At 45.5% G+C, this 60,948-nt stretch overlaps 1 protein-coding gene across 5 annotated transcripts; it reads right to left on the bottom strand.

Moving 5' to 3' along the window:
* Window positions 1–272: 272 nt before the first annotated feature.
* On the bottom strand, window positions 273–37,177 carry MLF1 (myeloid leukemia factor 1). Of its 5 annotated transcripts, XR_008914053.1 has the most exons (10): window positions 37,011–37,174; window positions 35,869–35,928; window positions 15,551–15,692; window positions 9,541–9,621; window positions 5,176–5,259; window positions 4,150–4,281; window positions 2,521–2,680; window positions 1,749–1,887; window positions 1,009–1,087; window positions 273–394 (listed from the first exon to the last, which is right to left on the bottom strand). XR_008914053.1 is itself a non-coding variant. In XM_007502306.2 (9 exons), the coding sequence occupies exons 1-9, from the start codon at window positions 37,055–37,057 to the stop codon at window positions 289–291; spliced, it is 951 nt and encodes a 316-aa protein (XP_007502368.1). In that variant the 5' UTR covers window positions 37,058–37,175; the 3' UTR covers window positions 273–288. The 5 variants fall into 5 exon arrangements, 4 of the variants coding, with proteins under 4 accessions (XP_007502368.1, XP_007502370.1, XP_007502369.1 ...); XM_007502306.2 differs by lacking the exon at window positions 1,009–1,087 and having other exon boundaries at window positions 37,011–37,175; XM_007502308.2 differs by lacking the exons at window positions 1,009–1,087; window positions 9,541–9,621 and having other exon boundaries at window positions 37,011–37,175.
* Between the last annotated feature and the right edge of the window lie 23,771 nt (window positions 37,178–60,948).

Here is a 60,948-nt window from a genome sequence, read left to right as displayed (position 1 = left end):
TAGTAAAGTCAGAAAAGCAAAATGAGCATTTTCATATCTTGAAAGTTTTTAAAAATTGGCATTCCTTTGTGCTAACAAACTTAAAAGTGCTTTTCAGTGTTTAATGGCTGAAAACCAGGGACTTATTATTATGTAGCTACAGAGGAGCAAGTTGCAAAGCCCCTTTCGGGGTGAGAAAGCAAGACGACTAGTGATGAGGAACAAGACTGGTCTCGTACCCTCCAGCACCATTCCCCTTTGTTCAGCTGAAACGAACAAAATGAACACTCAAATCAAATGCACGGAAATTTATTTTTTGTTGGATTTGACAGATGATCCCTTTATATGGAGATTTTCCTCACGAGCCTTTGGTCTTCTTTGGCTTTCGATGGCAGTTCTGTGACGAGGTCTCTCCCTGGGTAATACAGACATGCACAGAGAAGCAGGTGTACTGTTACTATGTCACCGAAAATGGTGCGATACTTTGCAAATCAATAGAGGTACCACGGAACCCACTACACATTATTTTTGAACAGCCCTTATTAAGCTGCGGAAAGTCTGACCTGAGCTGCTCTTTCCACAGTCCTCAGGCTTAAAAGAATACCGTGACATGCAGCAAAGGAGTCAAGCATGAATGCCTTACCAGCCCTGAGTGCCCTAAGCACATTTCGCTCCCTGCTCTTTCGGTCTCTGAAAGGGCCACTATTAGGATTTCAGTCGCACCTTCTGCTGGTGTCCCAGAATCTCCCATGAAAAGGCTCCATTGTCAGGCCTGAGCCAATGAGGCTTTCAGGGGAGGCCAGGGACACTGCTGTCCTCGTTAGCGACACTGAAAATTTCCCAATTTACAAGACTCGGCCCTTCCTCCACTAAGCTTCACCCCACCCCCCGGCCTCAGGAGAGTTCCTGCTCATGAACTGTGGTGGCCAAAAAAGGGGCACCATCGCCTGGGGGCCAGCCTCCTGATTTACTGGGACGAGAACTCTTAAGTCCTTAAATAATTGTTTAAAAAGAAGGCTTCTCGTTTACTTGATAGCCTTCTGCTTGGTCCAACGATGGTTCTGTGAAGCCTTCCACCTTCTGCAGCAATTCTCCCAACTCCTACAGCCTAAAACAGATGTCTGTGTAAGGCCTTGTACCGCTTCCCAGGGTCTGGAGCGTAAGTTCACAAGGCGGAGGCTTTCTCTTTCCATTTTGTCTCTTTAAAATGGAGTCAGTGTAAAGTCTAGTCCTTGGTAAAAATAGGTTTTATCATTTTAAAAAAGATACCCCAAATGTGGCGTAAAGTGTGACCTCACAGCTGCGAAAGTGTCCTTGTTTCATCTCGTCCTCATTGTAATTCCAAAGTAAATTTAGGAAATTGGGATCAGACCCCTAAAACTGTCCCTCTTTCCCCCATCCCTTCTCCACACTTGACTTGATTTTCTCCCTCCTACACCTTGAGGGAAGAGGCTGCAGGTGCCAGCTCAGATCTAGTCCGGAGTCGGCAACTACAGTACAACGACCGCATTTTCCATTTGGCTTCCATCGACAGCCTGCAGTCCCCAAGGGCAGGCTGTGCCGCCGAGGGTCGACAAGCCCTGATGAAGGGCCGAGTCTGGGCCGGCCACACTCGGAATGATTCCCGGCCTGGGCCGTCCTCCAAGCAGACACGCACGCCCAGATTCACACCCACGTGGGGCCCGAGAACGGGGGCGTCCCTGCGGCAGGAGGCCGGCTAGGGCTTTCGGGCCTACGCTACCGCGCGGCGGTTTGAGAGGGCGCGTTACCTTCTGGAAATATCTTCATAGTTGACCGAACTGTCAGAGTGACCGTTTCTTAATCTGGCGCCCTCCAGATTTTTCCGTCCTGATTGGAAGAGCTTTAGAATTTGGTTCTGCCATTCGTCGTTGAAGTTTTGGGCATCGGCTACGCGAGAAGAGAGACAGGAGGGGCGCCGTGAGGGCGGCTCCGGGCTGCCCTCGCACTCTCCAGCCCAGGGTTCTGGCTGGCTGGGCCCGCACCGCCCCCCCGCTGCTCCCCCCAGGCCGGCTGACCTCTTGGCATCTCTCTCCTGGCTGCACCCCGTTTCCTAAACACGCCTTTTGTGGCTTCACTACGCTGGGGACAACGTGCACGTGCACCGTCCTGTCAGCGGTTCTAGAGCGTGCTGGATCCTCCCGGGGGTGCCGGGGGGCGCAGGGGGTGCAGGAGGGGCGCAGCCACCAGACCACTACAGGCGCGACCCTCTCATTTTCTACAATCCCCAAATTTAGCTCTTTGATCTAACGTTTGTTTCTGCTTCTAAGACCCCCGAGACAGCACAGACTACCGACGGTCCCGAACCCCAATGGTTCACAATGAGGGGAAACGACAAATCCAGAACAAAAATACCCTTTGGGGGAGCTTCTCCTCTCATGTCTGCCCTCCTCGGGTGGTATTTAAAATGTGAGGCCATTTCCCAGGGTGCCCCGGCACAGCCCGAGGCCAGGATGTAGGGGAGGCTGGGGCTGGCCCCGGGCTCGCTGCCCCCCCCCCCCCCGGGGCTCTCCGGCCACTCACACTCTTGCATGTTGATGAACTCTTGATTGAGCTCCTGGTCACCAGTTCTGCTATTTCTCTCCCTTCGGATGACGTGTCCGCGGTCATAAATGTGATGGCCTACCGCCATCTTCTCGATTCCGCTGTCGGAATCCTTCAGTGCCTTCCTGGTTTCCTTAATCTGAACGATTAGAGAAGAGAACAAACCCGAGTCCAACTTTCGGACGACGACAGAGCAGGCGAGAAGCTCCCAGGAGGAGGCCGAACCCCCCGTTTTGCCCAGGTTCAGGGCCTGGCCCAAGATTCACCCAGAGGGGGGAGGCGAAGGATCTGGGGTCATTTTCACTGACGTTTAACCTTATTTGGCCAGTGTGTTCCGTTCCGGGTCGTGCTGGAAACGTTTAAGTGTTACCGAGCGCACGTCCAGCTCTTGGCCCTCCCCGTCCCCGAGGGAGAACCCAAGGCCCCAGAGCCAGGCTCCCAAAGGCCGCAGAACAAGGAGGCAGTAGGCAGGGGAGCCGGAGACGTCCTGTCCCCTCCAGCAGGGCCTGCCCAGGAGGGCCCAGGCCTCTCTCCCCGTGTCTTTAAGGCAAAACACCGGGGCGAAGGCGGGAATCCTGGCCTTCCGCTGAGGGGTTCATCCTCCCAGACTGAGGCCCCCCTGTGCGTGGACACCCTGACGAGAGGCTCCATTATCAAGCCTTTAACAAGGGGCGGCCTGGACTTCTGGAGGGGACGCGTGACTTGGCCACCCGAGACTGACGCAGCAGTCATCGGAGCAGCCTGGGGCAGCCTCCCCCCCCCCAGCAGCCAGGAGGCGCGGGCCCTGGGCGAGTCTCCCCAACTGGCACAGCGTTACTCTATGGACAAGAGGCTGGAAAAGGCGGGTTTCCTAGGTCAGGGGAGGCCCCCTTAGCCAGGCAAAGACGGTGGTGTGGCGGGCGAGCCCTCGGGCCGGGCCGGCCAAGACTGTCCTGGGCTGAGCCAGGTGCGAGTCGTGCTTCCGAGGGGTCACCGTGGCCATCCCTGCCTCCATACAGCTCCCCTCCCCACCACAGCCTCCTCCATCCCAGCCCTGCAAGCTGACTGCGATTCCCACACAGCACCCCGAGGTCAAGAGCCAGAGGAGGGCCCGGGGGACACTCAGCCCTCCAAAGTCCTACAGAGCGGTCTGCACACATCACTGTCTGGAGGCAGGAAGCCCAGGGATTATTTTCACCATTTTACAGAGGAGGAAACTGAGGCTCAGGAAAGTGAACTAATTTATTTACGGCCCCAAAACTAGGGTCAGCTATGGGGCTGAACGAACCCAGGCCTTCCTCTTTTATTTTTTTAATCTTTAAAAAACACCATTAGTCCTAGGGTATTAATAGTTCGCTGAAAGGGGGATCATGGCAGACAGGTGTTGGAAGAAAATAAGAGTTCATAAATGCCACTAAAACTGGGGGAAAAAGCCTTGCTTTCTGTCTTAATAACAACCCTAAGGGTTAGGTAAGCAGGGCTAAGGGCCTTGCCCAGGGTGAATATACAAGGCCGGATTTGAACCCAGACCACCGCCATGCTTGCTCTACCCGCTGTGCCACCCCGCTACCCCCAACACACGTTTAAAAGGCCCCCAAAGAGCAGTACAACCTGTGTCCGAATACTCACCCCTCCCGGAGCTCTTCGCGTCTGAGAAGAAGCTTGGAAAAGCTTCGGAGGCTCATTACCTATTTTGGAGAAGGTCATAATGGAGGAAGAACAATAGGAATGTCCCCTCTCTGTGTCGACTGACATGTCGCTCTAGAGAGAAAGATAAACCAGGCTCAGAACGGCGCCCTTCGTGCTACGGAGTCGCTGAACACGAGAATCGAGGACTTCCGGGGCCTCTGCAGCCCTCGGGAGGAGGAAGAGGAAGGAGGCGGCGGCCGCCCCTCGGAGCCGCCACAGCACGCCGGCTGCCGGCCTGACCGCCCCTCGGAGCCTCTGAGCCGAGCCCCGCAGGGAGCCCCTCCTCGCGGTGCCCAGCTGGGTCCCCTAGAAGTTCCCGTCTCTTCAGGACGAGGGTGGAGGGGTCGCTCTTGCCCAGGATGCCCGGGACCCCGGGGAGAAACGCCCACAGGGGCTGCCCACAGGCCCGGCTCGGAGGATGCCTCTCCACCACTCGGGCTGCCCCGCGGGCGCCACCCTCGTGAAGCTCAGCCCGATGAGAGGCCTGGCCACTGTGCAGGCTGGCGGCACCTCACAACGCTGACCCAAACTGAACAACTGGGTCACCCGGACACTCCCTGGTGGAACCTGCGTAGGCTAACGCGGATTCGGCCTTTCAGTCGGAGACTTTGCTAGCTTCGGGGCCCTCCACTGCTCATTTCCTCCACAGAATTCCGGTTACGTCTCTATGAAAGCTTCAGTTTTCTTTGAACAATCACAATCTGGCCCAAGAATGAAAGCTCAGGGCAGAAACTTAACTCTGATCTCCCTTTTTCTGGGTGCGACCAAGTGTCACTGGCAGACGTTTTCTTGAAAACCTCTGGGTTAACGCTGCTCTCAGACCCCACTATTTCCCCCCCATCGGGCCTATGACGAAGCCGAGGAGAAAGAAGCCGCTCGCGGGCCCCGCGCCCCTGGCATCCCCACGATCCCGCCAACCTGAAGCATTAGCATAACTTAGAATATCAATGAATTGTTCATACTTACAAAACTTCTCTGTAAATCCTGCATATTGTTTCGCATATTTGACATCATTCTGTCCATTGCCTGAAAAGGGCTGACATCTGTATTCTACAGGACATTAGGAAGTCAGTTATTAACTAGGAGGATAACATGGCACACACAAATCAACAGCCCCCAACAGAGGGGAAAGAAAGTTCAGCGGAGCAAGGCAGTCGTCTCGTGCACGTTAGCCAGCCAAGCCAGTTTAGGAGGACTCACAATCCGCATCAAATTGTCTCAAAAAATAAGGACGACTTCAATCCGCCATGCGGGAAGAAACACCCAGAATCACGTGGGCCTCTGGCCGTTCCTCAGTACCTCACTCACAACCCACCACGCCAATAACCCTTCACCGATGACAGATGGCGCTAGCCCAGCTGCCGAGAGCTCTCTGGCCTGTCCCTGGGGGCCTCTGCAAGTTCCCCTTCCAATGCCCCTACGATTTGCCCGAGAACGCAGACCGGGGCTGGCTGGCGGTCAGTGGCTGCCCTCCAGGCCCTCGTCCCAGCTAGGGCCGAGCATCATGCCTCTGCTCTCGACTGCTCTCGGGCCAGACAAGGGCTCCCAGCCCCGGCTTCTCCTTTCCTGGGCCAGCCCCGGGCCCTTTAAGGGTCCCCCGAAGCCTTCCTTACTCCCAAGCTCAAAGACTGGCGATGACAACGTCTGCTTTGGGCAGCCTCTGAAGTTCTCTACGAGCTCTGCCTGCCAGCACCCACCGAAAAGCGGGGACAGGTCTGAGGCCGGCCGACCCCTCTCCTCCCTCTCGGGTACCTGAAGAGGTGGCACACGGCCGAAAGATTCAGTCAAAACAAGGGCAACACGAGGGGGCGGGGGTGGGGGGCTAGAGTGAGCCCAAGATCGCCCTGGACATTCCTCTCCAAGAGGACCCCCACAGCCGAGGGCTCGGGTGACCAAGGAGGGGCCGGCCTGGGGCCCAAACACAAGCTGAGATCCGCTCTGTAGGAGCCACGGGAGCAGGGCTCGGAAGGGCGCCACAGAGGACACGTGAGCCGGGAAGGCTGGACCAATTCTGATGGGCTCCAGAGCAGGGAGGGACCTTGGAGGCTCAGCAAAGTTCCAGAAGGAGCAAAGGTAACCCATTACTGAGGGACAAATCCAAGGCTGGTATGAGTTAAAACTCCCTCCTGAGGAGCCAGCTATTCCGAAGAGGAAAGGGCTTCCAGAGAAAGGCTGGTGACCTCTCGGAAGCACCGCGCAAGGACGGGGCTCCCTGGTCCAGCCTCCTGGGTGGGAAGGGCCTGGTCTCCCAAAAAGCGGTATTTCTCAGGTTAAGCAAACATCTCTCCAGGTTCTTCAGAGATCTCTAAACTCTGACTGATGATTGAACAGACAATGGGAGCTTTACAGTCAGCAGCAGCTTCTTATTTTTCAGTGTCTGAGAGCTCTTTTGAATAGGTCTAGGGATGCTCTGTCATGTGTTTGAGAACCCAGAAAGTATAGAAGGAAGTGAAAGCACAATCCTATTCTGAGGAGATGAGCCAGGAAATGTGAGGGGGAGGCAGAAGAGGAGGGGCTGACTCAGGCTGGGGAATCCAGGACTGGGTGCACAGTGGGCTGCTCAAGAGGGTCTCTGAAGCATGTGTGCTTCTCTCCTTGCCAGGCCTAATGCTCCACCTTGATCGTACCCCATTCTGCTTCTCCGAGCATACATTTCCCAGTCTTCTGAATGGGCCATCTCACGTATGGCTCCCTTCCTATCACGAGCGATCTCAAGGTCTTTCCTGGCCTCAGTGCCCTCCCTCCATCCATCCATGCGTCCATGCATCCGTGCATCCATGCATCCATCCATCCATCCATCCATCCATCCATCCATCCATCCATCCATCCATCCATCCATTCCCTTTCAACCACTTGCAATATATATGGTCCCTCTTGCTCCTACCCAACTCAAACTGCTCTCTTGAAGGCCCCCAACAGTCCACTCACCAAATCCAACAGCCTCTGCTCATTCAGAGAATCAGATCATGCCTGATTAAAAGGACTTTCTCAATCATCCAGAATCTTCTCCATTTTATCTTTAACTGGACCTAAAGATTTAACTGAGATCTAGAAGGTCAATTAACTTGCCCATGATTACCAAGAGCTAGTAAGGATCAAAACCAGAAATTAAACCCAAGTCCACTTCTGTCCAACAGCACAAGTTATTTATCTTCCCAGCTGAACAGATCTTCAAACCAATGTGTGTATTAGAAGCTGGTATCTTCAGATACTGGAAGAAGTGAGTTCAAATCCTGCCTTACTTGTGAGACCTTGGTCCTTTCATAACTCCTCTGCTTTCTCAGTTTCCTCATCTCTAAAATGGGAGGAGAGGTTGAACCTCATAGTCAGTGACTGCAGAAACCTCTAAAGTCCCTTCCTTCTTGGTGCCATCTCCTCCTTCCTTGGCTTTGATGTAACAAAATGCCCTTTCCTGGTTCTGTTCCTGCCCCTCTAGTGGCATCTTCGGTCTCCTCCATTGGCTCCCTGTCCCCAATACACAGGCTACTCAAGAGCCTGTTCTCGGTTCTTTTCTAGTTACTCTTCTTCGTGACTCCCCAATCTACTTCTCTCAAAAACTCCAATTCCATGTTTCAAATTCCCTGCTGAATATCAAATCAACTGAATACCATTTATCCCAATTGAAATCTTTTCTTCCTTCAACAAAACCCAGCTCCTTGTGTTGACTTCCTTATTTCTAATAAACATTCTTTGAGTCACCAAGACATTGACAGTCATCCCTGCTTTCTCTCTCACCACCAATCAACCGCCAAATCTCATCAATTTTATCCATGTAATACTTCTCATATTCAAATTCTCCTTCCTTTTTTTTTTTAAACCCTTACCTTCTGTCTTGGAATCAATACTTGGTATTGGTTCCAAGGGAGAAGAGCAGTAAGGGCTAGGCAATGGGGGTTAAGTGACTTGCCCAGAGTCACACAGCTGGGAAGTGTCTGAGGCCAGATTTGAACCTAGGACCTCCTGACTCTAGGTCTAAGCTCTCAAACCATTTGAGCCACCCAGCTGCCTCTCCATCCTCCTTTTCCATCCCATTCTTATGACTATTAACCAAGTTCAAAGACTGTCTCTTATTCTCTGTATCCTGGGTTATGCGGTGTCTTCTGTACATATCAGTATTTCCTTTCTCTATTCTATCCCACAGGGCTGGCAGATCACTTTTCCTGAAGCACAACTCTCTGATTACATCACTGCCCTCTTTGAAAACCTCTAGTGACTTCCTCCACCCACAGAACAAAGTTCAAACTTCCAGCTTCTTTGCCGTAGGGTCCTAACCTTATCCCCTAGTTCTCCTGGATGTTTTCTAGGCTTCACGGAACCTGCCCACTCATCATTTCCTGAACTGGACACTCTTGGTTTACCATGCCTTGGCTTACAAGCTTTCCTTCACATCTTCTCCACATTTTCAATAGATTTCAGCTTAAATGTCTCCTTCTCCCCCTTCACGAAGCATTGATAGGATCTCTCTATCTTCTGAACTCTCAGCTTTCTGTGGCCTTAACTCGGTCATATCATCGTCTCATTCCTTCCCCCATACGGTTCTCTGAGGCCGCCGCTATCTGCCGTGGTGCCTCATACAATATTTCAATAATAATGAGCTGGCGTCTTAACCCTTCCACTGATGTCCTTTAGAGAGCTTATTAGGAAGGAAACAGTCAGGACAAAGAACAACAACAAAAAAGGGAAAGCCTTGTTTCAGTGAAGTGAACCAAGCAAAGGGAGCCAGATAGGGTAAATGCACTCTTCCTGCCATCTCCAGCAGGATCTCTGTTTAAGCCTCCAATAGTTATCTTCGCCACTTAATTATCAGCTCCTCCAATGTTCCCCCATTACAATTACCCAGAGAGGCACTCTTCCAAAGCTACCTTTAACTGAAAGAGAACCTAAATTGAAGAATCTCCATTTTAGTTTGGCTGCAGAGACAGAGAAACAGTCACATGGAAAGAAGCGGAATGACACTCAATGCCCAATTATCCAGATACAGATTATTTATAGCAAATTGAAAACATTCCGTGGGCGGTCACTTTCTCCTCCCCAAATCTTCTGAATTTCTCATCTACTCTGTTCTCGGGGAATTAAAATTAACTTTAAGACTTACCCGATACAGACACCAGGAAGCTAAATCTATTTAGAAATGTCCTTTAAAGCTAAATATCTCATCGAGCCAAAATTTAAATATAAAATGAGATTAAATCAATGCAAATATTTCCAACAAGCAATTATAGGGTTAGTGGAAATGTGAAAAAAATTCAATGTGATTTAAATTTTAAAATTCTAAACACACACATGGCAAAACAAAAGCTGCTAGAAAGTGATGTGTTCAATAATACAAACCATTGTATCAAAACCACCAAAAGGCATAAGGGAAGAACCACCGAAACTGCCACCAAAAGGTGCAAGGGCACGGCTCCTTGCCTGGAAGAAAAATATCCAATGACTTAATTAAAAGCATTTGTTGCATGCCAAAGCCTCCAAAGAAGAGGAGCGCAAAGGGAATCGTCACAATATAGCTGATAGCTAGAGAAGCTATTATGGGCTTTTCATTTTAAAATACTCAGTGTTTTTTCATGGTTTGTTATCTGTTTACAGTCAAGTCAGACCAGTAGTTACTGAACAAGAAAAATAGTTTTCTTTGAGCAAACAGGAAGCCCATTTATCACTGTAAGCATGACTGAACTAGCAGTCATTAAAGGCATATGAAAGACTGGATTAAGAAAGATTTTTTAAATGAAACTTCCTATTTCATACCAAAGTTAATTAAAAACATATGGTACACAATGATTAAAACGCTATCTTCTTTCCTTTCCACTCAGGAGACCGACCAGTTAATCGAGTCTGCTATAGATGCTGATTTAAAACAAGTCATTTTTCTCCAGGTAACTACATTTTGAAAGGTTAGGGGTGCAACCCAACAGCTTCCTAAGTATACGTTTTATGTAAAATACGCGGCAATGAAGATGGTCCACAGCATCTGGTCAGGATGCTCAGTTGTCTGTCATTTTACAGAAGAATCTTGAAAAACAGATAAATGCTTTGGGCAACAGGATTCTAGCTTCAAAGGTGGAGGACCTGGCGAAGATCCTCTAGGCGAAGGGCTGGCTTTAGAACCCAAGGCCCTCAGCACTGTCTATACACTTAGAGATGCCTCTAAGGTAATCATTTCTACAAGTTCCACCTGCCCAACATAAAGCAGATTCTCGTCTTCCCGTCATTTGGTAATAATGCCCCCCTCACATATAATGCTTTGGGAAAACGAAGCAATCATGTATTCGCTCTGAAATGAACAAAAAAGCGACCCCAAAATAAACAGAACTGTCTGGTTGTATTAGCACAATCGGCAGATGGCATTTGAAAAACCAAGTAGCTGCCAGGAAACAAATGTCATTATCTTTGTAATAGTAATGAATCATACCTTACCTTCCAGAAGAACACATTTTATGGAAACTGAACATGTAAAAAACAGGAATTAGAGAATTTCTAAATGAACACTTAACAACAGAGAAATGGTTTCTATTCCCGATTAGGGTTATGCCTCAAGTCTCGTCCATAGGAGACGCTTTTCTCAGTCAGTCACTGTCCAGCGAGTGCCGTGTGTTTTTGGAGGAATACCCAATCAGACCGATATACCACACAAGTAATAACTGACACTGATGATGTTTTATAAGTGACAAAGCACTCCACAGAAATGTCCCCGAGTGCACGTAGACCTAGGTCGGCATCTAGCACTTGGTCTTTCGAAATTATCGTTCCCATTTGCAGAGGGGCAAATCGTTTCAGAAAAGAGATTCACCCTCCGTCCCAGAGTTTGTATTCAAAAGTAGGACCTGAACCCAAGTCTCACTTCTGTTAGCCGCTCCGGAGCACGCTGCCCATCTCTCTCCACTCAGGATCACCGAGGGGCAGTAGGTTTACCAGCTAATACAGTCCTATAGACAGTGGGCTGTACAGTTCAAAGCACCCTAGACAGTCAAGGGAGGCCTAGGCTCAAATCGAGTCCCACCACTGATCCCGGCTGGTTGAAGTTTGGCTCCCTTCTTCACCCACAGGAAGACCCACAGTGACACACTGACCCAATGGGCAGGAATAGCTGAAAAACTTGGGAGTTCTGGCCACAAAGGCAATTCTCCCAGGGCCTGGGCTTATCCTTAAAGGCCTGACCTATGAGCGAGCACATTCAAAGGCGCCCCATTGGGATCTTCTTACAACTCTCCTGGCATGTTGTAAAAACCTTCATCTGCTTTTCTGGGCAGGGGAGCAGTTGTGGTGGCTCTCGAGTATAGGCTGGAGCACCTTCTTTTAGGGTGGGGAGCGTGACAGAGACAATTCAGCCGTGACTGGCATTAAACCAGACCACCTATTCAGAGCAAGAAGAGTCACCAGAGGCCAACCTGGGTCCATGAGGAGACCCCTGGGGGTGGGGAAGAAGCTCCAGTGACTTTTGCAGGAAGTCACCCAGGGACCAAGAACCTAAAGTAGTCATTTCCCTTCAGGACATCCTAGAAGAGGGGCTGTTGCTGTTCCAGAACTCACAGCTTCCTCTTGTTGACCCATGCTAGCCTCCTGGACCAACAATGTTCCCCATCCCCAAACCAATCTTAGCCTTCCTTTTTCTTCTGCAGAAATTTCATGTGCTTGGATTTCCACAGTGAGATATTATATTTCTATGTCTATAATATACTAGTTGCAAAAGTTCTTGGGAAAATTCAGACTCCTATTTTTCCACACCAACTCACTTTATAATTGTGATGTGAAAGCCATTGTGAGCTATCATTTAATTTTGTTGGAAAAAAAATGCCATAAAAATCATTTAAATTAATTTTTTCAATCTAAGAACCAGGACATCCTAAGAATTAGTTGCAATTAGAGTCTAATTTTTATTGATGATAAAATAAACTTATTTTCAGATTTTTAATTTCATTTTTCGGATAAAGACCTATATGAACTTTTTTCATTCTTTACTAGGAAATGGTAGTCCTCATTTTAAGAGAATTCACTTGAAGGGTTACAAGAGACCTCTTATATTTCATTCTATGCTTTCTGTTAAGAAAGTACATTCCTAAGGCATTCACATCAAGTGCTCTACCATTCAGAGTAAACTACCATGAAACCTGGGATGAGGTCAGGGATGTTAGAGCAAAGCAGCAACAAGGGAACAGGGGACTGGGTCTAGTCCAGCCTCTCCCACTCACTAGTTTCTGAGATGATCTCTTGGCCTCGGGTTCCCCATCTGCATAACCATGTCTCCCAGGACTCCCCTTATTTCTTGGGTCATGCCATGACCTTTGTGCTCCCAATCTATACAGTTATGGCACTCAGCACTATCAGCGCTAATCTGTGAATAGGATTTTCAGCCAAAATGAAATCAGAGATTCCTTTTGTCCCAAACAGGCTTCTGGGGGCATTTTGAATTCCGGTGCTTCCCCCCAATTCCATCCAATGAATACTGGTTAAGCCATTGCTCTGTGCAAAGCTCTAGGGCTACAAGGAGAAAAAACAAATAAACCAACCCCCGAGCCACAACTCATTAGAGAAATAACAGTGGAACACTCAAGAAGTGCGGGCTGGGCGCCAACATTAGTACTGTCACCTAAGTGCTACGCCTACCGGATATCTTCCTGTCTAAATGAAAGGGCAGGGTTCAAGAGGGATGGCTCAGCAATTGGCATTTAGAGACACCTGCTTGCTGCAGGGCAATCGGTGCCCGAGGCCGGGGCCCCTGAAGACTCCAGCGGAGGGCCTGAAGGGCACCCGAGCTCTATCCCAGCTCACCATCCCAAGGCCGCCAGCACATAGTAGGTTTTGTCAGGCATGGACTTTTAAAGATGGTCTCCACGTCCTTGGGATGTTGGGCTGTGGACCGCCTCTCACTCTTGTGGGCCGGACGGCTCTCTGTCCAACAAGGTGAACAACGCCCGAGGGGCCTGTCTCACAGGGTTCTGGTGAGGGTTTCGCTGCCCTGTCCATCACCATGAGGAGGAGCCCTGCTGGAGAAAGGGGAGCTTTTGTGGTCTGTGAGCCAAGGGTCTAAGTGGTGACACTAGAGGACAATCACAGTCCTTACTGGTGAGAGGCGATGAACAGGGCTAAAAGGCGTTTTGCACAATTCGTTGGTAATTTCAGATTTCAAGCCTCTGCTCTACGCCCACCTGAAGCTCCTTCTCCTGCTGATGCGCTCTACGGGGAACCTCCATTGGGGAAGGGCCAAGCCCAGAGTCCTGCCCGCTTCATTCTGCCCCGTTCCCGCTCTTAGCTGTCAGGTCCCGCTTCCCTGCTATCTTCACCTCCCAGAGGGTAAGAATGTCATCTGTCTGTGTACGCAGGGTGCTTAGCACATAGTACGCCTCCATAAATGCGTGCTGGATCACACACATGTAGATGAGATCCAATTAATGGGCAAAATCAGGGACATTCACACCGTCTCCCTCTTTTATCCTACTTCAGCCAAGAGTACAAATCGAGTAGCTAAACTCATGTCCTAGAATGTGGTCTCAAGTATCCACAGCTGAAACACCAGGAAAGCCCAGTTTTTGAAGCTTCCACGTAATCCACAGGTGAGGCCTTTGTACAAAGGTTCTCGGTTTCAGTCTCCAGTGGATGATTTCCCCTCCACATCTTGACCCTTGGGTTCCTCCCACCCCAAACCCCTCTCCTTTGGCACTTGCTCTCAAGCTCCAAAAAGCCAAAGGAGATTTAAGGACCACACACTTCTCAGAGGAATGCTCTCCAAGGAGTCACCCCGGAAGCCCACTAGACTAATGCTGTTTTTAATAGAAAGAGAACACTCTACAGAGTGTTCCAAAGACTCCCTGCAGTTCTGAATTTTAATAGTTGAAATAACTATTTAAATCAAGCTTTAGCAGCTTAAAACCACACAAACAGGAAGGAAACACTCAGTGATTGGCAAGTCCCAACAACTTTATCATCAAAACTGAAAGCTCGAGGCTAGAAGTTGTAGAAACTTCACTTTGGTCATTTGGCGACTCTCTAGGCCCTGCAAGTTCAGTGCCTATTTGTTGGGGAGAGGAAGTGGTCTCTGCTTGTGTTCACAGGTGCTCTTTTCTCCACCTCTGTTGGGGTTTGTGCTAATATCAATGGGCTCAACCCTTTAAGTTTCCTTCTTGAGATGTAAAGAACATGGGAAATGCTTTGCTCAAGTGGAGAGCGCTGCTCCTGACTACCATCACAAAGCTCTTTAGTTCACACAGTCCCCTGGAGTGAGAGCCAGGAACTCCGATCAACATAAACTATAGCATTTTTTTCCCAATCTTGAGCCAAAAGTATGGAACAAATAACCAACCAGAGAAGACACAACTACTTATCTACCCCCTCTTTTTCTTCCTAATCAGCTCACCCATGGTTGGCAAATAATTTAAAAGAAATTTGTTAAGGACCTGAAATTATTAAATTCTTTTCAGATATGTAAAAAAGCATTTTTTCAGATAAGTAAAGATAGCTTTCAGGTACAGATAATTTGAATTTTCTTGCATTTCCACTCCTAATGTTCCCTCTACAACCGAGAAAGTTGCTTAGGCATTATAGGACACCTCACAATACCACTGGCAACTATAATTTACCTTCTAAACTCTCATTCCTGTAAACAAGACAATGGAAAGAGGTTACACAGCAACAGACTAGTGATATGATAGGACTACATTCTAGGGATGCTGCCATTTCTCCTCTCTTTTGGCATTTCTGTGATTTTTAGAGTAAAAGCTTCACTTGAGTTGGAATCACGGATGCTTATAACTAATGAATGGAGATGGTAAGGATCTGCCCGGAGACTGAAAGGTATCATTGCCATTCGAGTTTTGCTTTTCCTTCTCTAGATGTAGGGGCTAAGAGTAAAACAAGTAAAGTCTTAGTAACTTAGTTCATTCCTCTACTCTCCCACAAAGGACAACCAGGGATGCCGGGCAGTTAACAGTCCACATCTGTGTCTGCTCTGACAAGGACAAAAAAATACATTCTACTTGGTAGCTTTTGATAATAGTCCCAGAGGCTGTTTCACAATTGGAAAGGGAAGAAAAGGAAGAAATTATATGAAGCAAACGTATTTTTTTGATTATTTTCTTAAAATATAATGTGAAAAGATAAATGTATTTGATTGCTATGAATGGTAAGTGAGCAAATATGACAGCAAAAATTTTTGGCAAACTGTATGGCTGAGCTCTAACTCCATAATCTTGAGAATTTAGTACAAGCAAACCTGATGAAGTTAGCATGTTCCAGATGGTAGCTGTATCCCAAAAGCAACCTTCAGAAATTCAACTGCATTTGGATATTTTACATTCTCTTCCTAAAACTCCCACTTTTCTTATTAATAATCTCCAGATCAGGAACTTACAGAGCAAGACTGTTTATCATCATCTGATTCATCTTCATTCTGATGGCCTCTGCCACCAGCAATGCCAAGAAGTTTTCCAATTGGCTCAGCCAAGCTCTTCATCATTTGACGCATATCCTCATTGTGTGAAGTAAAGGAGTCTCTGTTGAAAACAAACAGAAGGTAGAAAAAGTAATTTAATAATGGATTCCAAACACCAAGTAGATATGTTAAGACTCTATCTGAGTTGCTGTATATGTTAAAAAGAAAGCGTAAAAGTTAACTAATACAGACAACAGCCTACATTTACCAACTCGGTTATGAATTTGACAAATTAAAGGCATCATGATAGATGCTAAAGACACCACATGAAGCCATCCCTGCATTACTAGAGCTTACAGTCTATTGGGAGGAAACAATATGTACATAGATAATTACAAAACAAGGGATTGCCAAAAAGAAAGAGCTTTGTGGTAGCGAAGAATTGAATACAAAGTAGATACCCATTCACTGGGGAATGGCTACACAAAGCTACATAAATATGATGGAACATTACTGTGATAGAAGGAAAATTGTATATACAACAAGTAAATGAGCATGGAAACCTTATATGAACTGATGCAGAATTAGTTAAGGAAAACCAAGAAAATAATAGATACGACTACAACAAGGCAAATGAAAAAAACATCTCCACAAGACAATCAAAATGGAATACTGTGAAATGATAAAAGTCCAAGCTTGGCTCCAAAGAAAGGAGGTGAAGAGACTTCCCTATCCTACTCTGACACCTTTGCAGAGGTAGGGATCCTTCCTCAAGCAGGGAACACTGCTTATAATAATGATGAGTTGGTTTTGTTAATTTTTTCTTATTTCTCTTAAAAAAAATTCTTTGTCATATAAGTGATGGCTAGGAAGGGAAGGAAAAAGAATACAGAGGGAAATCTAGGCAATGTAAGAAGATAACAAGAGATGGCTAAGTAGGTCAGTGGATAGAGTGCCAAGTCTGGAGTGGGAAGGACCAGTTCAAAACTGGCTACAGATACTACATGTGTAACCCAGGGCAAGTCACTTAACCCCAATAGCCTAGGCCAGTGATAGCGAACCTTTTACAGACCATGTGTTGTGGCTGTCCCCCACCACCTTACCCCAGACAGGGAAGGAAGAAAGAGAAGGGAGTGGTCTGAGTGCTCCACTCAGGGGAGGGAGTTAAGGGCAGAGGGGCAGGGAGGCATGGTGGAGAGGGGGATAGGAGTGTGCAGCTCCTCCAGAGTCCCTCTCCCTTTATAGTAACCAACTCTGCCAGGGATGGTACACGTGCCCATACAGAGGTCTCTGCGTGCCATAGGTTCACCATCACAGGACTAGGCCTTACCACTCTTCTGTTATTGGAATTGAAATTTATTATTGATTCTAAGACAAAAGGTGTAGCTTTAACAAAGACAAAGCAAAACCAAAAAAAAGATGCTAATAAAGGCCTCTTTCTTGTTGCAGCTGACAGCTAAATTGCATTCTGAAGATAGTTAAGACCTGACACATAGTAGGCACTTTTAATAAATGCTTGAATTTGAACTCCTTAAATAGGAGAAAGTAGGTATAAAGATGATTCAGATGAAAAGTGGCATATTGTGAATAGCTATCGACTAGCAGGCAAGCTTACCTGGAAAAGAAGATTAAGGTCAAGAATGGGGAAAAATACAAAAGACATACTGGAGAGGGGCTTCATCCATCTGGTTGGAGATTGTATATTTTATATCTTGAGGCAATATTCACAAGATTTCTGAAGAAGGCAGTGGTAGTACAGTCAGATCTTTTGGGGGGGGGGGAAATGTCAACTTGGCAGCTCTGTGGAAGATTGATTCAGAGGGGAGTGAATAAAAGCAGGGAGCCCACTTAGGAGGCTTACTGAAATGTGCAAGTAAAAAGTGATAAGGACTTGAACACTAAGGTTCACAAGTGAGTGAAAAAAGGAACAGATTTGAGAGATGTTTGGGAACAAAGTGGGAAAACCAGCCTCACTGAAGCAGAAAGAGACCCGAGAGGCAGCACATTGCAGGTGGGCCAAACATCACCACCACCTTAAGGATTGTTCCCCTCCAGTTCTAGATGGAGACAGCCCAGAACAGTGAAACTGAGAACGTTGGGAATTGCTAAGGTTTTAGTCCAGGATCCTCAGTCATCTTCCTGGGAAATGGCCTGGCCACTGCTCCTGCAAGGCCTACCACCACAGCTACTATATACTCAGAAAGTAAAGTTCCTGCTACTAAAGTCCTGGGCCCTGACAAACTGTTCAACCTCAGAAAAGGATCTGATGTTCTCAGTGGAAAGAACATGAAAGCAATATTCCATAGGTTTTGTGCCTTTGTCCCAAGCTTGCCACAGCACAGTGGTGAGCTCCTTGGGAGCAAACAGGTCTTCCCATCTTACATGTCTATTTGTATCCCCAGTGCTCTGTCCTAGTAAGCATTTAATCAATGCTTTATTTAATCATATTCAAGTAAACTGACAAGACTTGGCAACTGAAAGGCTTTACAGAGGAAAGGCAGGAAAGTCCAAAGTTACTCAAAGGTTGCAAAGCCCAAACAACTGAGTCTGGAGACAAGTAGAGATTCCATTTCTGATCAGCTAAGGGTGAAAGGTTTAGAAGACATTCAGGTGGGGGGGGGGTATGTTTTTAAATGGCAAAAGGAAATGATCAATTTCAATCAGAGTGAAAATAAAGGAATTCTTTTTCCATCCATGTTCACAGACCACCTGCAATGTATCCATAGGCATGGGAGTCCACGAAGTGCAAATTAAGAATCCCAAAGACAAGAGTATATTCAACCTGAGTATCCCCAGATTTCTCTTCTTCCCGATTGTGACACGCAATGGAAAAATATGAACTTGAAGATCCCTGCAGTAGATGGCAGTTTCCTCTGTTTCTCTATATGGGAAATATAATTTTGTGGAGAAACTACCATGTTCTACTCTGTCACTGTTGGAAAAGAATAGAAACATCATCCAGCAAATTAACCAATGTGTTCCATTATATGTTAATGTGATGCCTTCTTGCCAGTTCCATGCCAAACGTTTTGTAGACTTAGATTTTATAAGATGATGCTCCTGGCTAACATTCTGTCCTCTTCCATGGTAGTAAGGATTTGGCTCATGAGTTTGTATTCTAAAGCTTTCCTATGCTTGGCACCCTTTTGGCAAAGAGACCAAATGTTTCCTGATTGAGGGTGTCTGAGGGCTTTTATGACCTCCTCAGTTACATTTTGAAAGGAAGTTAATTAAGCCCAAACCTTTTCCATTTCCCACTTTCCTAAATCAATGGATCAGTTGAAAAGATCAGATTGAAGTGATGACATTGTTTCATCTTCTCATCCTTATCCTTTTCTGTATTTTTAATTTTGATTTTACTCTGTATTTGGCCTTCTTACAACAGTCTGTCAGTAACCACTTATTTCTGATCTGGAATATGATTTAATTTTTTTGCATTGTTTTTCCGTGATCACTCCTCATGTTCGGCCTCTTCTGACTTCTGTGACAAAATATTTATCATAGGCAATGAGGTGTCTGATCTGTCAGCCTCTGGCCTTCCATTTCTGCAATGTCACTAAGTATGAAAGTGTATACATGTTACATGAGCTTGAAAGGTCTTTTTTAAGTACTTCATATAGAGTTACTTCCATGGGGCTGAAATCAGTGTGCCGAATCCCAAGCCTGGAGCTTCACTCAGTCACAGGAGCTACGATCAAATCCCTACTCTGTATTCCAATTTATGGTCTGTCTGTGTGTGTCTTTGGGCAAGTTCTCCTGACCATCTGAGCCTCAGCTCCAGTGACCAAAGGAGAGGGGCAGCATAGATAACCTCTGAGGTCCCACAGGCACTAGAGAGAAGATCCTATAACACTGAAACAAATACAACAGACATATAGACAGCTCTACAAAGGACCATCTCACAAAGTATTTGAACATTACCACTCCTGAGGCCCTATTTCCCATGGGATAGCAACCACGGTTCAAAGCTTCAGAGCCTAGAGAGGAAAGGAAAAGTGGAGCAACAGAGAAGGGAGAGAATCCAGGCCAGCTGTGGGAGCTGGAGATCTTTTCTGAATGAGCTGTCCTTTCACAGTAAAAATAGTTAAGGTCCCTGGAACTAAAATGCTATTGAGGAAGTCAGAATAAGAAGGATGGGATGGATGCTCAAGAATGAAAGTTCTGAATACAAAGAGAGAGATCATTTTAAAGTAATTTTAAAAAGCACTGCACTTTACAAACACCAAATAAAGTGAGAACTTCCATCTATTCAGTATGGCAAAAAAAAAAGCATACAAAACTTTATAAATCCAACTAATATATATCCTCTAATATATCCAACTTCCTCTTCTTTTTAAATATATAATGAATTCAACTCAACTTTCAAGGCTGTCTCTGCTTATCTGTGATTCCTTCTGTTCTCTCCTGAACATTTCTTAAAATGCTCCAATGAATCTTTTTTCTCTTCTTTTTTAAAAAGCCTTCCCTCCCAACTCCCCCTTAAATGAAAAACAAACAATAATAGTCAGGTCAGGCAAAATTAAATCCCCAACCTTGGCCATGTCTGAAAATGTACATCTTATTTTACAGCCTGAGTCATTGCTTCTCTCTCAGGAGGTGGCTAGCATATTTCATGAGTCCTCTGGAATCATGGTTCTCAAGTCCTTCTAAGTGGTTTGTTTCAATATGATTATTGTATAAAATTGTTCTCCTGGTTCTACTCACTTCACTCTAGCTGTTCATTAAAATTTCCCCTAATTTCTCTGAAACTGTCCTTTTCCATTACTTTCAAATACCATAATTTGTCATTTTCCAATTGATAGACACACCCACAAGTTTCTAGTACTTTGCCACTATAAAAAAAAGAGCTATTGTAAGTATTTTTGTACATTGGAGCCCTTTGCCTTTTTCCATTTGATCTTTTTAGTGGTGGGGATTCCTGGATCATATTTAGTGGTTTTCGAGAATATAGTTCCAAATTTCTTTCCAGAATGATTGAACTCAATAATGCTCAAGGCTTAATCAATAGGGCATTAATGTATCTGTTTTCCTGCAACATTATGTCATCAACCTGTTTTGTCATCTTTGCCAATCTGGTGAGTGTGAGATGTGGAACCTCAGTGGGGTTCAAATTTTCACTTCTTTATTGATCTGGAGAATTTTTTCCCCATGTGGTTATTGATAACTTTTACTTCTTTTCCTTTGAAAACTGAAAATACAAATGCAATCAATGCAAGAAAATGACTATTAGAGTGTGGCACAATCTGTACCAAATAGCTTAGGAATGCTGTGCCGTCTTCTATTACTATCTACCCTTAGTTGCATTTTTTATAGATTATTATTTTTTAAATAAAAATGTTTGATGGGTTCCCTATACTTCCACATTCTTTTTTCAGTCAAATGCTATTTTTCCTATTTTGCTGGAATTATTTCTCTTTTGACAAGGCAGGTTGAAAACAAAACAGATTTCCAAAAGATGCTTATTGGGAGAAAAAGAAGGATCAAACAATAAAAGAAAGTATGGATAAGAGAAAGAAAGCAAAGCTGCTCAATTCTTATCTGTTGATTTTATCTGTCAAGGAGAATGGCCTGAATGGCCTTTACTCTAGAAATGACAATAAAAATGGCTAGCATAGAGTTTATACCCAAGAGAAATAAGGGAACCGTAAGAGAGCACCTAGGTTTTCCTTAACGAATTCACGACTGGCCCAGATAAACCATTCAAGAAAATAACATCTGGCTACTGAATCCTACCAGTAATCATGAAAAATCATGAAAAATGGGCATAGTAAGTTAGAAAGGAATCAATGTCAGGGGTCATGGTGGCCAATCATATATCTTTGCTACTGGGGAATAATGAGGCTGACAGATCCATCCCCTGAGCTTTGGAGTCTTAAGCTGCAGTGGGCAAAAGCCATTCAGGTGTCTGCAGTAAGGTCAGTGGGTAACCCCTCAATGAGCTGGTATACCACAGGATCCCTAAGGGAGGGAGCAGACAAGGGGCAAATTAGCCATTAGCTTCCAGGTCAATCAGAAGGATGCGACCCCTCAGTGGCTGCTGCACTTTCTCAGTTGGAATAAGGGAGGAAGATCCCTCTCTCCCTGCAAACAAAAAGGAAAAAGAGCAAATGTCTTGATTTTGAAAAATGAAAAAAGTCTACAAACTACAGACTTATGAGCTTGACTTTGTTTGGGGGGGAGAAATTCTAAAACAGATTAAAGAGATGGCTTCCGAGATCTAGCAAGGGAAGCAGTGATGACAAAGAACTAGCAGGCCTCCTCAGGAATAGGCTCTAGAAGACTAACTTCATTTCCTTTTCTGAAAGGATCACTCAAGGAATAAATGAGAGGAATGCTGTTGCTATAATTTATCCAGTGCCATTCTGGAGAAGATGTTGGCGATGGGAACTAGACAATAACACAATCAGACAGGCTTCGCCACTAGATGGATGGCTGGAGCCAGAGTTGCCATTAGTGGTTTGCTGTCCATATAACTGAGGTCTGCAGAGGGGTATTCCAGGGATCTGGGCTTGGTGCTTGGCTAGTTAACAGTTTTATCAACCTCTTGGATAAAAGCAGAGATGCATGTCTAGCAAATCTGCAGATGACACAACCTGGGAGAGGTAGCTTATACCCTGGATCACAGTGTGTCAGGATCCAAAAAGATCTTGACGACCAGGGCATTAGGCTGAATCTTATTACACTTGATCATAAAAATTCAACTTTATGAGCAAAAATAAAGTAGCCATGGCTAAACAGTAAATATTCTGGAAAAGCCTGTGGGGCACTTCAGAAAACAAAGCTGGCCTAGTACAGACTCCAGAATGACTTTAATCCCATGGCAGATGGGGACTCCCCTGCTCAGGGGGTCCGCCTGCCTTGTTCTTCCCAATAGCAGGGATAATGCACGTATGCCACCATGTCCAGCTGACAGATTTCTAACTTGCTACTATACCCATTTCTGATGATCTTTCAAATATTACTGACGTGACCATATGCTCTTAGACATGAAGTCAGTAAGGGTCTTGGGTATGAACTCCCTGTTAGCCATTGTTACTGTCATTTCTGGTGTAAAGGTCATTCTCACTGGCAGACGATTTTAGATGGATGCAGTGGGGAACCGGCGAGTCCACAATGTGATGCGGTAGCCAAACTGCTAACCCAATCTTACTGCTTCCGGGAGCTGGGAGGTCACAGTCCCAGGCTGCCCTGTCAGATTTCATCTGGAAAACTACATTCAGTCCTAAATACCATGTGTTAGATTTAAATGAGTAGCTCCAGGTTCTTATTTTCCATAAATCTAACCCGTGGTTTAAGCATGACATTGACAACGTAGGGGGCGGCGTTCAGTGGAGGGAATGTCAGTACTTCAAACTCATGGAGATGGAGAAAAAGACGAGTCAGGGGGCACATTATAACTGTCTTCAAATTGTAAAAGGCTGTCAGGTCAAGAAGCAGCTGGATTTGCTTTGGCCCAGAGAGAAGAACCAGCAGCAAAGGGTGGAAGTTGTAAAGCGCTGCAAATACAGGCTTAATGTCAAGAGTCCTCCCAGTGAGAGCTTTCCTAAAGGAGAAAGCATTGCCTTCAGGGCTGTGGGTTTGCTTTCCTTAGAAAGCTTCAGGCACAGGCTGGAAGGACAGCCAGCCAGTCACCTGTCAGCCAGATCATCTGAGGGATTCCTTCTGGACACAGGTTGTACTAGATGGCGGCCAACTCTAAATTCGGTATGCAGGAGAGGTCACACATAAACTCTATAGAGATGCAGTCAGAGACTTCGGAACCTCAAGACTTGTCCACCTCTAACACGTTCTCGTTTTCTAAACAGAGACCAGACACTTGACACAGACACTGAGTTTACTGGCAACTCTCTGACCTTATCTACTAAGTTATAGACAGGCTGATCTGGCCACACAGATAGGCCTCGACCCTGATCTTTCTCCTCCATCTGCCTCCACGCTGCCTGTGTTCTATGCCCTGCGTCTGGCACAGCTTTGCTGGCAAGCTACTCCCTCTGGAAGAGCACCCTTGCCTGCCCAGAGATTCCAGCCATATAAAATACTTGGGAATCTATCTACCAAGACAAACACAAGAACAACTACAAAACACTTTCCTCATGATTAAAACTAGATCTAAATAATTGGAAAAACATTAATTGCTCATAGATAGGACGAGCTAACATAATAAAAAATGACAATTCTACCCTAACTCATTTACTTATTTAGTGCCATACCCATCGAATGACCAAAAACTTTTTTGCTGAATTAGAAAAAACCATAACAAAGTTCATTTGGAAGAACAAAAGATCACAGATATCCAGGGAATGAAAAAAAAAATGGGAAGGGGGTTTAGCAGTACCAGATCTCAAATTATACTATAAAGCAGTGATCATCAAAACAATCTGGTACTGGCTAAGAGACAGAAGGGAGGATCAGTGGAATACACTTGGGGTAAGTGACCTCAGCAAGACAGTCTCTGATAAACCCAAACATCCCAGCTTTGGGGACAAAAATCCACTATTTGATAAAAACTTCTGGGAAAATTAATTGGAAGACAGTTCGGGAAAGATTGGGTTTGGATCAACATTACACACCCTGTTACACCAAGATAAACTCAGAATGGGTGAATGACTTGAATATAAAGAAAGAAACTATAAGTAAATTAGGTGAACACAGAATAGCATACTAGTCAGATCTTTGGGAAAGGAAAGATTTTAATACCCAGGAAGAGTTAGAAAAAATTACAAAATTTAAAATAAATCATTTTGATTATATTAACTTTAAAAGGTTTTGTACAAACAAAACCAATGCAACCAAAATTAGAAGAGCAAATTGGAGAAAAAAATCTTCATAACAAAAATCTCTGACAAAGGTCTAATCACTCAAATTTATAAGGAGCTAAATCAATTAATTGTACAAAAAATCAAGCTATTCCCCCCAATTGATAAATGGGCAAAGAACATGAATAGGAAATTTTCAGATAAAAAAATCAAAACCATTAATAAGCACATGAAAAGTGTTCTAAATCTCTTATAATTAGAGAAATGCGAATCAAAACAACTCTGACGTACCACCACCTCACACCTAGCAGATTGGCTAACATGACAGCAAAGGAAAGTAATGAATGCTGAAGGGGATGTGGTAAAATTAGGACATTAATGCATTGCTTGTGGAGTTGTGAATTGCTCCAACCATTCTGGAGGGCAATTTGGAACTATGCTCAAAGGGCGCTAAAAGACTGTCTGCCCTTTGATCCAGCCAGAGCACTGCTGGGTTTGTACCCCAAAGAGATAATAAGGAAAAAGACTTGTACAAGAATATTCATAGTTGTGCTCTATGTGGTGGCCAAAAATTGGAAAACGAGGGGATGCCCATCAATTGGGGGAATGGCTGAACAAATTGTGGTATCTGATGGGGATGGAATACTATTGTGCTGAAAGGAATGACGAACTGGAGGGATTCCATGTGAACTAGAAAGACCTCCAGGAAGTGATGCAGAGCGAGAGGAGCAGAACCAGGAGAACATTGTACACAGAGACTCATACACTGTGGCACAATCGAATGTAGTGGACTTCGTAATGGACTTCTATACTGGCAGCAATGCAGCGATCCTGAACAACTTGGAGAGATCTATGATAAAGAACACTATCCATATCCAGAGGAAAAACTGTGGAAGTAGAAACACCAAAGAAAAACAAGTGCTTGATCACATGGGTCAATGGATGTAGGATTGGGGATGTAGACTCTAAACAATCACCCCAGTGCAAACATCAACAACATGGAAATAGGTTTTTGATCAAGGACATGTAAAACCCAGTGGAATTGTGCGTTGGCTACAGTAAGGGGGGGTGGGGGTGGGGATGGGAAAGAATATGATTCTTGTAACTAAGGAGAAATGTTCTAAATTGACCAACAAAATTTTCCAAAAAAGTATCTCATCTCTAACGATATAAAGCTTGTCGAATTCAGGTCTATTCCCCTAAAGTTAATAAGTTATGCATATCCTTTGGTCTACCAGACTTAAACCACCAAGAAATCAAAGAAAGAGGAGAAAAGGATGTCTAGATACTTTTTTCATAGTAGCCAAAATGATAAAATATAAAAGCTTTCCTAATGGGGAATGGCTAAACAATTTTTGATATAAGAATGCAAAGCCATAAAAAAATAATAAAATGGACATTTCAGAGAAAAGTGAGAAAAGCTCTAAGTGGTGATACAGAGTAAAGTGAGCTATTGAGAAAAAAGAAAGAATTGTGACCAACCCAGTAAGCCAAATCTAAGAAATGAAGGTGAAATAAGTCATTTAACTCCAGCCAGAGAAATGATGAACTTAAATAAAACAAAGATAAATTCTTTGGGACATGACCAAGGTGAGAAATTTGTTTCACTGTCTATCCATATATATATTCAAGGCTTGGCTTTTCTTCTTTCCCTCCTTAAATTTATTCAACAGGGTGTGAGGTTGGCAGGCAGGAGTGATTATAAGGTAGAAATAAAAGTTTTATTGCTAAAATAATTATGAGCATCAGTGTCATCAAAGATACTATGTTTGAGAAACTCTGTGCTAAAACAAGCCCATTCAACACATTAAGGTTATTTTAATAAATCATAAAGATTTCTATATCATTTTGAGTTCAAGATTGGTTTCTACATGTTGACAAAGATTGTCAACAAATTCTAATAAAATGTGAGGCTTATCTAATTCAATTATCCAATATGATGAATGTTTATATTTAGGTCATCTAAGATAACTGATAATTTCTCTGCTATGTGGTAAGCTGTTACTTATGACATTAATTAAATCTTGACATAGTTTGAAGATGACTTTGATTCAAACACATCCTTACTTAGTGGAAATCTCTAACCTGGCCAACGGATCAAAATTAGGCTTTGTTTATTTTTGTAAACTTTACCTTTCATCTTAGAATCAATATTATATATTAGTTCAAAGGCAGAAGAATGGTAAGGCCTAGGCAATGGGGGTTGAGTGGCTTGTCCAGGGTCACACAGCTAAGAAGTGTGTGGGGCCACATTTGAATCCAGGGCCTCTCCTCTCCCCACCTGCCCCTCAAATTAGTCAAGGAATGCTAAGGGATGTGGCAGCACAGGAAATCATCGTACTTCTCTTCACAGTGCAGAAGTGGGATAACATCTTAGCACTGAGATTTACTCCACGTATATTTTTAGCACTAGTCTCGGAATGAGTTCCAGGAATCCTAAATCGAAGTCACCAGCTTTAAGGGCAATGCGACTACTGTTGCTGCTGCTGAGTTTTCTGAAATAGAGAAACCTCATTTCATTTCTGTCTGTACTGGAGAGGCTGCCTCTTGACCCCTTACCCTTACACTTCTCGGTCACATGTGATGATGAAAGCCAAAGCATAAAACTAAAACATGAAAAGAATCCCTCTAAATACAAAAGTAAATTGGGGATCAGGACTCCAGAAATGAAAGGCCATTCAGAAAAAGCCTAATCCTTTAAAAAGGCATGGGGTGAGGGAGAGACAGGTGGACATGTGCTTATTTTTGTGATTCTGCAAAAGAAACCCATCCGGCAAATCCCTTTTAAGTTCTCATTTACGATTTGATAGAAATGAAGTTTAATCTACTGGCAAACTGATTTTCATCTGCTTAATTCAAAAGTACTGAAAAACAAAAAATTAGTTTCTACAAATTCAAAACAACTTCTCGTTTCACTACCCCTTAGATATCCTGGTGGCTTCCCACTGCTGTAGGCTAGAGTTTGGAGGAGAGGCCATTACTCTGTCAAGTCCTAGGAAGGGAACTCTGGCAGCTTCTTTGACCTCATCATCACAAGGAGGCTCTCACACCAGACAGCAGCTATGAAGGGAGGAAGGTACCAGCTCTTAGCACCACACCTGTGGCATGTGGTAGACACGGAACATTGACTGATTATTAAAGAGTTTTCAGGCACCCCAGAGATGACTTAGCCAGAGCAGTAGTAAGGAGGAGATTGAAGCATGTCTGGATTGAGCCCTGAAGAACAGTGGCAGGGGAGAGAAGGGTGATGGTGGAGAGGGGGAGGGAGGGACAAAGAGAGAGCGAGAGAGACAGAGAGACACAGACAGAGAGAGAGAGAGAGAGAGAGAGAGAGAGAGAGAGAGAGAGAGAGAGAGAGAGAGGAGAAAGAGAGAGAGAGAGAGAGAGAGAGAGAGAGACAGAGAGAGAGAGAGAGAGAGAGAGAGAGAGAGAGAGAGAGAGAAAGAGAGAGAGAGAGAGAGAGAGAGGGGCAGAGAGAGAAAGAGAGAGAGAGAGGGTAAACTTGATGTTCTAAAGGAACGTTGAGAATTCCTCCTCAGAGCCTGGGTCAAGAATGAGAGAAGGGAGAATTCCTGGGGAGCACCTATCCTTGAATCTAGCCTTCTCACATCTTGTGGAGTGTCCTTTGAGCAACCCCAAATTCAAGAACCTCCAGATCTGGCCTTCTATTGAGAGGCAAAGCAATTCTACTGCAGAGAGAAGAGGACTAAACGTGGGATCCTCAGCACTGCCGGAGTGGCAATGTTCTAGACACCAGACAGAGGATCCAAGGATGTGGCTAGGTAACTCTCCTATGTAAATTGGAAAGGGCCAGGCAGCAGCGTGCTGCCCGTCCAGGGCTCTGAGTAGCCCTAGAAGGCCGAGTGCCTCCACGGGTCTCGGGGCTGAAAATGGGACGTGAATGTGTGGGTGCAGCAGCGCCACGTTCACGAACCCTCTAGGAGGTAGGCCCAAACCATTAGGGTGGAACTAAGAGATGAGCACGGGGGAGACACATCTTGCTGACGGGGCGGCGCTCCTCTGAGAAAGCTCCGTGTTCTGCTGGAGATGGACGGCCAACTGCTGAGTCCTTTCTTTGTATGTGTTGGTAGTTGTCGGGGGCGACTGAAGACTGCCCTGTACACCACATCTCCGCTTGTCCCACGGCGGGCGCCTGCATAATCTATAGCCAAAGGCTTCCCCACGTTCAGTTCAGGTGGAGTATGAATAGCCAAAGAGAGATGTGATTTTCTTGGTCTGGCCAAGATGTGTCCACGCAAAATCAGGGGCCTGAGGAACGCCAGGAGTAACTTTGAAAAGTAGCTGATAAACTTCTAAGCAGGGTCATAATGCATTCAAGTGTCAGAAGAACTCACAAAGCTCCAGGCCTGGAGCCCCTCATGTGACTGCAGCGCCAGCTTCACTACGGCTGGTTCTTGCTCCAACTCATTCCAAATCTGCCCCGCTCAGATGAACACCAGCTTTAGCCCAGGGCCAAAGGCTGGGTGTGGGCAAGGGCTGATTTCCACAAGAAGGGGAAGAGTTGGAGGACCAGCTGAACAGGCGAGCTCCCTCCCCCCCCTTCAAACCTCAGGCCTGCTTTGCTCCAAGCTCCCGGCCGCCCTCAAAGGTCCCTTCACATTCTTGGGCGATGAAGCAGTAACTGGCCAGTGAGGGCTTACCTCGGCCTCGGGGTCTTTCCTTTGAACTCCCTTCTCAGCTGTACCCACGGCTTATCTTCCCCCGGCCAGAAGTCCCTTCTTCCCTTGGGTCGGGTGGTCTACAATTCCTCTTTGCATCACCAGCCTCTAACCCGGCTCGCCAACAGGAGGCCCACTTAAAGTCCTCCTGGTGGGCTGGATACCAGGCACGGATAACGTCGTTTTCCGTTACAGTTCCACAGCCTGTGACTGACTTGGAGGCGGGGGACAGCCTGTCTCAACACCTCTGCGAGCTCTAAGCATGGCTGCCGCCTCCACAGTCCTTCCCCTTCCCAGAACTCTCCAGGTGGGGCACTAAGGTTTCCGGTCCGTCGGGCGGCACTAGCAGTGTGGAGGACGAGTCCCCTCCGTTTCTCGAATTCTCTTTGGACAGCTGCTCTATGCCCTCAGTCAATGCCTTTCTCTATCTTGACAAGATGGTCACAAAACAAACATCAACGGGCTGCTGCTCTACTCTGTGGAAGCAGTTCTACGGCTCCGAAGGACCGAGGCTTCCACATTAGCCTTGTGCCCTCTTTGAGGAAGCCAGGAGGCGCTGCACACTGGGAGTACCAAATAACATCCCAGTGAAGCAGGCAGCAAGCAGCTTGGGATGCTCTGGGAGCTTTCCTGTCTGTGGGTGTCAGGCAGAGACCAAAATTCACACAAAGCTAGAAAAACCAAAATTATGCCCCGGATACCAATTATAAAATGTCATACAGTCGTTTAACTAATAATGTAAATCAATTGTCATAACAATGACACAAAGAGCCCACAAATCTCCTCGACAACAGCTGACAAGTAGAGAAAGGGGTAGATAAGTCAAGGGTAACACCACTTGTTTAGAGTATAAATTTGCAAAAATCTTACTAAGAAGGATGGAACAAGAGTTCAAGTACAATCCGGAATCACATATACATATATGGGGTCCCTCAGGAGTCATCTGGTGCAAACCCTTTCTTTTTACAGATGAGGAAACTGAGGCCTAAAAATGGAACTGATTTGCTTAAGCCCCATAATAGTCAGTCATGGAGTTTACTGACTTCCAGGTTTAGCCCCCTTCTCAAAAGAGAGCAAAACTAGGGAAAGGAAAAAACAATATTATGATCACCAATATGGTGAGGACTCACCATTGCAGGTTACCCCAAGAGGAGAGGCTCCTGGAGAAAGGTGCCACCACCCAAAGGGCAGATGGGATGGTCACCAGGGTCAGCTCCTGGGTTTTCACTGAATCATGCTCACCTCAGCAGAACTCAAAGAAGTCCTCCTGGCCCTTGGGCAGATTTAAGGGCGAGAACTGTCCAGGGCAGGCAGGCATGTAGTTACTGGATGGGTGGATTCAGCAGGATTGGGGGTTGTCACATTCATGGCATTCCAGTAAACCTGGGGTGCTCTCTAAAAGCTACTAACAGATCATGATTTACCAATCAACAATTGCCTTACTCTGCCTCCCACAATATTAGGAAAAAGTCAACTAAACTGAATCCAGGTTCCTCACTTGATTTCAAAATAACTCAGGACATATATCTAAGGCAACAGTTTGTTTTGTTTTGTTTTTACCTTTGAGGTACCAAGAATTCAAACCATATTTAAGATCAAAGAATTTACATTTTTAAAAATATAACTTCCTCTAATTATTCTGAAAGGTAGATAACTGAATAGTGATTATAAATTAATTAAATGAATGACATCTCCTGAATGACGGAAACATGGGCATTACTGCCACCTAGGGACACAGGACTTGGGGAGCAATGGATTCAAGGAAACTCCTTATAAAACTCGGAATATGGCCAAATGAGATAAGGATATAGGTAGAATGATTTGCAAACCTTAAAGTCCTTGCTCTGGAAATCTGAGCTATGATTATTATTTTAAAGTGTGCATGTAACAGAAAGAACGCTACAGCATGAAACAACATGACTGATGGTTGCACTAAGGTTCTTATTCTCATGGAAGTGCTTAATGAAGAATTCAGATCAAGACAAAGGAGAGAGGGCTTCAAGAAGAGTCTGGCCATGGCCCATTCAAATACTTCCCTTGGTGTACCTTTGACACCCACTCTACATGTTGCTGGTTAAATTTCTTCTTTTAATGAATGCTTTAATTTATTTTTTTACTAATTACCTATAAAATAATTTTTAACATTCATTTAATATAATTTTTGAGTGCCGAATTCCTTCCCTCCCTCCTTGAAAAGGCAAGCACTTTGATACATGTATAGTCATGGAAAACAAAACAACGTCCCTATTAGCCATGCTACAAAAGAGAACAGATCAAGAAAAAGAGACAAGAGAAAAATTCCATCCCAAACAAGAAAAATAAAGTTTAAAATGGTATATTTTAATATCTGCATCCAGATACCATCAGTTCTTTCTCTGGAAAAGGATAGTATTTTTCATTATGAGTACTTTGAAACTGCTCTGGATCACTACATTTCTGAGAATAGCTAAGTCAACTATTCAGTCAATCATCATACATTATTGTTCCTATCTACATTGTTCTCCTGGTTGTGTTCACTTCACTTTGCATCAATTCATAGGTGTCTTCCCAGGTTTTTCTGAAACCATCCTGCTCATCATTTTTCTTATAGCACTATTTTATTCCATCACCATTATATACCACAACTTGTTCAGTCAGTCCCCAAATGATGGGTATCCCTCAATTCCAGTTCTTTGTCACCATATAAAGAGAAGCTATAAATATTTTTCTTTATCTCTCTGTACAAAGACGTAGTAGTGATATTTGTTGCTGGGTCAAAGAGTATACACAGTTTTCTAGTACTTTGAGTATAGTTACAAACCGTTCTCCAAAATGGTTGGACCAGTTTACAACTTCATTAGAGTCCATTAGTGTCCAATTTTCCCATATCCCCTCCAACATTTGCAATTTTTTCACTTTCTGTCATATTGGCCAGTCTGAGAGTTGTAAAGTAGGACCTCAGAGTTGTTTTAATTTGAATTTCTCTAATCAATAATGATTTAGAACATTTTTATATTATTATTGATAGCTTTGATTTCTTCTGAAAATTGCCTATTCGTCCCCTTTGACCATTACCAACTGGAGAATGACTAATATTCTTATAAATTCGACTCAATTCTTGATATACTTAAAAAATGAAGCTTTTGTCAAAGAAACTTGCATTTCTCCCAGTTTTCTGCTCTCCTTCTAATCTTGGCTTGATTTTGTTTAGGCAAAATCTTTTAAATTTAATGGAATCAAAATTGTCAACTTAATATTCTGTAATGTTTCTCTCTAGCTCTTCTTTGGTCATATATTCTTCCCTTATTCAGAAATTTGAAAGGTAAATTATTCCCTGCTCCCCTAATTTACATATTATCCTTTATGTCTAAATCATGTACCCATTTTGACCTCATGCTGGTATATGGTGTAAGATGTTGGTCTATGCCTAGTTTCTGTCAACTGTTTTCCAGATTTCCCAGCAATCTGTGCCAAATAATTGGAGTTTTTATCTGAGAAGCTTGAATTTGAGTGTTTGTTGACCATTAGATTACTATGGTCACTTACTACTGTGTATGGTATATCTAACCCATGCCACAGATTTGCCACTTAGCCAGTACTAGACTGTTTTGATGATTACTACTTTGTAATACTGTCCAACTGTCTGAGATTTGGTACTGCTAAGGCTACCTTCACTCACATGTTTTTCCTACTGATTCCCTTGATATTCTTGGCTTTTTGTTCTTCCAGATGATTTTTATTACTTTTTCTAGCTCTATAAAATAATGTTTAGTCATTTGGTATGGCACTGAATTTAGGCAGAATTTCATTTTTATTATATTGGCTTATTCTACCCATGAGCAATCAATATTTCTCTAATTGGTTAGTTCTGACTTTGTGTTTTGTAATTGTGTTTGTACTGGTTCAATGTTTAAAACAACAAGGAAAGTACAATAATGCTCATTCAACACCCAGAAAAGAAAAATGAATGCAGTATTGGGGAAAGTTGCCTTGGAGATGATCGGAGAGGACTAAAATATCAAGAAAACCCTGCCTGGAAAGAAGAATGAAGAAGAGCCATCTTAACAGGAGAGGAAAGCAGCCAATGAAGACAGATCACTGAGAATCTGGATTATTTAACTCTTTTTACAAAGTCCAATAATTACTCCTTTCAATTTGAAGGGTGTAGTTTTTAAAATACAAAGTCACAAAATTAGAAATTATTTTCAATTCAACTTTAGAACAGGAAAAAAAATCACTTACCTGCTTTCCAATCAAACATGTAAACAACTTGAGGACTGTCTATTTGCACACACAGCAGACACTCAATTTGTGTTTTCCTACAAACACACACACACACACACACACACACACACACACACACACAGTATCTCTTCTCCTCCCCCTTTCTCTGTCTCTCCTCTCTGTCTCTCCCCCCCATTTCTCTCTGTCTCTCTCCCCACTTCTCCACCCCCTCCTTCCCTTCTGTCACCCAGATTGCTTGCTGGAAAACAACAAACATTGGGCACAAAAAGTCTGGCTTCAGTATCTGAATTAATTCAGAAGAAACTCATGGGAGCCCTGGAAGGATGTCAACAAGTGAATCCTCAGGACAGCTGCTCAGAGTGACAGATTTGTACAATGCTTCTCTTCTACCAAACAGTGATCCTCTTTTACTGGAGCCAACGGCTCCTTTTGTGGGAGCGGCTATTTTTAGTTTGGGGAAATTAATCTAATCTGGAACCTTTTCTCACTTGGGAAACAATAACAGGCAACTCATAGTATCCACCCATTTCTATTCTCCCCTTAAAAATTCACCACTCACACTGTACTACCCCATTGTTACCCCATTAGAAAAGCAAAATTACTGAGGACAAACTCATCGGAGCCTGGCATCTTTAGTGGGCCATCTGAACCCAATTGCTTTTGTACGCCACGCAAGCAAGGCCCGGGCAAGAGGAAGGCTGCAAACAATGAACGTACTTTTCTCCTGGTCCAAATGGCTCCATGACAAACGACTCTTGTGAATGGGATGCTTCTCCCCTCCCGTCCATGGTGTGGGAGGGGGTCAGCACAAGAGTCCTGGCTCTTTCCTGCCCGACCATTCACAAGTACCTCGGAAATGCTAGAGAAAGCAATGCTAAACTTTCTTGGGAGCACCTGAAAGGGGTCTTTTTCGAATGAGCAGAGCCATCCCAGTGACTGCTCCATGTGTAAAAGTCATTGTTAAGTCAGTTGACGTGAAATCTGGAAAAAGATCGTTTCTCCAGATTGTTTTGAACAGGTCTGGAAAGGAGACCAATGTGGGGAGGAGAGCGGGCTCAGGCTTAGTTAGCACTGCTGTGTGTTCAGGAAGTGCTTCACAAATCTCTCATTTCATGCAGACTCGGCTATCGTGTAGTCGATGTGTGCACTACACAGATCCTGAGGTGTGTCTCTAATGCCCACTGTTGAGATATAGCAAATACGGTGAGAACGTAAGTTTATTGTTTAGATAAAAAGTTTCCTTTTGAGTGAAATTATTTTACGATGGATGTCCCAGACTACTCAAGCGACTTTCATCAAGCAGCACGAGGAGCGGGGCAGGACATTTCCTTACAGGAGGTAGACTGAATTCTGGAAATGTAAGTGTGTGCATGTGTGTCTATGTACATCTGGATGGAGGCCACAGCATGCTGAGGTCTCTGTTGTCCTCAGGCCTTCTAGGCTGCGAATCTGGGGGCCGCAGGGAGTCCTGGCCAGTCCGGGGGGGGGGGGGGGCAGAGCTCTATTTCAGCTCAGTTATCAGAGGTCAGAGCAGAGCCTCCCACCACTGTATCTGCTCAGGCCAGCTCAAGGTTGGGGACTGGACACATGTCCACCTTGGCTCTTGCTGGGAAGAGAGGAGCCTGTAGGGACCCATTGTGAACACACACAGGGTTACTGTGACCCTGAGAAGCCTGGTGCATGCGTGCGTGAGCACAGAGACACACACGCAGCTGCTGCCTATGATTGAGTTACCAACCCCGCTTCCCTGAGACTTGCCATGCTCCTGTTCCTGCCTGTTCATCTCCAATTCGTGAACCCTGAGCTGCAGCAGCAGCATCTCACCTCTGCAGTCTGGCTCACTCCAGATCCCCTTCTACAGCTCAGCAGGCTCAGGGAAGGGGGGCTGCCCCTGGGGGGGCACCTCCTTTCTGCCCACCTGTAAGTCTTTTCATAGACTCCAAAGAGGATTATCTTTTAGGGATCCCAAAATGGACTACGATGGTCACTAAAGCCCCTTTTCATTTCTCGAATTCTATAATATTTGATTATTTCTAACTTTGTAAATTATTAAAGAAAAGTATCGGATGCATTACTTATTTGGGAAGGTTTTTCCCATCACTTGTTTCTTTCCTGATCTTTCACACCTTTAAAAATAGCTAAATAATTTGCTCTATATTGCTGCTGACTTAAGATGGGAAGAAGCACACAATACATTTCTCAAAATATTGTTTTCCTATTTAGCTAATTAGTTCCTTAATACCCAGCTCTGAGTAGAGATTATAATTGAGGTAGCCACTCATCCCTAAATAAATGGTATATTTAGCTGCAAAATCAGCCACTCGAGTGTATTTCTCGAGTCCCATTCAGTCCATTTTCATTATTTCCCCCACAGTCCTAGGAAGCCTAGGCCAAGAGCTAAGGGCTGAGCTTCCCCTTCTCAATGGCAGTGAGAACACCAGGCTCTGGCTAGTTGGTGGTGACGTGAATGAACTCCCCTCCCACCCTTCAAAAGTGGAAGGCACCTCAGGGTGTGCCAATTCAGTATTCCCTAAGTCTTCCATAGCTCAACTACCAAGCTAAAGGTTACTCCCAATATATAGAAGCACAAAGTATTTCCTGCAGGAACTCTCATTAATCATAGATTGAGTGCTATTACCGTAGTGATTTTCTGAGTTCAGATGTGTCTATGGATTTGCATTTTACCATAGTTCTTTGCCTATGAAGGAGCAAGCAAAGACATTAATTACTTTGCATGGGAGAGAAAAGATGAATAATAAAGTGCCTCAAACTAGCAGGCACTTGAGAAATTCTGTTCCTTGACTAAGGCCCATGGGCGTAAGGAAGGGTCCCCCCTCCTCCCCAGGGACACCCGCCCCTGGCTGCCACTCTGTTGTCTGTCCATGGCTACTCCCCAGACCTGGAGCACTGGCAGTGGGCCCGGCTCCTAGAGGCCAGGCTGCTCTGTCTGGGAGGCGCCACCTCACAGCTCTGAGGTCATCTCCTCCACCTTCCAAAGGGTGACCACAGAGGACAGAGCACGGCCCATTAAATGAACATCTCCAGGAGTCCAGAAGAACCCCACTGTCTGAAAACATTGATTCCAGATCTGGAGACAAGGGACGAGGGTCTGAGGGAGTTTTGAGGAAGGGGCTCTGGGGGCTGCCCTGACTGGCTTCATAAAGTTAGAGCCCAGAGCCCCAGGGCTGCGAGGTCACTCACTAAAATTGGGGGGAGGGGCGGGGGCTAATTAATGGCCTGTCGTCCCTCTCCAAGGCCAGCTTGGTCAGCCTTGGACATGGTTGGAGGTAATTATTGGATGGTGACTGGTTGGGGCCAGTTAGGAAGTGCCCCCCCCAAGGGGCAGGAAGGAAAGCTTCCTAGAACCCCCTGACCCACTGTAGAGTCTGGCTATGGAAGGGGGGGGGGACAAGAAAAGCTGGGCTGCCCCACCCTGAGAGAGAGCTCAGGAATGGTCTAGGGGCTCGGTGGGGTGACCCCCATGAGGCCGGTCACCCCTCAGAGGCAGGGGCTGGTTTTTTGTATCTCTCTCTCTACTTGCCCTTAATAAATGCTTGGTGACAGGTACTCGCCCCCGCAGGCCAGAAGCTCGGGGAGGGCAGGGCTGGAGAGGCCCTCAGCCTGGGAAGGTGGCGGGGTCAGGACACCACTTCCAGCTTCTGGTCTTTAGCCGCGCGACCCTGGGTCAGTCTGAGCTCCTCCCCGCTCCCCGGGATCCCACCAGGGCCGGAGGGTAAACTGAGGCCGGGGCGGAGCCGGCGCGCAGCCACTTCCACTCACGAGAAGAAAGGATCTTCCTCAAAGGTGCTCCGCGACGACCCGAACATCTTGGCTTCGCTCCCTGAGCGCAGGGGGAACGCAAGCAGACTGGACCCGTGGCAGCTGACCCGCAGCTCGCCTCCCTGTCTGGTGTCGAAGCCGTGAATAAGTCTACAGCCTCCCGCCTCGGAATGGCACAGGCGGGGAGGGGGCGGGGCCTCACGCACGTGACACAACGGCCGTTCCCCATTGGACGCCGCTGCTGCCGGCCACGCCCCCGCCCCGCGCGGTCACAATGCCTCACCATGGCAACGGCGGTCAACACAAACTGCAGACTGGGGACAGGCGCGGGCTCCTCCCATCTCTGCCCCGCACCGTTGCGCCCGGGGCTCCTGTGGCCCCTCAGGCTCCTCTCAGAGAGGGGGCGTCTCCCTTGAGCTCTGATGTTAATGCATTAAAATAATGGCAGCGCTGCCCTCCTAAGTGCCCCGTGCAGTGCCAAGCACTCCACAGCCCTCCGCGAGGGAGGTATTGCTGTTGCCCAGTTTAAAGAGGAGGAGACAGGCCAGGGGGCCAAGGCTTCCTTCCTCCAGCCAGGCAGTCCCGTAGCCAGTGGAGGGAGACCACTGGCAAGGACGGCGCTCGCCCCGCACCCACAAGTGTAATTCCCGCGAAGCCCCATGGACCCTTCTGTCTCAGCCTGGGGCTCGGGGGTCCCGGCTCGAGCGTCCCTTTATTTGGGTCTGGGGGGGAGGCCTGTGGGAGTGCCGGCAGGCAGGGCAGGGCAGGAGGAAGGGGCTGTCTGGGGCCGGGGCACCTGGTCCCCAGCCTCCAGTCCACTCCAGGGCTGAGGGTCTGGCCAGACCCAAGGCCATCTAAGGGCCGGCGGCCGGCCCAGGGGTTCATCATACTATTTTTAGAGCCTGAAACCCAAGCCCTTCAGCCTTGGCCACCGCGACCTGCCACGTGTCTGGTGGCCGGCCGCCCCCTCCCAGACGGGCTCGGTTTAGCTCCGAGGTCCCCAAGGAGGAGCCGCATTTCACTGTCCCAATTTCCGGGAGCCCACGATGGTCAGACAGATCTGGAGATTCATCAAATGACCAAAACCCTCGTCCACCCCTTTGTGCAATGGTGATGAGGTGGTGGCAGTTCTAGGGCTCTTTCGGGCTCAAGAAACACATAAAATCTCCTTTGTCGGTGCTACTATCTGATCAGTTTTATTGGGGAGGAAACTGAGGCAGAGACAGGTTCAGGGAACTGAGCCCCTCACATAGCTAATTGACCCCAGAGGCAGGATTTGAATTCAGATTCCAAACCCAGTGCTCTATCTATCCACTTTGCCACTTAGCTCCCCATAGGCTAAATTCTTTTCAGTAGCTGGGGAATCTCATTAAAGTGTCTGAAAGAGCTCTGGAAAGATGCCTGTTCAGCCTGTGTCGCTTTGGGGAAGGAGAATTGGGCTTTAAGTCCCAAAGATCTGTGTTCAAATCCAGTCTCAGGCACTTCCTAGATTGGGTGACCCTGGGCAAGTCGCTAGGCCACTGTCTGCCTCAGTTTCCTTGACTGTAAAAGGGGGTACTGTTCGCTGCCTCTCTAGGTTTTTGTGAGGAAGAATGAGATAAAAAATAATGGTAAAGTGCTTAGCATCCTGCTGGGCACATTCACTATTGCTTAGGACTCTTGAGATATTGGAGTAGTTGGCCATTGCCTTCTCCAGCTCATTTCACAGAGGTGGAAACGGAGGCAAACAGGGTCACTCCGCAGTAACTGCTTCCTGTTAGCTGAGGGGACGTTTCATCTATGACGATTCCCTTCTTCTTCCTTCCAGTCGAACCGGTTCTGATGAGCCTCTAAAGCAAAGCAGAGAATGTGCAGCCAAGGCAACAGAATGCCCAACGAGCCCAGCAACAGTCACCAGACCTCCTCCGAAGAGCCGAGCAGGCGCTGCAGCTCCCGGCAGGCTCGGCCAATGGCTTTGCCGGACTTTTCCCGCTTTAAACCATGGCTGGGGGATCACTGCGCAGTGGAGAGGAGCCGCTGAAGGCGGTGACAATTCTTTTAAAACCCCTTCCCTGGAGCAAGCCCCGACGAGTCCTCCGCCGTCACTGGATCCCGCAGGAGGCTCCGAGACCTCTAAGGTGGCCAGGGAAGCGCTCGCCCTTCCATGAGAAAAAGGGATTCTAAAGCTCCGAAAAGACCCAAGAGGCGAAGAGAGACCGGAAAGACTTTTATATTTTTAAGAGAAAGAAGGGGCGGGAAGGAGAAGGGAGGAAGCTCTCGCGAGACCCAGTTACAGACGCAACTCTCGCGCCATGACTGACGCTCCACCATGTATGTTCGTGAAGCTGCGTAAACAATTCGGGAGGGTCAAGGAATAGGATTAGGAAGGGGGGGGGGGGCTGTGAGGAGAGGCAGCCCCGCACTGGGACTCATATAATACAGTAGACCCTCAGCCACAAAGGCCTGGGTTCGAGTCCTCCTTCATGGAGCCACTTAGCTGGTGTGAGCCTGGTCAAAGAGGTTTGTAAAATGGGAATAACTGGGTCCCTTCTGACCTCGCGGGTGGGGCTCGGCAGACTTTGAAGTCTTCTGTTGACTCCTGTTGGCGCCATTCTTCATCCCACCGCTGGGGTCCGGAGGGCCGCCCAAAGGCACCAGGATCGAGAGGATCTCTTGGCTGAGTAGGCTGGGAAGAGCCCCTCTGGGCGGTTCTTGGGCGAAGTGCCAAGGGAGCCCCGGGAGGGAGATGCAAGTATTATTGCCATTTTATAGATGAGGGAAGTGGGGTAGACCAAGGTCAAGTGACTCGGCCAGGATCACGTGGCTAGAGAGTATCGGAGGCAGGGTTCGAATTCAGGTTTTCCTGACTCCAGACGCAGCACTCTATCCACTATCCACTGAGCCGATTTAGATCTGAAAAGGCCCTTAAAGTTCATCAAATCCATTCCCTTCATTTGGGAAATTAGGAACTCAAAACCAAGGGAAATAAGTGACTTGTCCGAGGTCGTACAAGTAGTATCAGAAGCAGGATTCAAACTCAGATCCTTGGATTCCAAAGCCAGATTGTAGTCTACTGTCTGATAAGTCTTACGGTGGTGCTCTGAGTTCTTCATATTCCTCCTTTCTTACAATGCAGTAATATTCCATCATATTCATGTACTACAATGAATTTAGTCGTTTCCCAGTCAGTGGCATTTACTTTGTTTTTAGTTGGTTGCTCCCACAAAAAGTACTGCTTTGGGTGTACAGGGACCCTTTCATTCTTTTTTTTTGAGCTCCTTGAGACACATCACCACAATGGGATTTCAGGGTCAAAGGGTTTGGACAATGAGACACTTTTAAAAAAGCAGAAGCCCAGTCTGCTGGCCAGAAGAGCTGGATGGGTTTACAGCTTGATTTATGATTACAGAGATTGTTTTTAAAAGGAAAGAAAAGAAAAATAACCGAATTTCCTTTACAAAACAAACAAAACAGAGTAAGAGGATGAGCATTTTCTACATATCTCATCTGTAAATACTTTTTTAGTTGGAAAAGTTTATAGAAGAAAGGCATCTTGTTAAGTGGTGCTACTGAACTTCAAGGAGAAATGACTGTATGGTGGGAAATTTCCTAATTAAACATGGTCAGGAAGGCTTCTACACTGGACAACTGAAGGTCAGTCACCAACAAGCTTTAGAATTCTCCTTCCAGGGGGTAGCACAGTGGTTTGAGAGCCAGGCCTAGATACTTCCTAGCTGTGTGACCCTGGGCAAGTCACTTCACCCCCATTGCCTAGGCTTTACCACTCTTCTGCCTTGGAACCATTACGTAGTATTGATTCTAAGAAGGAAGGAAGGAAGGAAGGAAGGAAGGAAGGAAGGAAGGAAGGAAGGAAGGAAGGAAGGAAGGAAGGAAGGAAGGAAGGAAGGAAGGAAGGAAGGAAGGAAGGAAGGAAGGAAGGAAGGAAGGAAGGAAGGAAGGAAGGAAGGAAGGAAGGAAGGAAGGAAGGGAATTCTCCTTTGAAAAACACTGAATGATAAAAACAATGGCTATTATTTCAAAAATAAGTTAAGAATGGCTATTATTTCAAAAATAAGGTAAGAAAGGGAATTGTGTTGTTATTGTTTTTGAAGAACAAGTTTAAACAAGCAGTCTTGGCTTTAGTTTTTTGTTGTTGTTGTTGTTGAGTGATAAAACTTTGCAGTGTCCTACATGGGGCTATTTACTGGGAAGCCACTGAAATCCCTGGGAGAAGAATTGCTCAGTTTTTTGTTTTGGAAAAAACACCACCAATAAAATCCAAATTAATGTCCAGCTATTCCCGAGATCTTTTTGCTTTCTTGGAGACTCAAGTTTGTTGTTCTTTTTCTCCCCCAGGACAATGGTTCTGCAAGGAAACATTCCCTATTGAGTCAACTGCTTTGATGTCAGCTGCCGGAAATATTTATTCAGTGCATAGGATAGAAGAAAGATTTTGTGGTTCCAACAAAATGAGGAATTTGAGGATCACAGAGCTGAAGACAGCTCAAGTCCAAAAGTTTCAAACAGTCTCCAGCAAATACCACCGAAGGTGGCTATTCTTGAGACTTGTTTAATGTGGTTGTCTGCGGAGAATTGATGCCATTTTTCAATTTTCAGGAAGGCTCAAAGAGTTTGATGATCAGAGAGAATCCTGCTCCAGGAACAGGGTGATTGTTTTGGAAAATGTTAAGAAAGTGGGAAGTCTCTGGCCTTTTCTGAGATGTTTTTCAGAGTCGAAATGTTATGCCCACCTGGCATTTTGAAGGTATTTTTTTCTTTAGTTGAAAAAGGTGAGCAAGGGAAATGCTCATTACAAAGGCCATCCTAGTGTTCTATACGCCCTATCAATGGTACCGATTTGGGGGAAGAAGAGTTTTAGGTGAAGGGAAATGGGGATTAATTCAGCTCCATTCCATCTGATTCACTTCAATTTGACAAAGCTTTAAGCCACTGCATTATACAACACTCTTCTAGGCACAAAATAATCTGAGGAGGGACAGAGAACAAACGATTTGGGAGTCCAATCAGTTGACCACCAAACATGATTTTACTTCTAGTAACGGCCAAGCTCATCTGTGCTCACCGAGTGAGTGCCTGTTAGGTTGGTCTAGCTGGCCCTCCTGTCGATGAATGCTACTGGTCCAGGTTCCATGGTGGAATGAAACGGGGCGCTCTCATGCCATCCTACAATTAGCAAAAGAAGCTTTACTTAGCCTTAGAATAGAAAGGGTATTCCACAAGGATGATTCCAGCTTGTCACCATCTAGAAATGCTTCTCTGGTCAGCCGGGCAGGCTGGGATGGATCTGGTGAGGTCACTCAGTTTGCTGACGTTTGCCAAGCCACATGCATAGGAGTGGCAAGCTATGCTGTTATCACCAGAGGCTCCAGGGGAGCTTTGTTAAGAGAAGGGAGCTTGAGCCTTGGCTCTCTGGATCAGTCAATTCCAGGGACAGTTTTATGCGGTTCTCCTCCATATTCTCCAATAAGTTCATCATGGGGAGTCACCCTCTGTGCTGGGAACCTTGTTCCGAGGCATGAATGCCAACGGAGCAAATGGAGTCTCCATCTATTTTCTCTAGCTCTCGTTATGAAAATGACCCTTCTTGCCAACCGTATTTTTCTTTGATGACATCTTTTGTGCCTCTTCACCTATGAAAATGATCATTTATAATATGTTGTAGCTGAGAAATACCCAGCATGCATTTCTTTCTGGTGACCCAGAGCTCCCATTCTATGGGGACTGAAGAACTGTCCATGACTCGGCCATATTTGAGTTCTACTGGTAGCTTTTGTGGGAAGAAGGATCAGGAAAAGATGAAAAGAGAAAAACTTAATCTGAGGGAGAAAAGAATGTGGAAGAAGGATCAGGAAGAGGTGAAAATCTGAGGAACCAAAGAATGTGGCAAAGGAGTTTGGGAGGCGTTTGGTCTTGAAAAAGAACGGCATGTGTTGACTTTGGGGAGAAAAAAATTGGTGGGAGAAATTGAGGAAAGGAAGAAGGAGAACCATCTCCAGCTTCAGATGTGATTTTAGACTTCAATGAGAGAAGCTCTTGGGAGGTAGAGCAGGCGAGGAGACAAGAGCTTAAGGCAGGGAGATGCTGGAGCCTGGCTCGGTCAATGATCAGTTTTCAGCAGAAGCTTCTACACTTTGTAAATCAACATAGACTGCAGGGATTGACTTACTACTTCATGAACAGTCTAGACTTAAGAAAACGCTGGAGAAAAGATGAAACTTAGAAGTGTTCTGCACACACCATTTCAGACATAAATTCTAAATAACTCTCATTAGTTCAGACAATGAGGCTGAGAATCTGATGTGTGCTTATTCCTGGGGATCACTTTGAGTGCACAACATGTATTTTCATCCCACTCAGAGTCCAATATTCCAACTCTCAGTGGAGGCTGACTCTACCCTAGAAGATGAGGTAGAAGGACTCCTTCATGAGATCCTTCTCCACGCTTCCCATGTATGGCGCCCAGCCCATTCACAAAATGGAAAGAAAGGGCACAAATGGATCTGAAGGGGAATTAAAGGAGAAAATTGACCCTTCTGGGGAGTCTCCTACATCCTGAACTGGAAAGGGACATCAGAACCATCTAGTCCAACTTTCTCATTGGAGGGCCAGGGAAGCTCATTGACTTGCCCAATGTCACACAGGGAGGAAGTCAAAGAGTCAGCATTTGAACCCAGATCTTCTGACTCTAGACTCAGTGAGTTTTCACAACATCATGTAGTGATGCCACCTCACTGGCTGGAGCCTTTGCCTGAGTTTTTCTTAATGTGGAAATTAGTTTGGTCAAGAGCCATCTGTAGGGTGTGAATTTTATAAACAAAGGGATCCTGCAACATGCCAAATATAACCAGATCGCAATGCTGAACTGAGGCCCAGCTTTACAGGAGTAGCCATGTTCATACCATGATTCACAATGATCATTGGGAATAGAGATCTCTGGATCATAACTGATGATGGGGATGAAGGATGAGGTAACCTCACGCCACAAAAAGTCACCCCAACTTTGAGATTCTGTGTGGGGCTACATTCACTCAAAGTACCATCGCCAATGGTTTACTTCTACATCATCCCAAAGACAACAGTTCACAGGGACATCATTTAATGGAACAGCATTAGAAAAATGCAACAGAAATGCAGCCCCAGAGCATTTCTTGCCCACCCCTGGGGCCATCTCTACCACAAATACACATGGCATCAGTCAGAAAACTGGACGCACCAAAGGGGCCTTCAGGGAAGGATCCTATGTGAGGGCCACTTCCTGACTTCCCCTACTGCTCCTCTGGCCACTTTTCTGCTGGCCTATCCTATCTTGTGGTCTCTAGCAGGTGGTGCTCTGATATTCTTTCCTCTCCTGCAGTCTCCTCGGGTCCCTGCTAAGCACTGGTCTCATCTGAGATGGTGCAGCTTTTCTCTGCTCCTAGATTCTGACTTCAAATAGGATCCTTAGTCAAGTTGCTACTTCCTTTCCTTAGAAGAGAAAATGGCCTGATTATCTCTGGTTTTAGCATGGAGTCCAGAGAGGCCTCTCACACACACATTATCAAATAGGAAAAATGACAACAACAACAATACCCCTTTGTTGCTTTTCCCTGTTGGTTCCAAGAGCCTTGGAATGAAGGAAAATCTATCTAACTCTTACTAAGCATGTTTATTTCCATTGTAGATGATGGTTTTCCTGGCTAGGCTTTGGGCTGTATTCATTCATATGTCTGTCCAGGCTCCTCTCCATTCTTCAGATTCGCACTTCTTATGGCACGGCTACCATTTATTCCACTATGCTCCTGTTCCATCATTTGTTTAGCCATTCTCCAGTCTATGGCACCTAGTCAATGTTTCGTTTCTTCTAGCTCCTTGCTATGACTATTTGTGCCCGCGTGGGATCTTTCCTTCTTCCCATCCTCTTTAAAAGCTCTGGAAGTCATTAAAAGTTTCAAGCAGCCAATGAAGGAAAGTCCACAAGTGGTGCTACATGGTGCATTGGGATGAATGCTGGACTTGGAGGCCACTTGGTCATTCTCTACATGGCCCAGGGCAAGTCTTTTCTGGTTCTTCCTCGGTTAAGTCCAAGTGCTGAGTTGTGCTTTCTCTAAGGTCCCCATCTACAGCCTATAATCAGATGCTGTGATGCACACTCTCATGATGAGAGAGAGGGCTCTGCTTGGGTTCTAGAAAACAAGGGCAGTGGCAACATGCTAAGTGTCCACAATTGCTCTCTTTGCAGAGTTGACCGATGGCAAATTTCTGTTCTTTAACGGCAACAGATTTCCATTCTCGGGGTTATTGATCTATCCATTTCCTTTTGGATTCAGATTTCATTACGACATTGAAAGCCTTTGAAGGAAAATAATAAAAACCCAGGCGGGATTATTTAGGTAACGGTTTTCATAATGATTAAGTAATTCATAAACTAGGTTGCCCTAGAAACAGAAGTCTTCCAGAAAAGCTGTCTGGGATGAAATACTCAGCACAGTATTAGCATCATTAATTATAGCATGAAGCTCATTCCTCAAGACAACATTGTTATTACTTCTTACTCTAAAATGTAAACTATGCTTTTGTTTATTTTTGATATTTCTTATTCATTCACATAAACACTTATTAAGGGCCTTCTATGTACAATCAACTAATCAATATGTCCCCTGGCGACCCAGAGACCAAAAAAAGGAAGAATCTACTCTCAGAGAGCCTGAGCCTATTCAGAAGAGGGCATCACTGGTCGCTGCTGGGGAAGGGTTTCACCCACGTGGCTGAACTTGAGGGACACAAAGGCTACAACTAGATGGAAGCTCCAGGCTGAGGGGACACCCATGGCAGATGGAATGTCTGGGGGAGGAAAAGAGAGTCGGTCATTTTGACTCCACTGGACAGGGAGAGAAATGAAAGAAGGTACAACAAGGCTGAGACAAAGGTTGTGAAGGGCTTTAAAAGCCAGAAGGGGATTTATATTTGATTCTAGAAGACATTCATGAAGTAGGTGAGTTGCATGGCCACATCTCCTTAAGGAAAACCACTGTGTGGAGCAGAGAGAGGCTCAAGGAAAAGAGACAAATTAGGGGGATGTCATGATCATTTGGGCAAGAGATGTTGAAGGTATGAACTGAGTGGGTGTCTGTGTTAGTAGGAAGATGAGATCCCATAGAAATAGTATAGATAAAAATCACAAAAAGATTTGGTAACTGATTGGATAAGCGGGTTGAAGAAATGAGAACAATGCCGACAATGGTACCAACCAAGGAGCCTAGAACACTGTTGTCAGTGACAGAAATAATGGAGTTGGGGAGAGGCCTAGGTTTGGGGGAAAGGGAATGAGTTCTGTGCAGGACAGACAGCTCTAGAATGCCTGATTTGAAATGTCCAGTCAGCAAATGGCAATGCCGACATCGCTCAGACGAGACTCTGGGGCTTGATCTGTGAGTCATTTGCAGGTGGGAGCTGAGGAGGTCACCAAAAGGGAGACTAGAGAGAAAAGAGATGAGAGACCCAGACTGGAGCGAATGGGTAAAATGTCAGAAAACGATGGTCAGAAAGCGTTTCTACATGCAATAGAAAAAAAGGAAAAAAAAGAGAGACTGCTGATCACTTTGTGGAGTGATGAGTGATGAGAAAAAGGAAGTGGTGGGAATGAATGAGGAGAGTTTTTTTCTAATAATTTGGTTGAGAAAGGTAGAAGAGATGGAGGACAATTAAAGATCTGACGGCCTAATGGAGTAGGTTTTGTTTTGTTTGGTCTTGTTTTTAAGGCTAAAAGAGACTTTGGCACATCGGCAGACATCAGGGTAGAAACCAATAGAAAGGGAGAGAGTAAAGACTTGAGAGAGAGTGGGGCGGATTGAGGAAGGCATCTGCTAGAGAAGACGAGCTCAAGAACCCATGTGGAAGAGCTTGTCTTGGCTAGAAGAAGGTCAACTCATCATGCTTCTTGGCTTTTTGGGCACACTTGACATTATTCACCCTCCCCTCCTGGACATACTCTCTTCTCTAGTTTTCTGTGGCCAGAGCCTGGAGAGAGGAAGAGAGACTCAGGGATGGGTGCTGTTCAGGTATTTTTCAATAAAGAATAAGGGAAAAGAGGGAGCTCAAAGTAAGGGACCTTGATTGTCTCAAGCAAGTAAGAGGTGAGAACTTCAGCTGAGAGGGGAGAGGGGACTTGGGACTGGAGGAGAGAAGAGGTTTAGATTAGCTTCTGAGAGCAATAAACGGAGTCAGTGAGGGAAGGATACAGGGACTGCCTTGTGGCCACCACCATCCTCCAGGAACGTTGAAGTGTGTCAGCCGATAAGGCAGATGGGAAACGTAATGAAGGAATCTCAGCTCTTGCACTTAGTACCTGGGTGATCTTGGGAATGCTACATCCTTCATTTAGGGCTCAGTTTCCTTATCTGTAAAATGGGAGGGGGTTGGACCCGATGATCTCGAAGGCCCCTTCCCACTCTCTACTTCTAAATCTCTGATCCTTCCAAAATACAGCCCCTGCCCTTGAGGAGTTTTTAGTCTGGTGGAATTATAGTCTATTTGCCAAAAACTTAAACATGTGGCTTAAGCTAGAGGAAGCAGCTTCTTCCCGAGTTCCTGGAGGACACGCTGACAGCGTAGGTTGCTTTACCAGGAAAAGGAGGCTGCTGTTAATTTGGGGGGATAGTCTGGGGACGTGGGGCTCCATGAAAGAGTAAACTCATTAGGAGAAGCTCTCCCATGATAAGGTGGCAGAGCGTTTCGGGGCTGATGTCTTTAATTGCTCAGCCCTTTTCAGGCTCTGTGTCTGCATGAGTTATAGCTCTTTTGTGCAGATAAAAAGGCATCTGCAGGAAATCACTCCAGTGCTATAAGGACTGTCAGTCTGGAGGGCATCGCCAGGGAGATTAATGATGTCTGCCTTCAGAGGAGCACATTTTGCATAGCTGAGATTATAGATTCTGCAGAAGCCTGCCAACTTGCGCTTCTTTGGAGTAAATATTATTTTTAATTAAAGTCTTAAGGTATGTTATTCTTGAACTAATGAGATCCACAGTGATTTCCATTGGGGATTAATTTATCTTCTTAATTCGTAGTCATTTGGGTGATCTGGCTGATTTCATCTGATTCACAATCGTCAGCTTTGTGGAACAGGCTGATCTGACTCTCAAGGGGGTAACGTGGGTCCTTTCAAGGGCCTAGAGCTACTGTCCATTCCAAGCCAAGCCCTAATGGGCAGCATGTGGGACCGTGGTGGGCCTTGAATCATGAGAGTCCTGGGTTCAGGTCTTGCCTCTGATGCTTCTTAGCTGGGTAACTTGCCTCCTTTGGACATTACTTGTTCATCTGTAAAATAGGAGTAATAAAATCTCCCTCATGTTTGTGTCTTTGGAGCGTACCATTTGTGAGCAGAATTTGTTCAACCCAAGATTCTTATGGAAAATAGGAATCTTATTGAGAGCATCCCTATTTGGATGGGTAACGTTCACCGCATTTGACTTTGGCTCACATTTTCCACTCTGACAAGTTTACATCTTTATTCGGCCTCCTGCGTACGCTCTGGTTTCCAAAGAAAGGTGAGAAGGAAAGCGCGCCTGCCGTCCCCCAGCTTCTCCCAAGTTGGATGAGGATGGAAGGATGGATGGACGGGCCGGGCCGTGCTAGCAGCCAGAGGAATCACGGAAGAGTCGGCCTCGGAGCAGAGCTCTGAAGGACATTTTCACAGGGGAGAAGAAGCAAAGGCACAGAACGGGATGAGATTTTGTGCCGGAGACATGGCAGGAAGGTGAGTGTGGCTGGATCTTGGAGGGGACGAAGGAGAAGAATATGGTTACAGGAGGGGGGAGAGAAAGAACATAAATCATGTAACCATGGAAAAATTTCCTTAATTAAGCAATTAAATAAAATTAAAAAAATATTCACAGGGCAGGAAGGCAGGTGGGGCTCCATTTAAGAGTAAACTCACGAGGAGGCGCCTTCCTATGACAAAGGACCAGCCAATTGCGAGGAGCGAAGAGCTTTCAAGGCCAAACCGAAGTCTGTGGTTGATTCTAGAGGCAATAGGGAGCCATTGGCATTTCCTGAACAGAGAAGGGACATGATCCAACACATGCTAGCTGTCAGGTGGGTGTTTGGAGTGGGTTCTTGGGGAGTCTGTGCCCCCAGAATCACTCATGAACAGCCATGATGGGATGCAGACAGACGAGGCTTTATCGGAGGGACGCTGCCCCCAGGAGCCAAGATCAATCTCCATTTATAGGGGAAAAGGAGGGGGGCTGCGCGACAATGCTCTGGCTTGGGTTCGCGTAGTGTCATTTCATCTGACACGCTCATACTTTCCTGGGCGTCATCTCCAAACCAACGTTAGGAACAGCAAGAAGTTCAGGGTTCCAATATCTCTGCAGGACGCATTTTATCCCAGGATATATCCTGCCGGTCAGATGATGAGGGAGGAAGGAGTTTTTCCTTTGTTTCCATCTACTTTAGAGAAGAAATAGGCCGTCACTTTCCCTTGGGAGCTGAGCAGGGAATCCGTGAGGGGATGGGGAGCTTCAATACAGAGGTATTCTGGCTCCCAAAGACCGACTTCGCTTCTAAGTTGAGCAAACCACAGGGTTTTTTTTTTTGGGGGGGGGGGGTAGGTTATTCCTAAACATTCTTGCCAGAGAGTCCATTTTCCCTGGTCACATTCTAGCCAAAAGCTTCTTTGAACTCTCCGGACTGGGAATCGCCATTTCTCCCATCCAACAGGGATGAACTCTTTTCTTATTACTGGAATTATAAGGATACTTCATTGGGGATACTATTACTAATGAATCTGGGGAACCAATTGGAGAGTAGAAAGACTTGAATCAGGGCCACCATTAGGCGATGACCAGGAACATCCAAGCAGTAGGTGATGAGCACCTGGACTAAGATGGCGGCCAAATGAATGGAAAAAAGATGGATTCAAGAAATTCACCAAGGGGTCAGCGCCTCAAGACTCCAGAACTGCAGTGGGATCCATGTTGGGTGATTTGGTAGGAGATGCCCCCTGAAACTTGGAAGAGCTAAATGCCTTAATTAATTGATCATGCTGATCCCCAAAGACAGGGGGAGAGTCTCTGAGTCAAGGCCAGGCTTTCATTTCCTCATTGGGGAGCACTGGGTAGCTCCTATTCTGAAATGGTGTTTGGAACCAGGATATCTAGATTTCAGGAAAACGCTGGGTCCATCACATCACTCTCTTGCTCCAGTTTTCTCAGGTGTAGAATGGGGGGACTGGAGAAGGCAAAGGTCTGTTCTATCACCAGTGTGTTAGGGTTCGAATTATTCGGCTGTTTCCCTGGGGGACTTGAAATGGGTAATATAAACCCTCTGGTTCCTGGCCATGGGACAGTGGTTCTTTCACACTGTGCTAGATCCAATGGGCTCTTTATAATCAGGACATTTTCCTATGCTGGTATAGTAATTGAATCCTTTTCTCCAGTCATTAAATTGCTTCTCTTAAGATCATCTCCCCAGGTTGCATGAAAATAAATGGAAGAAACCAATGATACCATCATATCAACTTACATGTAGTCATGTCCTCATTTAAAAGTCGGTTGAGGGGGAAGCTGGGTGACTCAGTGAATAGAATTCCAGGCCTAGAGATGAGAGGTCCTGGGTTCAAATCAAGCCTCTGACACTTCCTACAGCATGACTCAGGGCCAATCACTTCACTTCCATTGCCTAGTCCTTTCTGTTCTGCCTTAGAGCCAATTAATCATTAACGTTAGTGGAAATTAGTGCCAGGCACTCTCTGGTGTTCCATCTGCTTTTATACCTTTGCACAGATTGCTCCCCATTCCTCTTTGCTTTCCCCTATTTCAAGCTCAGCTCCTTTAGCCACAGCTCCAACTGAAATGACTTTGTATGTATATTTGTATTTACATACATGTACATAGATATACATAATGTAAGATATATGTGTGTGGTTGGGCCATGTAATTATAAAATGGTCTGGCTCCTCTGGGTGGCATGATCGGGCTCCTCTGCTTGAAAGAGATGGTAACTCTTACCTCGGTGTGGAGAAGGGGCTGGAGGAACAAGAAACTGGGAACTTGCTCCTTTTCTTGGCTTACAGCCCATCATGAGTGCCCTCTGGGAGCATCTCCTCCATGGGTGAGAAGTCCTGACCAAGCAGAGGATGGAAGGTCATTGGGTGGGGGAGGTGCCAGCCACTAAACAGCTTTGAAGGATGATGTTTATTTCCCACACCTCAAATATTGGATGTTGTGGGGCCCAGGGTCAAGCCCACTCTCCCTGCTGGCTTCAACGTAACCAGGGTATCAACCTCCCACCGTGACCTGGTTACCCAGAAGAGCATCATGAATAGGAAAAAGGAGGAAACCCATCATGGAAGGGAAGAGTAAACACATGGATTAAAACTGGCCAAGAAAATGGGGAAGAGTAAGGAGGCTCTCCAGCTGGGAGGGAAATGGGAGAAAAATGGGGGATCTGCTTGAAACAGGATTTTGGGCATGAGGGGGACCAGCTTCCCTGATATGGGGGTTTATTGCTCCCAGGCTCCAAAAGCCCTTTAGAAATTGGTGCAGCCAAAGAAGGACCCGGACTGTCTCCCCTCACTGAGCGTCAGAGCTCAGAATTCTCCTGGGGATTCCCAGAAATCCCACCCAAGTAGCACTGTTAGAAGTGGAAAATTCACACGTTCCTGTGATCAGAAGCACAGAAGTAGAGGGGAAGCATCTCTGTGAATGCAGGCTCCTTGGTGAAAGAATGCTTTTGTTTCTGTCTGTATTGCTGGCACCTGGCACAGTGCTTGGCACAGAGAAGGGGCTGATTGACTCATGATTAGCCGCACTTGAGAGGTCTGTTTTACACAGACTAGAACTTGAGCTTGTTTTGTGGCTAATGTTGATGTCCTCAGAGACGTGGAAAATAGGTACATTTTTATCAAGTGGAAGAAATATCCAGAAAAACATAAGGGGGCAGCTAGGAAGCTCGGTGGAGGAGGAGACAAACCTAGAGAAGGCAGGTCCTGGATTCAAATGTGACCTACTGTGCTGTGAATCTTAAAAACTACTCAGACTGTACTTTAGAAGATTTGATTTAGCTATTTCCTTATTGTAACAATGGAGATACTTGGTCTAACAAGAATCAGGAATGTATTGGGAACTTTTAAAATCACTCCACCCTAATTAGACATACTTTAGGGGAAGATAAAAGTTGTAAACTCCTGATTGAACAATGAAAGTCCCCAACTCATACCTTAGAGTAAAGCTAGAACCTTAAGCTAGGTCTATTTTTAAATCTAATACAAAAAGGTGTTAAGTACCTATAAAGGTTAAATTAATCACAAAAAGGTCAAATAATACACAAAAGGTAAGCTTAACAAAGAAGTGTGAAGTACTCAGAAGATATAATCTAACTAGAGAAGGCGAGAACTAAAGAGTGGTGAGAACTAAAGAATAGGCGGTCCTGGAAAAAGCGTCTACTGTGATTGGTAGATGTAAAAATTTAGGGGAGGTGACATAAGAGAAAATTCTCTTTAAAAGGAGGCTGGAAGTCAGTTCAGAAATTCTGAACTCAGTTCAGGAGATTGAGTTCAGTGGAGGATTGGAACCCAGCTTAGAGATAGTCTCATGGTGAGTGATAAGACTGATTTCATTACCCTTAGGCTCAGGGAGGCCACTTTGGTCAGGCCTTTAATTACTGCCTGGCTCAGACTGAGCCAGAGCAGTTTAAATTAATTCTCTCTCTCTCTCTCTCTCTCTCTCTCTCTCTCTCTCTCTCTCTCTCTCTCTCTCTCTCTCTCTCTCTCTCTCTCTCTCTCTCTCTCCTTTTCTTAATTCCTTCTGCCTCTATTATTTAAATCTCCATAATTCCCAGCTGACTTGGGTATTTTATTATTTGGGAATCATCCCCGGCGACCAATTATTTAGATTTCAAGTCACAAAGCTAAAATTATCCTTTACAGTGCTTCTTAGCTGTGTGATCCTGGACAAGTCACTTAACTCCCACTGCCTAGTCCTTACTGCTCTTCTGCCTCAGAACCAATACACGGTGTTGATTATGGGTTTAAGGGTTTTAAAACAAAACAAAAACAAAGGAAAAACACCAATATGATTTAATAGTAGAAGATAATTACTTTAGCAGAGGGATTCTCAAAGGCTGCTATGGGGAGCTACATGCTCTGGTGAGGTGTGCTGTGAATTGTAGAAAACCCAACTGGCAATGAACACACCTCCCCAGAGGGACCCCAATTCCTCAGGTAAAGAAAGAGCATTGTGGCGGGACAAGGATGTGAGAGCCACCACTTGACTATTGCATTTCTGTCCAGATTGGAATCCAGTCGGATTTTAGAATTCCAATCAGAGCCCACCTTCGGGCCGAACCTTGGCTGCATGGCTCACTGCCAACATGAAGCCATCCTGAATCCAGGTGTCGAGGACTCTGGTTTCATCCCAGACCAAGCACTGCCCCTTTGCTCGTGGAAACCATCAGATTGGTTTTTGAACAACACAAAAAGGGAGAAAGGCAACCGCTTTGAGGATGTAATACAAATAGCCCAGGAGAGCCAACATGTCTTTCAAGAGGAAAATACTTTTCAGGAGATCTAAGTGAAGGCAAAATGGAGAAGATTGTTTGGTAGAGCAGAAAAGTTTAAAGAGATCAGGAACTCTTCCCCAGGCTGCACCCATGATGCTTACTCATTCTTGGAAGGGGACCAGGACAGAGAGAGCAAAGAGAGCCAGCTGAAGGGCCCCAAATAGAATCAGAGTTTCCACTCTGACTTTCCATGCTGGGATGAAACTTTCCCATGTGTAAATCCACCACCTGCCCATCTGAGGAAGCTGATGAGACAGGGGGAGCCAACAGACTCTGTTACCTCTGTTAGAAATGGCCCAGGTGACCCTTAATAATGGAGGGCCGTGAGTGTTGATGAGAAAAGTTGTTTGTTCTCAGAGGCTGGGGTTGGCTGGAGTGCCTTAAGACTTCTAATTTCCAGCTCAAAGGTTCCTTGGAGAGGTAGGTAGACAGTACGTTGGATAGAGTTCTGGGCCTCGAGGCAGGAAGATCTGTGTTCAAATCTCTTCTTAAACTAATTTTGTAACCTTGAAACTTAAGTCGGTGGCAGAGAAAGGAGGATGATGACACATTAACCAAAGAGCTAATTTGATTATGGATGGTTTCCTTTAACACTTTACACTCTACACATGGACGGGTTGCAAATTCCATTTCTGGAGCACGTAGTCCCATTAGTGAAAGCACATCTACACTGGAGAATTGAAATATTTGAAGTTTATCCAGAAGAATCATTAGCTATTTGAATATTTTCTACTTCATTTTGATTTGGCATACACACTGGTATGACTGGTTGTATAACTGTATTATATATTATTTTCTATAGCAGATGACGCTAATCATTCCATTAGAGAACATTTATAAAGCACTTACTTTGCTTGGCAAACCCATTTCAGGGGTGGCCCTGGTCCTCACAAAGAAAAGAGAATTCTTCCAGGAGAACCCTGTCGTGAGTAGAGAGCTAGCCCCACCTCCTTTAACTCCAAGTCTGCCATGAGTTCCAATATGGCACCTGGTCTCCACTGAGCTTTCAGTCCACGTAGAGCAAGGTGGAGAGATGTTGAGTCTCAGATTCACCATGGTTGAACAAGAAGAAAGGCGAGATTCAGGGTAGGAATATTAGAAGCAGATGATGGCATGGCTATTTTGTAAAGAATTATTGGGGTTCCAACTGGTGCGATTTCCCCTGAGGAGATCAACGACCTACTGTTATCCCTGGCATAAGGCTGACAATTTATTGTGTCAGAACCATAGCATAATGTAGTAGATAGCAATCTGGCTTTGGAGATCTGGAAGATCCAAGTTCAAGTCTCTCCTCTGATAAATATACACACCAGTCAGGGAGCCGGGGGGCATCTACCCAAAGCCCGTGAAGACTTCTGGTGGGTGGGTGAGTGGCTGAGAACAATTCATCCCAATGGCTGTGAAAGCAGCTGGTGTGGAGCACTCAGAGCTTGGTCAGACGTGGGAGACGCCAAGGTCTTCCACTGCATCCCCAGCCAATACCAGTCATCCTCACTTCTCTCTTGCCACTGGACCGCAATAACTATGGAAGGGAGAGCCAGACTGATGACTCTGTGTAACTCTGTCTCACTTAAATCCAATTCATGCCCAAGTCATCATCCTGATAATCATTGTTCCTCTTTGAAAACAAAGGACAAATAACAACGAACATATGCATGTGCAGCGCGCGCGCGCACACACATACACACACACAGTCACTTGATTCCTTCATTCTCTTCTCAACCTTCTGAGCTGTAAAGAAGGGTCCAGCCTACAGTAGTAGAAGGAGTTTCCTTATCTAGGAGTTCTCTCTACTGGCAGAATTTCCCGTAGATGAGGCGCTCCTCAAGGTCAAGGATTTTTTTTTTGCCTTTTGGGGACATAATATTAAATTATATTAATTATAATTATATAATTATAAAAATTAAAAATATATTAAGCTTAATAAATATTTGTTGACTTGACTTTCCTAGTTGTCTGGAATCATGGCGGGTGTTTGGATCATAGATGCAGTGACCCTACTTTCAAGGGTTGGGGAGCCATAAATAAGTGTCTGTAGGTCTATGGGCTCTAGGTCACTGCTTCCATGAATTCCTGATTACCCCAATATGAGAGTTCCCTTTATCGGCACAGATCATAGCTCATCTATCCCAATTCATCCTGTGAAATTCTCACTCATGCCCTTTTATTTCCAGTTATGGATGGGTCCATGGAGGATCCATTCACTCTGGTGGAGGTCTTCCTTCGGGCTTTTTTGGTATTTCTTTGGCTTGTTGGTTATTCCTCACTCTTTTTCTAGATGGCCAGCATGCATGTCTCCTTATATTTAGTCCAGGAGGATAGTGAGGGCACTTCCTCAGTTGTTTTCTTCAAAGATTACATAAGAATACACAGACCATAATAGTTCCTACACTTCTGAGGATTTGAACTTTAGTATTATATGACAAGATGCTGGGAAGAGGGGTCAATCCGGTTCACTCTTCCATTTGAAAATGGCAATGGGATCATTTTGCTATTCCTTGTTGAGATCTAAAAATAAAATTGTACATTGCTGAGTTCTGAGTCTTCTAGGTACGCTGTTCTTTTTACTTTCTGAACACTGACCTAGCACTGAAAGCTGAGATGTTCACTGATAAAAGGAGACCGAGGGGATACGGACTGAATGGACAGAACTGTTAGAGCAGGTAGAAATGGGCCTTGCCAATGAATTCAGTGGAAAGATGGGCTATTAAACAGTCCTTGTGCCCATCTTGGGCACACTTTTGTGAGGTGGACATGTGTAGACTTACATGTTCAGACTGTGTAATTTACTATGGGATCCCAAAGCATGGGCAGCACTGAGGCTTTTGGAGAAAGAAAAGCAGAGGAATGTTTGGCCGTTTAACAAAGTGTTTGGGGCTCTCGTTGTCTAGATAACTTGGCAGCTGGGTATTTATTTTTGTCTTTCTTCCAAGGTACTTGAGCCACTTGATGACTTCTATATGACAGATGGGCAGTAATTCTTACAAAATTCCCACTAAATTGGTAAATACTTAAATAAGAGTATGGAAAATTTAATAAGAATTATTAATGCATAAAATGACGGAGGAAGCTCCCTCCTCTCCTGGCTTGTCTGTGTTCTCTTACCTCCATGATTGTCTCCTTTGATAGATGCCCTTTTTTGGCCTGACCCGTAGCTATGTGTCTCCTCTAAGGCTCTGGCTTTTCTTCTTCGCACTCTTCTCTCAACACTTAGATCCTTAGTGGAGGCACTGACTTTTGGTGTTCCAGGCATTGTCTCTGCATCGATCATTGTCTGGACCCCCAGCCTCCGGCCTCTGCTGCAAAGGCCACCTCGACCCCACTGCCGTGCATCCCTTCGAAAGCAGTGTTCCACTCTGTCCTTATTGCCTTTGCCTTCTAATAGCTTTTTCCTTCTTACCTAGCCAACTTCTGGCAGGGGCGCCATTCTCCTCCCAGGTTTCCACATGGGAAACCTTGGGGCCATCTTTGATTTTCTCTCTTATTTCATCCAACTAGTCACCCAGATCTATCTCCCTTCAAAATATTTCTTTATTTTTTTCTTCCTATATCTTTTGTCTCCATCCTGAAGGACAATCAATGAGGATCTCATTTAGTTGGTTGAAAGCAAAGGCTGATTATTAGGTAAGGGGACTTGAAACATCATAGCCTAAATCCATCACCTTACTTGTGGAATTCTAGGTTTGGGAGCTGGAAGGAGCCTTGGGAAGCATCTAATCCAAAACTTCCACCAATTTTACAGATGAGGCAATTGAGGTTCAGAAAGGTGTCTTTTCCAAGGTCACACGACTTGCTCATGAGGGACAGAGTCAGGAATTAAATCAAGTCTTATTTGCAATTCCTTCTGTCAGGCTGCCTCCATCCTTACTGTCACTCGTGTGCTCGTAGGCTTTAACTAGCTTCCTGGAATCCTACCATATGAAATCTGAAATCCTCTCCTTGCTTCACTGCCCTCCATAATCTAACCCAAATTACTGAAAGAATTTTGCTTCTCCATACTTTCCAACACCCACTCTGTTCCTGATGGGCTTCTCTCTTCATGGTCTTATTCATATCTCAAGCTCATTCCTACCTTAACACCTTTGTCATTGGGGCTGCTGTTATTTCAGTTGTGCCCAACTCTTTGAGACCCCATTTGGGGTTTTCTTGGCAAAGGTACTGGAATGGTTCATCATTTCCTTTTCCAAATGATTTTCCGGATAAGGAAACTGAGGGAAATAGGGTTAAATGACTTACCCAGGGTCACACAGCTAGTAAGTACTTGAGGACAGATTTGAACTCAGGAAGTTTTCCTGAGTCCAGACACAGTGCTCTATCCACTGTGTCACCTAGCTGCCCCTGATGGAGAGACCTCCCTTCTTTGCATTTACCTAAATCTTATCCTTATATGTTATGATTTCTTAGACTTTTGTTTGTTTGTAATGAGTGCCTGGCAATCTGATGAAGTTTTGTATATCGTGGAACCCTTCTCAGAATGTTTTAAATGTATAAAAGAAAATATCTAGGATTACAAAGCAAACCAATTATATTTAAATTCAGTTATAAAATATATATTTTAGGATAGCTAGTTGACTCAGGGGATAGAGAGTCAGGTCTGGAACTGGGAGGTCTTGGGTTCAAATCTGGCTTCAGACACTTCCTAACTATATGATCATGGTCCAGTCACTTAACCCCAATTGCCTAGCCCTTACTAAGACAGAAGGTAAGGGTATTTAAAGATATAATCTATCTATATCTGTATATTTTTAAACGTTCATAGAGCCCTTGTTTATTGTCTGTTTATCTGAGGATCAAGTTAAGAACCCCTACTCTAGTTATAAATCTTATGCAAGGAATTCACTGACAACTAGCAAAAACCAAATACAAATCAATGTCTGAGTCAGTAATAAATGTTAGGGGAAAAAGATTGACAATATACAAGGAAATGGAAGATATTTGGTATCAAAACAATTGACCATCAAAATAGGGGAAGGAGAGATAATTTAAGAATCATTATCTCCCTGAAATCCATGTTAAAAAAAAGCCCAGAATGCTGTATTTTAAGAAATCATAGATGAAATCTAGGATCTATTAAATACAGGGTGCAAAGTGAAAATAAAGAGTCCACTTGAAAGAAGCTGTTATGTTAGGTCTATTCTTGATTTTGCCTTCTTCTTTAATAAATGTTTCATGATTAAGAATTAGTAGTGGCAAATGGGCTGATTTTTCAAATGGGAAGATGCTAGTGGGGGCTCCGGAGCTATACTTGTAAGCATTAGACACACATATATTATTAGACACAGGTGAAAACCTATGAATTTGGCTGCCCTTAGGGAAACCACCCTGACCTTCGGAGTCAGTGCAGGTGCAGTGAGCAAGCTGGCCCCATCCCAGAGCAGGAAGACTTGGGGATTATGCTACAGTCTATACTCCACTTTGGGTCCTCCATCTCTGTGCTTTCATTTGAGAGGAACTGCCAGCAGCAGGTAAAGTCCTTGAGGAAAGGGCAGTTTTGTCTTCCTATTTCCCATGTCTAGCACAGAGACTCCCTCAAGACTGATGCTTCTTAAATGTCCGACGTGGTGAGAACCAGCCCCAGAGGAGGGCGGGGGTGTTTCTCATCTCTGGGGGGTGGGGCACAGAGCAGGCAGGGTGTCTGTTTACTGTTTTCCAGCCAGACCAAAGGGAGGATGTTGGAGTATTTTTATGCCCCATTTTACAGATGAAGAAGTCAACGTTTGAGCTTGGAAGCCTCGGAGCCAGGGCTTACACTCAGGGCTTCCAGTTCCAGAGCCAGCGAGGAGCAGCTCCCTCTGCAGAGCTCCGGGCCCTATAAATAGTCTCATTCTTTTCCATGACGCCCCTCTGAGGGGCGTACAGAACCCGACACCTTGCCTGCCAGCCCGGGCTATTTTAGTCCATCGGTGCAGGGAACGCGTCTCCCATCACAGACGGGGAGGCAGAGAGTGGTGATGGGAAATGACCAAGAAACTGTCGATCCTGACCGGGGTGACCTCAGCGGAGGCAAGGCTGTTCCACTCTCGCTGGCTCCTCCGAACGCTAGTTTTGCCCTTTGTAGTAATGCCGCCTTGGGGTGACTCAGGATTTTTACTTTTCAGATTAATAATCCGCATTTTGGGGGCCTCTTCGGGTTTGTCCTTTAGCCACATTTTCTCCTTTGGTCCTTCCGACTAACCCAAGATGTCTCCTCGAGGCACAGAGGACTGAGGCAGCCAAAGTACAGACCGACTTCATTCGGTGAAACTTGGTTTTACTCACTATGTGCAAGATGGAGGCAGGGGGGAGGGGGAAGAGGGGTCAGTGCAAAGATTGGAAACAAACCTCCCAGCTCTCAAAAATAATAGTGAACGTTTCTGGACCGCTTTAGGGTTTGCAAAGCGCTTTCCAAACAGGATCTTCTCTGATCCTCACAACCATCCTGGGAGGTAGATGCTATTATCATCCACATTTGACAGATGAAGAAACTGAGGCAGACTTTTCACGATGCCCTGGCTAGCGACTGAGGCTGAATTTGAACTCTGGGCTCTTGACTCCAGGTCCACCACTCCATTCATTCTCCTACTCCGCTGTCTCTGGGAGTTTACAGTCTAATAGGGTAACAGGACAAGGACACAAGCAAGCATGAGTCGAGGTGGACGATGGAAGGAGAGACAAAGCTCTCTTAGACATGCTGAGGATTTCTTCCCAGTTTCCACCAGGGATGGGGGAAAATCAGAGAGGGCTTCAAGGAGGTGATGCTCAAGCTTCTTGGAGAAAGGGCAGGATTTCAAAAGGTCAATATTCGAAGACAGTATGAGAGGACTCCAGAAACGGTTTGAATAAATGCTTGGAAGCAGGATGGAATCTGGCTGTTTAGGGGCTGCCCCACAGTCCAGTTTGGCCTCAACCCAGACTATCCAAACATGACTAACATCAAACAAAGCAGGAAAGCGATGCTGGAGCCAAATGGTGGAGGGCCTTGAAGGTTGTGTCCGGGTATTTCTATTTTATCCCCAGAAAACGCAAGAGAAAGGGTTGCTGTGGGTGGGTCAAGCCTTCTGGCTGGAAGAGTGGTTTTTCCCTGGGAATCAGCCTCTTCCTCGTCCCTCCCCTCCACGAGGATTCTTCCTGTTTTCACCAACAATGGCAGAACCTTCAGATTCGTCCCTTACTCAGGCGAAGGTCCCAGGCATTTCACGGGGAACATAAGACGCACTTTGAGCATCACCATTCGTCCAGCCCGAAAACGAACAGGAGGTCCGAGTTGGAGATGGTCCCAGGCAGATGGCTCCGATCTAGCGACGAGCCCAAGGGTGCTGGATGAAGCCAGCCAGGTCAAATTCATCTAAATGGGCCAGCAGTAACAGGGCAACCCTGCTCCGGGCTCAGACGGGAACACGTGGCCGGTGCTAAGAATCAA

The sequence above is a fragment of the Monodelphis domestica genome, chromosome 8, assembly GCF_027887165.1.
Source record: "Monodelphis domestica isolate mMonDom1 chromosome 8, mMonDom1.pri, whole genome shotgun sequence".
NCBI classification, from domain to species: Eukaryota; Metazoa; Chordata; class Mammalia; order Didelphimorphia; family Didelphidae; genus Monodelphis; species Monodelphis domestica.
Note: the sequence above shows the minus strand (reverse complement) of the source record. Positions and strands in the feature narration are given on the sequence as shown.

Excerpts from the sequence above, each read along its gene's own strand:
- MLF1 (XM_007502306.2), bottom strand. The coding sequence starts at position 37,057 with ATGTTCGGGTCGTCGCGGAGCACCTTTGAGGAAGATCCTTTCTTCTC. Across the intron at positions 9,622-15,550 it reads ATGATAAACAGTCTTGCTCT|GCAAGGAGCCGTGCCCTTGC; the intron begins GTAAGTTCCTGA and ends TTTTTCTTCCAG. Across the intron at positions 1,888-2,520 it reads GTTCATCAACATGCAAGAGT|CCGATGCCCAAAACTTCAAC; the intron begins GTGAGTGGCCGG and ends CTTCTCGCGTAG.